At 42.7% G+C, this 60,948-nt stretch overlaps 3 protein-coding genes across 5 annotated transcripts; all 3 read left to right on the top strand.

Annotated features, from left to right (window-relative positions):
• Positions 1 to 443: 443 nt before the first annotated feature.
• dck (deoxycytidine kinase) lies at positions 444 to 7,180 on the top strand. Of its 2 annotated transcripts, none has more exons than XR_003929053.1 (7): positions 444 to 887; positions 1,216 to 1,331; positions 4,379 to 4,572; positions 4,696 to 4,843; positions 5,060 to 5,175; positions 5,654 to 5,748; positions 6,834 to 7,180. XR_003929053.1 is itself a non-coding variant. In XM_030064781.1 (7 exons), the coding sequence occupies exons 1-7, from the start codon at positions 797 to 799 to the stop codon at positions 6,858 to 6,860; spliced, it is 792 nt and encodes a 263-aa protein (XP_029920641.1). In that variant the 5' UTR covers positions 444 to 796; the 3' UTR covers positions 6,861 to 7,180. The 2 variants fall into 2 exon arrangements, 1 of the variants encoding a protein (XP_029920641.1); XM_030064781.1 differs by having other exon boundaries at positions 5,649 to 5,748.
• Positions 7,181 to 8,251: 1,071 nt separating this feature from the next.
• On the top strand, positions 8,252 to 48,190 carry LOC115368592 (electrogenic sodium bicarbonate cotransporter 1-like). 2 transcript variants are annotated; one of them, XM_030064776.1, is made up of 27 exons: positions 8,252 to 8,680; positions 14,859 to 14,932; positions 15,978 to 16,154; positions 23,091 to 23,223; positions 25,703 to 25,863; positions 25,965 to 26,144; positions 28,194 to 28,292; positions 29,222 to 29,298; positions 30,183 to 30,340; positions 30,476 to 30,563; positions 32,552 to 32,706; positions 33,866 to 33,982; positions 34,269 to 34,443; positions 36,869 to 37,002; positions 38,821 to 39,092; positions 39,574 to 39,629; positions 39,834 to 40,019; positions 40,982 to 41,095; positions 41,864 to 42,025; positions 42,251 to 42,429; positions 42,857 to 42,929; positions 43,599 to 43,667; positions 43,824 to 43,997; positions 44,416 to 44,580; positions 44,783 to 44,876; positions 45,339 to 45,414; positions 45,535 to 48,190. In XM_030064776.1, the coding sequence occupies exons 1-26, from the start codon at positions 8,661 to 8,663 to the stop codon at positions 45,380 to 45,382; spliced, it is 3,336 nt and encodes a 1,111-aa protein (XP_029920636.1). In that variant the 5' UTR covers positions 8,252 to 8,660; the 3' UTR covers positions 45,383 to 45,414; positions 45,535 to 48,190. The 2 variants fall into 2 exon arrangements, with proteins under 2 accessions (XP_029920636.1, XP_029920637.1); XM_030064777.1 differs by lacking the exon at positions 28,194 to 28,292 and having other exon boundaries at positions 8,253 to 8,680; positions 45,339 to 45,412; positions 45,533 to 48,190.
• Positions 48,191 to 55,923: 7,733 nt separating this feature from the next.
• LOC115368612 (neuropeptide FF receptor 2-like) lies at positions 55,924 to 58,142 on the top strand. The gene is made up of 3 exons (XM_030064809.1): positions 55,924 to 56,251; positions 56,990 to 57,089; positions 57,236 to 58,142. The coding sequence occupies exons 1-3, from the start codon at positions 55,924 to 55,926 to the stop codon at positions 58,140 to 58,142; spliced, it is 1,335 nt and encodes a 444-aa protein (XP_029920669.1).
• Positions 58,143 to 60,948: the final 2,806 nt, after the last annotated feature.

Here is a 60,948-nt window from a genome sequence, read left to right as displayed (position 1 = left end):
GTAATTGATGCTCAAGGGCACATGACAAGTTATTGACACTGACATTTTTTGTTGTGGTATATCCACCACTGTTGTTGGCTTTTGTTACAAGAAATTGTTTGAGATGAGGAAATCACCAGTGTATGCTTCTACTTAAATGCCCTACTTTCATGATATAATATCACTGTAGCGTGAACATTTTACATTTTTTACATACATTTCACCCAAAAGCATTATGAGCACAAACCACACTGTTCTGCATTAGTTTATTGACTGAATTCACCAGCTAAATTCAATGGAGTGAATACTTATCATACACTAATTTGTTTTTGTAAGCAACACACAGACTATAGACACAACTGGAGCTCAATGACACGTATAGATTATGTCGAGGCTACCGTCAGTGTTTTGCTGCAGGTGCTGTCTCTTTAAGTGTCGGTGCAGGCAGATCACATGCCGGCTCACACTGCCTTTGCCTCTCTGTGCACATACAGCTGCATCCCAGACTGCAGCCGTGCTGCCATCCAAGATCTCTACATCCGAGCTGAACAAAATCAGTCTGCTGCTTGAGTTGTAGCCGGATGAGTGTTGGACGGATGATATGAAGCGGCTCACATGAGAGTCAGCAGGCCTGAGACTGAGAGAGGAGCTGTGGCCGGGGGCAGCCTCTGCTTCCTGGGAGGAGCCTCGGCTCGCCTGTGTGACAATTGTTGCCGCCAAACTTTCAAATATCACAAAGCGCCTTTCCCTTGTCTGCAGCGGCACAGCTAGAACCAGTGTTTAATTTGGAAAAAGGGACTGAATTCATTTGCTGAAAATGTCTCCAGCACCAAAGAGACCCTGCCCCGATCTGCTGGACGACTCTATGGAGAAAAGACTGAAGAGGATTTCTATAGAGGGAAATATTGGTAAGAGCAGTGTTGATTGTAGTCCTCGGGGTCATGACAATTAAGTGTATATTTACAGCTTCACAATTTACTTCTAACAAGTAATCGATCAAACTTAATGACAGCTTCTGACAGCTTCAGGGTTTGTGCATAATTAGAGAAAACAAAGCAGCAATGCAGTGCAGTAAAATACAGAGGTTGAATTTTGCACGCTGCCAGGGATCATGATTCACGGGATAAATTGTGTCAAAGGTGGAAGTAAAGTTAGTGATTCATACTACATTGCACTCAATGCATGAACTTTGATTTGCAGCTTATTTCACGCAATGATTGAACTCTTTCCATTCAGCGGCGGGCAAATCGACGTTTGTGCGCCTTTTGGAGCAGCAGAGCGCCGACTGGGAGGTGGTACCTGAACCAGTCGCCAGGTGGTGCAACGTGCAAACAAATACCGACGATTTCGAGGTAGGCCACTGATGAGTAGTTGGTGCATTTCCAAATAAGCGCCTTAATCACAATACCACACAAGAAGAGGTGACGTTGCTTTCCATCAGCTTCATGTTGTGAGCTGTATCACAACACACACTGCAGTGCACTCTCTCCATGATGAGCCTGGCTCCTCCTGACGGAATCCGCCATAACACCCTGAAATGATTTGGCCCAGTTTCTGAAAGATATGCCTTTGATTCAAGAGAGCACATGCATTACACACATTAAGGATATGATAAATGGAGGAGTGTCCAACTTTATTTAGAGTGCAGCTGCCATCTGTCCATATCTATACCGACTGCCTTCTATTATATTACACCCCCCGAGGAACAGATGGTGTCTCTCTGGACAGATGAACATGCCACCAGTGGGACAAACCTCTTTCAGGCCAGTAGCCGTGCCTTCAGCCCTATTTCCACTGGTGAAACTCAGCCATAAATCACCGAGTAGGCCTAACAGGGTCTGTCACTCAACAGAGACACTCAGATGCATCCTCAACCTATTTGAGCCATTTAGTCGAAACACTTTTTAGCAGTTTTGGGCTCATACGGGCCATCCTGGCCGTCATATTTCAGAAACAGCAATACTAAGGTCAGCTGCAGTTGCTCAAATTCTTGAGGGGAAAAAATATTAAAAATATATAAGTGAAATTATGTAAAATAAAAAAGGGAAACCAGCTATTGCACCATTGAATTATTATAGAGTTTGGCACTTGCTTTGTGATATCTAAGACAAAACTCCACTTCAAAAGAAATGGAATAACTGCAGGTCAGAATTCCAGTGGTCTGTATGCCTGCAGCACCTGTACAAAACACACCTCCTCCCCTCACTTTTTCTAACCTTAACCTCAGTGGGGTGGGTGTGTTTTGCACTGAGGGGTGTACTATGAAGGCTGCAAATGGACCCAACTGCACTTTGTTGAAACTTTTCAAACTAAAAGTTTTATACACACAAAGGATATATGCAGGTAAAGCAGCTCTGTAAACATCAAGAGGGCACCATGAATTTAAAAAGTGCCAGTTGTGCAGGTTTACTTATACAAAGAGCTAAGTGACCATGCTTGTTTTTAACCACATAATCCAAATGTGCACACAGCACAACCAAATTAAATATTTGGTTTTGTCCTACATAGTAATGCAAGACAAGTATTCAAATTTCAACCATGACTTTGTCCAGTTCTGAGGTGTTGGTTGCTACTTTGAATGATTTCTGGGGCATCTGATCCATTTGGCTCTATGGCATGGCATGGTTCTATGGCATCTGTGGCCCACACCCATCCACCCCACCCATCCACCACCAGCTTTAAATGCCTGTGGGTTTTTCTTTTTTTCTTGATGGAAGCTTTGGCAGTGGCCATCCCATCAGCCTGACACTCCTCAAAAAAAGCTGTAACCATTCATTGATTACACGCACATGGCAGTGATAGCTGTATATTTTTCTGGTGCAAGGATAGTGCTTCCCTCCCTTTCGGTTACTGCTCTGTGGTGTAATGCAGTGACCTTTTCTCAGGCTCATAACAGGAAAAGCCTGCCATAAATCCATTTGGCTTTTCACGTTAGAGCTGCTCCTAAATTGCACTTGAATCATGTATCATTATCCTAGCCGTGTGTCCACTGATTGCCTTTGCTACAGCTCTACTTGAATTTGGAAGTCAAGTTACACTGTATTAGGTGACCTTAGCTTGTGCGGGAGGGGTATGGGGAGGGGCACTTTCTAAATTGGTTTGCACCATGCAGCGCTACATTACAGTAGTCATGACACTGAAGCTTGTGCATCCATCCTTGTCTGTGATGTAACACCATGCATTAGATATAGTTTGATGTTTCGATGTTGATAAAAGCGAGTATTGTAAGTTGTCATCTGAGTGTTGAAGCTGATGTGGTTATACTAATTGCATTAGGCTATGTATGATAACAGAATGAACAATGTAAAAAAAGAACACATGAGATGCACACAAAACAGAAGATGGGGGGAAATGGGGAAATGTTATAGAGCAGCTGACACACACACACACCCATGTTAAAACCACATGAAAGAGGTTAAGAGCTTCATCACTGTTACCCATTACCCAGCTCTCATAGTATAGGAGCCAGATATGTTGTTAGAACAGCCAGAATTTGGATGTAATTTACTGGCTGTGGCACGGAAAGTTTGCTTTGCCATGCTGAAAGATGTGTGTTTCATTTATCAATGCAACGGGAAATTGACTATTCATGTTTATGCATAGTGCAAAGAATAAATGTGATGATTATTCTGCAGCAGCCTGCAGACTGTGCACTGAACGCCACACAGAGCAGAGGGTATCATATGGTAACACTAAACCCAAGTCAGCCAGGTCACTCATGGGTTAGACGCCTCACCAGCTTAAAGTCATAGTCTTGGCTCATATACCTATTATTGACCTATTATTTTCTTAAAATGGAATGCTCAGCTTGTGCAAATACATGTGATTGGTCAGTGATTAGCAGAAATTTTTATCAAATTCCAGTAGCAAAACGGCACCCATAATTTAGACATTGAGCTTTTACTCTAACTCTTATTTATTTATTTATTTAAATGCATGAAAATGAAAACTTCAGACTCAGATCACAGAATCACCTGCAAAACACTGCCCTCTAGTGAACATTAAAAACATTAAAAATGACATCACCTTTATTTTTTTATTTATTTATTTTTTTTAACAGTACAGTTAAAATTAATTTTTAATCACAAAGGTATTTTTTCCTCCCCATTTTTTTTATTTCCTTGCCTACCCACTGACCATCTCAGCAGAGGTAGTTGGTGATGAGATTCCACCACCACCCACTAGCCACACACAGACACACACACACCCCATTCACATTTCACCCAAGCTGAAGGATGGGAGGGCAATGGAAACAAGAGTTGGAGGAAAGATTGAAAATAAAAAATCCCCAAACCTCCATCTTTAATGTCTATAATGCAATGTCCATATTTGTACTTTTGTGTCCTTTTTGTTCTTGTTATTCACACTTTAATTATATAATCCCTCTCTCGCACCCTAGGAGCTGACCACGTCTCAGAAGAGCGGAGGGAACGTGTTGCAGATGATGTACAATAAACCCGAGCGCTGGGCCTTTACTTTCCAGAGCTACGCCTGTATGAGCAGGGTGCGTGCCCAGGCCAAGGCCAACGAGGGGAAGCTGAGAGAGGCTGAGGACCCTGTGCTGTTCTTTGAGCGCTCCGTCTACAGTGACAGGTATCTGCACTCAGAAACCAAGGAGGCCTGCATCCTTTTAACAGAAAGCCATATTTTTAAATATATTCTGCATCCGAGTTCCATCTCCACTCACCCCCTCCCCTGTATTCCCTGTGTCATTAGGTACATCTTTGCAGCCAACCTCTATGAAAGTGAGTGCATGAATGAGACAGAATGGACTGTCTACCAGGACTGGCACGGCTGGCTCCACAGCCAGTTTAGCCGGCACTTCGAGCTGGACGGTATCATTTATCTGCGAGCCACACCTGAGGTACTGTCTAGCTGCCCCTTTCTCTTTTTTTGTGCATTGTTATTGAAAAAAAAAAGCTTTCTGATGCATGCTTTAGCTATGGTAATTGATCTGTTTTTCCTTTGACATTTGATGAAACTCATTAGAGCAGACCCCAGAAGGAATGTAAAGAACTGAAATTCACTTCAAAGTGACCACAGAAAGACGTCAGTTTTCTGCTCTTTGTTGTGCATACAGAGATGCTTAGAGAGATTGCACCGGAGAGGCAGACAAGAAGAGCAAGACATTCCTCTGGAGTACCTGGAGAAGCTCCACTTCAAGCATGAGAGCTGGCTGCAGCACAAGACCATGAGGTGCCACATGCATGCACTTGCAAACTAACTTTCCTGGCATACTTTACAATAAAAACACCGGATTAAAAAAAATGTGGGCATGTCTGTGAAGGTGCCACGTGTGTTTGTGAAATAGGAGAGCAACCGCAGACAATGTACCTCACATCCTCTTAATCTAAGCGATCTTTTGCATCAGTAAAAGGGGCTTCATATTCATGCAAAAACCCCTTGGGGCAGATTAAAATTCTTTTCCTGATACATGTCAAATGTATCTTTCCCATTAACCTGTTTGTGGAAATGGATGAGGCAGGAAATGGGCTGCTTCTTAGGTCCACTGTGTACAAAGAATTTCCTCACATAGATGAATGCCTTCCCTTCAGAGATCTCCATCTCCTTAAGGAAATGACTTAAGCATCATGTAAACGGATGTTGTTGGCTGCATGAGCGTTGTTAACACCGCTAACTGCGTGTTTCAATGTCGCCCCGGCCCACAGCACAGACTTTGAGTATCTCAGCGAGGTGCCCATCTTGACTCTCGACGTGAACGACGACTTCACAGCGAATGCAGCCAAGGGCGGCGACATGATTGAGAAGGTGAGACTGTCGAGTCTGCTTTTGGAAGTGACTTCAGAATATCCTAACACTGGGTTTCCAAGCTTTTTCACATTCTGGAATCTACTCTCCTACTCTATAAAATCATTCTCTCTTTGTGAGCCAGTTAGATATAACATGTATCACCACAGCTTTCGGGAAAATAGGCAAATTGATAGTGTTAATGATGAAAACAGCACAAAGTATTTCTTTGTCTGCCCAGTGATTGATTCCCAGCAGCGATCTCTCTCACTCGCTTACTCTCAGAATTCATAAAGTGGCATGAAAAATATGCACTAGTATGGCCAAAGCAGACATCACATAGGACAAGAAATCAGTTCATACTCATATACAGAACGACAGCATATACACATGTAATAATAATGAAAGAAAACAGCTAATGATTACAGTGTATGGGATGTTGCATGTGTTCACAAACATGCAGTTACACACAGGACAAGACATCAGTATATACCAAATATATAAATATTGATATGCAGTGGCAAATAGATCATATACATCTCATCATATACAGGTGGCTAAAAAAATCACAATAATAACAGTAAGCTCTCTCTCTCTCTCTATGCTATTCATACCTGAAATGCTGAAACATTCAAATCCTGTACTTTCTTGTAAGGAAGTGATTACCAGTAAAGCGGTGTGTGTGTGTGTGTGCTGGGGGAAGGGAGAAAAGGGTCTGCATTTTGAATGCGATCACTCTCTCTCTCTCTCTCTCACACACAGATACACACACAGACAGGTTTCACTTATGGAAATGAGCCCTGAAGAGCTGCTGATGTAGCAGTTTCATGTTGATGGTAAACACAGGTGCTTTTCACCAGTTTGTCCGTCCCTTTCAGAAAAGTCATTAGCAAAACATGGACCCAGTTACACACACACACACACACAGCCCACAGATAAGGCCGAGCATAACCGACACAACCTGCCTCGTCATCCTGTTGCTGTCACTGAGTGAAAATCAGAGGGAAACAAAAGAAATCAATGAGATGATGTTAACATGCCGTTACCAGTGTTTCAGTGTCTCTTTTGGAAATGCTAACTCCTCGGTGGTTGTGGTTATTTTCCAGGTGAAAGAGTTTCTAAGCACGTTGTAAAGCTCGCCTGATGACTATCACAATCTGGAGAGGGACCCAGAGGAAGTGAGACAGGACGGAGCATGGCTTTTAAAACGATGAGACGTCACTGTAAATGACGCTGCATATTTTTAAAGACTGCAAGACTTTTTCGTCTTTTTAAGATTTTAAAATGACTGGGCTGTGTCCTGACGATCAAAGTGTTTTTAAGTGCTGTCCCTTTTATATCTGTGTTTATTTATCACTACCTCTGTGTGTGTGTGTGTGTGCATGTGCAAGATTGTATGTCAAAGTGTTAAACAAAAGCAAATAAACGGTGGAGATACTTGCCAATTCTTTCAGATGTTTGTCTTCCAATATATAATACTTATAATGTTAATTTCAATATCAAAAAAAGAAAACAACACTTAAATGGAAGATCTTCAATCAATAAAACGATTGTGTACTTTGAATCCTGTACCATTTCCTCAAAGCCTCCAGAAGATGGCGCTAGTTCCTAAACAGCAGTCAGGTGTTTTTTTTTTAAACTTCACTGAAACTGCCGACACGTTGCCGGGTTTCGGTGAGGCTGATTGGAAGATGTGATCCTTAATCATTAATGAGGAATTCCTGCTTTTCCGACCTAAAAATGTGACCCAAGTGAGCCATGCAAATCTGTTACAAAAAAAAAAAAAAAAAAAGTGATGGTCAGGGAATTTACAAGGGAAACAATTTGAGGACATCTGATTTATGAAGCCATCTCACCCAGCCAAACTCGGCCTGGTCAGCCTCGGCCAGCTGACTAAAGCAGCACAGCTAAACACACACACACACACACACAGCCCCCAATTTTATTTACTTTCACTCTCGAATATGTTTGTGTTCTGGTACACGTGCCGTTCATACAGTTTATACTGCAGGATATCAAAAGATAAATCTAAATGTAATGGTGATTTCATGTGAAATCAGGAAAATCACACTCAGTGTGTACCGAGATGAACCTCAGGTTATCAAAATCAACATGCATATAAGTTATATTCTTACTTTGTGGTCATGGATAGGATCTAATACTGATTTATCATGAGTTTTTGAAATAATACATTATGTTACCTCAGACACTGGAGCTATTGGCATCAAACAATTATTATGCATTTTATTTAAGTTAGTAATTTACTTATTCAATCCAAACACATCAAGAAGTTGGAGCGTCTTTTTTTGTCATAATTTTCTTTAATATTCACCAAATAATCACAATTGATCGAGTGACTTGATCGACTGGGTGATTTTTTTTTTTTTTTTTTTTAATATAACCTGCTGGGCATGGAAAGTGAGTGAACTATTGTGAGAGCGCCATGCAGAGGAAGATTTAAAGCGCCACCCAAGTGTAACTTGTTGACCTCCACCCCCAGGCGTGGCGTCACGTTGGAGGAGGGATGCTACCTTAAATATGGAAAAGCCACGCCGCGCTGCGAGCTGCGCACACTTCAGCCAAACACAAAACCACCGCTTTCTCCAAGATGGACCGAGGCTTGCTGTGACCGACTCTAGCGCGATATGAGCTTCCAGTGCTACTTTCTACGTGTTATTTGCAGAATCGGAGAGGCTTCACTAAACTCCTGCGAGATAGTTCCAGTCAGGGCTTAGTTTTTTCTTTTTTTTTTTTTTTTGGATCACTTGCTTCGTTTTATCCACGTTGAAAAGCGCGACTGAGCAGGAGAATACTGTCAGAATCGGACGTGGTTGCTCCAAGAGTTTGCCGTCTTTCTCGCCAACTTCAGCCGAGCACGCCCGCCGGAGCTTGACGCTTCTTGGATCATCTTTTGGAAGACAACGCTTGGCAACATGACTTCAGACAAGAGCAAGTGAGTTGATCATGTGTTTCCACGTCAGAGTGCTCACTGGTGTTTGATGGCGACCACTTAACCATGCGGGGCAAGTTTGCCTCGTTCCTTGTCAGGTGAAACCGGGTAAACTTTGGTATCAAGTGAGTGTCGCTCGCCTCCAGCGTGAAACTTCACTGGACGCGTCCGGCGAGTTAACCGGCGTCATTCGAGCAACATGCTTGTGCGTAAATCTTTGGCTAATTTGGGGTTGCATGGCACCTGATGACACTGGGTGCGCATGCCTTCTGTGGAATTATGTGAACGTTTGGTTACATTAATAAAACCCCTCATTCATTGAAGTAACACAATAATTAACGCAAAGCGGCTCCATAAGCCACAGTCGCCATGCCGCTGTGTGGCTGTGACAGGCCGGTAATCTGTTTCCAAGAACCTGTCATTATCAATTAGACGGACGCGGGTAGCGCAAGTGAGGTGGCACATGTTATAGTTTGCTGTGCTGAAATTCAGAACTTGTGTTAGCCAATGTGACCCCCAACTTTCACCCAGCATGTGCTCGAATGGCTTGGCATCCCCAAAGTTATAGTTTTTAGCGTGGGCCGGCGTGAGCGGCCACGCATTGTGTTGCGCAACGACGGGGATGCCAGCGCCGCAAGAAATTAGACGTCACGGTGACAATCCGGTGCGTCAGTTTGTGCGCTCCTGTAAGCGCTTTCAGCCTGAACTGCACGCCTGGATTCCTCTGCGGATCCATACAGTCCTCTCTTTTAATTCTGCAGTGATTGTGGTTAAAATGCATGGCGTTTGTGGTCTTAGAATTACGTGGAAGTGTTTGCACTAAACTGTAGTATCAGTGTGTTTCTTAGCCCTCAGAAGATTTTCTAGGTGGGGCACAATCCCTGAAAGCCCTAAATCCCCCTCAAAATAGTGATTAGTGAAACCAAGAGTAGTTGACAATTGCTTTCAGTGATTTCACCATTACCTGGGTGGGGGCCTCCCTATACAATGGCTGCAGAAACTTAAAAACAGAAAAAACAAGATGGGTAAGGAAAGAAAACTTCCTTGTGTCTTTGTCTTTGGAGTGATTATGGAATCTTTGCAGAATGGGGAAATGGCATCCATTTACCTGCAACGTGCGATTCTTCCTCTTCTTACAATCTGGAATTCCTGTTGCACATGAATGCGCTTTTGTACCATGTAACATGTGCGACATCCACGCTGTCATTTCTTCACACCAGCTCGCACGTTGAGAGAGGAAATTCCACGAGTCAGGATGTCAAAGGCAGTCTTTCAGTTACATGACTAAGCACTGCATGAAGAAGTACCAACATGATACCCTTGGCATGTATTCATAGTCACTTCTCAATTAATCCATTTGTCATTGTGAGGTTTTTTTTTTGACAACAGCCAATTATGTGTGAGAATATTCCAGCTACTACGACTGCCATATTGCAGTATGTAAAATCACCAACTCATTGGCTCTTGAGACTTATACGAGATGAGTACATTGCCATCTAATGGTGCACCGTGCTGGGATCCTGAGGCTGAGTCCAGGCCCCTCTTGGTGGACCTGGCTGGTGGTGGGGGGTTGGATGCGTCACTCTATAAGGAGATGGGGATGATCCCTGATCCTGAGCTGCTGATCCTGGCTCCTCACGCACCGACAGGTTTATCTAACCCCATGAGGTCACCAAGAGCAGGAGAGAAGTGAGAAGTTCACCCCAGACTTGTTACCCGTGTGTTGCAGCTGGTCGCCGTGACCCACCCCCACTTCTTATTATTAATCGGGCAAAGCAAGTCATTCCAGGAAATGAAAACGGAGCTCAAGAAGCTTTCAAGCATTTACAGTCACATGAATGAGGAGTTATAGGTTCTCTGAGCCTGTCTGCCAAATCTGTGGATATACATAAACAGTGTAGATTGCACTGTTTGTTCCTAAAGCGATTATTTTGCCCAAGATAGTATATCAGCACATAAAACAAGTGAATGATGTTGCTGCTGCCTGATTTTCAACGATCAGATTAGAGGAAAAAAAAGTCAAACCCCAGATAAGCTCATCGGTGTTTTGAGTGAATCCTAGCAATTGTATTTCTCAGTCTTAACTCACTACTGGTGCCCTTTACTGTCATTAGATTTGTGTTATTGTGTCTTGCATTGGGCCAATACAGCAGCAACACTCTACTGCTCTGTGGAGAGTTTTCTTCTTTGACATCATCATATGTTGGACTTCTGGCCAAATTTGTAACTGACAGATTTAAACTCATTTCCTTGCTCAACTTTACACCAATAATACCATCACTCCCATCCCAAAGACATACCAATAATGCCTTTGAGGTGGAGGTTATGTGGATTCTCTCCTGAGTGCTTAATGCAGAAGCCTGATGTGTGCAGCAGTGTATGGATTCTGTTGTGTGAGTTTTGTGTTTTCCACCATTGTCCAAGTAAGATTGATACCAGATCTGCATCCCTTGAATCCCCTTCACTACAATTTCCCCAGATTTTACACTGCAGCACACCCTTTTGCAAATCATGCAGGGCTACTAAAGATTTCAGAATCTGTCTTTGCCTGAAACAGCCACCTTATACTGTTCTGCTTCTGTGGCTAACAAAGTTGTCACCATTCATGATCCACAGAACTGATAATTGGCTGTGGTAAGCAAACATTTCTCAACTCTTTTCCGGCAGAGAGACTGCGTCACTCCACCCAATTCAAGTCATCAAAACATGACAGTGCTGCTGCTTTTAGGAAAACTAATGTGCACAACTTTGAGGTCTCCCCAAGTTAATTCTAATATTGCAGTGAAATGAATAGAATCCAATGGCTTGATAAAAGGCAGGAAGAAAATATCAAGAGAACTGAAATATGACAAAATAGGAAAAAAAAACATGAACATTAAGTGTATGCATTTTGTATATATGAGGCCTAACATGCAAAACCATTGGTGTGGTCCTTTTTTAAATACTTTTGATGTATCTATTCAGGAATTTATTCTTAAGCACCCCATTTTAACTTCATTCATACCATATGATTTTTTTTTTTTTTTTTTTTTTTTTTGTAACATGAATCCAAATGCTTGATACTTTTGACACTACATCACCTCAGGACGTCCTGTGCATCACAACCTAGTTTCTGTACCGGTCTCAGTTGTGTTGATATGCACACTCACTCAGAACAGGAATGCCAAACCCTCCACATGTCTCCTGCACCCCTGGGTGTCTGTGTGCGGCCTGTGTTGTGCAGTATGCTCCTCATAAGGGACTCCCTGTCAGAGCACTCAGCGTGGAGTGATTAACGGGGTCCCACAGACTTGGTATAGCCAGCAGAAATCCTGCAATATGAGCCACCCTCACTCTCATGTATGGCTGACGGTATTCTAAAGGCCCTCTCACTATGTTATGTGACCTCACCCCACACACACACACACACAGTGGTGGAAAGAGTACTACAAATGGCTACTCAAGTAGAAGTAGTGTTACTCTGCTGATGTTTAACTTCAGTAGAAGTTCTGCTGTAAAAAGTGTCTCATTTAAAATGCACTTGGAGTAAAAGTGACTGAGCTCCTTTTTTCCAAAACAGTAACTGTGTTAGCTGTGGTCTTTTCCATTCAGTCAGAAAAGGAGCAGAGAACACAGTTCAAACTACATTCTTTTAAAGGTGCACTGTGCAAAATTGTCGAGGGTTGATTGAAGTGAGGACCCTGGCCAGCTCACTGATACTATTCCTCTTTTTTTCCCACTTATTTCACATTTCTGCCAGGTGAGTCTAAATGGTCCTCGCTTCCATCGACCATCCGCAGTTTTTCCATCACGCAGCTTTAATTGGAAATTTGGAAATGAGAAAAAGCAGAACCAACCAAGTAGAGGCATGTTCCTCTTCTCATCTTTGCTGACTGAGCTTTTATTGTGAAAGGTTCCACAATCGGTCATTGATCATTTGTTCTCTGTAATGGATCTGATTTATAATGTGATGGACAATACTCAAGCAAAAATGCACTGTAGTAAAAGTCAAATTGGTGACATAGGTGTACAAGTATTGTATTGTAGCGGTGTTGTATCCTTCAACAATATTGGCCTAAAATAAGCACACGCCACTGTTGTGCACTGAGTAGCACACATGCTCTGTCTTTCTGTCTGCTGTTGCAAAGAGACGTTTTCTCCTGTCTTTTCATCAACACCGAACTGAATAAGGCCTGACCCTGCTCCGGCTGACGCGTCCAAAACTGTTTTTGGTAAAGGTTAAATCCTTCACAACAGGCAACAGAGTGACAAAAGCAGCTCCCTGTAGCTGATTGTCCTCTGGGTACATGGTGTCCTGTACCGAACGGAGAAGATGCAGTACGCGGAGAACAGTGGGACACCATGACTCGTAGTACAGCTCCCTAATTTCCCTCATAAAGACACACAATGCAATCTCGAGCTGAATGACGGCTTTGATCCCCCTCCGCACTCCGCCGTGTGGGAACTCAACCTGTTTTCTCTGCCGACAATAGAAAATACAAGGGAGGGCACAGAGGCTAGGTGAGTGTCGGTGCATTATCATTGCTGGGGAGGGTGGCACCGAGCCAGCCCCGCTCCTTGTCACTTGTTTGATCTGGCTGCTTGATGGTTGGACATTATGCCTGCTATCAGCGTTATACCTCTATCTCTCCCCGGGCCAGATATGAATGGATAAGGCGGTTCACTTGGGAAATGCAGATGAGCTTGCAGGGCTATCAGAGGAACAAGTCACATCCTTCCTGACTTTGTTTATTTAGCAGTTTGTGTACACTGCTCCCAGCCCCTCATTTTTCTAGCTGTGTCATGTCAGTCAGGGATTGTTTAGTGGGAAATGGGAACTGTCCACACGCATATCGCCATTATTGATAGAGATTGCATCAAAAATATTTTTATTTTCCAGTAACTTTTTCCCACACTACTGTTGAAGTAACCAGGCGTATTGAACTCGTTCCTCCCTTTGCATGGCCTCTCATGCAGTATAGCGAAAAACCATTTATTGACTGTCAGACTTATCTGCAGAAAGGCTATCCAACCTGTCTGTGTTTGAGAAGTCGTCTGAGCCAATGAAACAATTACTTTTGTAAGCCTCAGGAGAAGAACTTTTTTTTTTTTTTTATTTCAGTGATGAACATGCATATATTCGCTTCCCTCCCGCTTTGTGTTCACAGAGCAGGGCTAGTTACAGGCCTCTCAGAGCCAGGATTAGCCTCCAGTTTGCTGGAATGGAAGAGCCACATTCTTCCTCGTAACCTTCCAGGAAGACATGTCAGTAGTTTGACGACTAAAGGAAACTGCAGGTCATGTTGCCTGGAGAAGACGGGGCTCTGACACTGGGGACGTGACGCTCAACTTCAGACCTTCATGCTCAAGGAAACCGAGCACGGCTGTCAGTTCACAAATGCAGGTCTTGCTTATCATGGTTTGGCTGTGCAATTTATAGGCCTGCTTGCACACACTGAGAACTTTTTTTTTTTTTCTTATGCAATGGATTTACACCCAGTGTCGATGTGGTCTGGAAGTCTGTGTGTGGGAGTGCATTATAGTAACAAATGGTAATGCACTTGGCCTTTTAACTGAAAGAGCAAAGTTTGCCAGGTGAGCTGATTCACTGCTTTAAACTCACTGTCCCTTTTTCATATGATGAATATTACAAGCAGCAGTGCGGACAATAGAATATGCATGATGATCATGAAGTTTGAAATAGTGTTGTTGCTTTAACTGCACCATGTGTGACTGTCTGTCCTCTTTAATTGTAATGCCACGTCAGAGTTTGATAAGTCCAAAATGAAAGAGCGAAATAATCTCTCAGGCTAATATTCAGCATTGTGGGTGGTTGAATAAGAAGGTGCTGAATAGCAGTAATTATGAGGATTGTGTTTCATGGTAACCAGAATTTGACCTTATGGAGCATAAAAGCTGCTTCCCAGAGGAGGACAATACGTCGATCACTGGACTGTGTCAGGTGAAAACCACACAGTTTGGCTGCATCATATTTGCATCATATTTATTCATTAATTGGTAGTTTTTTTTTGGCATTCAACATTTTAACAGCACAGTATGGACCGTGATGGGACAGATGTTGCGGAAAGACATGGACTGACAAGCAACAAGTCGTCATAAATTGGACTTAAACTTGTCATATTCTTTTCAAGTATGATCTCCCTGATTAATAACTTTTCTTTTTTTTTTTTTTAATTTGCAGGATGGAGGATGAAGCAGTCCTGGACAGGGGAGCGTCTTTCGTCAAGCATGTGTGTGACGAAGAGGAAGTGGAAGGTGAGTGCAGCCATTAATTCTGGCACACTACCTGCTAATAGACATGTTTGTCTCCTTGTCTCCTTAAACTAAAGCCTGCCTTTCCACATAAATGCATAGCTCTTCAACTAATGATTTGCATGAGTAATATCAAAGATGTACAGTTTAAAACACACACGACAAAACTCTTTACATGAGATTGCTGGGGGTTACAGGTAAAACTCTACATGAAGATGTTCAGTGCTGTGATGCTGTTTAGTTCTGGCTGTTGGCTGAAGTCGAAACATTCACTGGGAGCCACCCAAATGTAATTGCACAATGGCATTCCTATTTTTCCCGCACTCAGACGCCTACTTAAGAGTGCACACAAAGAGAATCACATCCGAGTTTGGTTTTCATGCATATTACAGCATTAGCCGCAAGATCCTCCACTTCCCCGCAAGAGGCCGTGGAGGAAATCCCTACCATTATTCAAATGCACGAGACACGTTTCAGGCTTGTGCGGTTCAACGGAACGATAAACACACAGCCGCTTTACAGAAAAACTTGAGTTAAGCCTATCATTATTTGTGAGTGGAAGCACCGGTTAGGCTCATGTCCGCGTTCACAGTTAACTGGGGGATTTGAGCCATCAGAGATAGCCGTTTTACAGTCTCTCTCTCTCCCTCTCTCTCTCTCTAATTACTTCCTGGACACATTGAGTCATCATTTCCTGTATGAGCTGCTGTGCAGGAAGTAGCTGGTATTTATTTCAATCCAAATTCCTCTGTCTGACTAAAGACACTCACCTTCCTGACTGTGCATTGAGCAACAAACTGCCAATAGTCCCTGAATAACTTTTGTTTGCTGCAGCTTCACACTTATAACACACAAAGTGGCAAGCGGCCTAATCACCGCCAGTCATACATTTTGCACACCTACTCAGTGTCCACCTCACATAACCAATCCCCACGTTGTTTTTGCTCCTCCACTGTTTATACGGATTACCAGCATGCAGGATTAATGTCATTTCTTTTGGATGCTGTGTGTGTGTGTAATCTGAGCCTCATTCCTTGTGTTGCGGCAGGTCACCACACTGTGTACATCGGCGTGAACGTCCCCAAGAGCTACCACCGGAGGAGACGCCACAGACGCAAGTCCAGCCACAAGGAAAAGAGAGAGCGGGCGGAGCAGAGCGTGGAGGGCTACAAGTCGGACGGGGAGAACGCGGACGAGAGCACGCCCAGCATCCTCAAGCCTCTCAGTGAGTTCTGATATCACTAATCACTAACTGACGAATCCCCGTAGAAGTCAGTCACTTGGTATTCACATGAGCAGTGGAAATTCCCGAGAAATCAGTGCAGTCAGTTGGGTTAGGTCCAGCGGCATTCTGCGAATCACAGTTCACAGGATATCGGCGCCCCTGTAGTTAAGGAGGTAGGCGTTCAAGTGCGGCGTCTGGAGAGCAGGGTGGGGTGGGAGCCAAGGAAGGAAAAGATCACCGGGCAGAAACCTAGTCCACTGCCTCAGGATTAATGAAAAGAGGGAATGGAAAAAAAAAAAAACGGCCAAGTGGGTACAATGGCAAATAAACGAAATAAAAGGGAGACAGTATCTGCGAGTGTGGTCACCATGCCGCTAAACAGTCTGGATTTGTGAAAAGAAAAGGCACTCTCAGAAGCTAAAAGTCCAACTGACAAATGTAATAACTTGTGCAAGAGACGGGGCGGCTCAGAGCGAACGTTGAAGGTATCAGTGATCAATTATAAAGCGATGACAGACGGCGTTGAGAAGAGCAATAACAGAACAAGCTCCTTACAAGAATGTCTTTCAACTCCAATGGCTTGTCCAGTCGTCTGAGGAAAACAGTCTGAAAACAAGCAAGCAAGGGCCAAAAATCGACTTAAAAAGACATTTATGGGAGAAATGCACTTACTGAGACAGGTGGATCCCGCCCAAATTTTCTGTCGACGGGAGAAGCAGAATATCAGATGAATGCCGGCCCACCGAAGGAACGGGAGATGCAAAATGCACCAACACATACAAGACACATTGTAAGCCCCAGGGCCTAATGGAGTTCCCTGGGGTCTGTGCATGAGTGCACCAGATGTCCTGAGAGTTTTATGGAAGCTTATAAAAGGAGCATGTTTGGAGCAAGTAATCCCCAGATCATTGTCCAGAGCAGGAGGAATTCTAATTTCAGTCGAGAAAGTCTTTACATATACTGGGTCAGTTTCAGCCCATATGCCTCCTGAGTGCAGAAGGATGGATTTCCTTTATTGTTGTAGCACATCAGCCAACAAACTAGAAAAGAACAAGCCGGTGCGAAACACTCCCAACATCAGGATTTAGCAAAGTCATGGGCTCAGAAGGCTCCACACAGCCCTCTGTGGATATCACTTAATTCTTATTATTTTTTTTAATGTTAGAGCACCAGTACTCACAATCTGGTTAAACCCATTTCCAAGACATAATTATGCATCACAGCATTGGAATTTACCTTAGCGCAGCGCTTGCCTGGAAACCGGCGTGATGGGATTGAGCCTCTCCTTTAGTGTTCATTATGATGATGGAGGCGATCATCGGAGCGTGAAAACCTCGTCGTTGGTGGGAAAAGGCTGCAGGTCGGGATTTGCCACCGATCAGGTGTGTACGGGCAACGTAGCGGCAGCACTCGTGTGAAAAGGCTGCTCGCCAAGTTGCAGAGTAACCTTAAACAAACTAGTTACGCGGTGAAGTCATGTAAATCAACAGTCATCTCTATAAATAGTTATGGCGATGATATCAGTCAAAGATTCTGCATCAGTGAACACTGGTTTTAGAGAAAGCCTGTCATATGAGAACATAAAAAAAATTTGGATTTCATGGTAAAAACAAAATGGTAAACAATATTATAGCAATGTTAATTAAACAATGTAGTATCATGCATTTCTGGGTCCATGTTGTTCCTAAGTCCTGTGGATAGGTGGCCATCATGTTAAGATACTTCCAGTGCACTTGAGTGGAAATTTGATGTTGGTCCCTAACAACCAGAGAGTCATTTATTTATTTAAATAACATTAACTTAGGCAGATGATAATTCAAAATCTCACTTTAAAGCAAAATCTGGACAAAGCACAAGTGCATACAGGACAGGACATAAAATGTACATCATGTGAAGTAAAAATCCTGAAAGGAAGTTATGAAGTCTCAGTTTAAAGTCCTTTTGTCAAGGCATTCTCATGCAATCGCCATTTAAACTCTGTTTGAGCTTTAGGTACAGCAAAGCAAACAAGAGCAGCGGGACCTCGGACGATACTCGGCCCCATAAATCTCCACAAAATAATAATGGCTTCTCTCTATGAGTCACTGTTGTGAAGCCACACTCACCAGCCACACAGGGAGAAGGCCATCACAGAAGAGGCAGAAATACCTCCACTGACACACCTTCCTCACCCACACTAACCTTTCGAGTAAAGGGGAGTGAGTGCAAAATCTTAAGCAACATCCTTTGAAAAGGCCCGATTGGTAGCGCAGATAATAAACCAGGAAATTGCAAGGTATAAAAAAAACAGCTTCCAGTGCTGAGTGAGAACAACATTTCAAGTGAAGTACAGCGAGCAAGACGCTTATCTGAAAACGATGGTGGAATATGGCATTTTGTTAGATTTGTTGTTGTTAACCGCGCCTGCCCTCTGTGTTCAGGATGCAAAATTAGCCCGTTCCTGGATTAATACCCTTGTCAATCAAGGGTTTAATTGCCCTGTTGGCAGTGCTGAGCATAGATCCAATGTTATCAGGGCAAGAAGAGGGAACCATATACTTTTATAACGGATTTGTAATGAGTGTAAAAATCAGATGAACATCATTTTAATAGTTTTTTTTTAGTGAAAATGAAAAAAACAATGATGTAAAAATGATGATTCCCACTAAAATAATTTATTATATCAAAATTGCAATATCTGTAAATGTAATGGCACTAGTGCTGTGTGAGGGTTGTGGCCCTGTAGTGAACAGATTTATTGTTAGTGTGAGTAACTCGATGAAAGCAGCTTTGATTGGTGTTTTCCAGTTTCCACACATAAATCAATCTCATACTCAGCAAAAAAAAAAATAAAAAATTAAGAAATTAAAAATCCAGAAGCATAGTATGATTAGCTGATAATATGTTGCCAAGATGTCCCTCAGCAACTTAACGAGCAAAGATCACATCTTTGTTCATGCTGATGTCGCATTAAGCTGCCGGTTCACAGACTCTGCGGCAGACAGCCACTCGGGTAATCCTCTCACACGGCTCGCTCCTCCACGTAATCCTCCTCTCCGAGTCATGCTCAAGTGTAAACCTGCCCGTGTGCTTAGTCATCTGAAGAGGCCATGATGTGATAAGAGTTTAGCTCACATTAATCTCTATCTGATTACTGCGTCAGTCGGGGCTCGATCTGATGGTGGCACCACCGCGATCAACGTTGGTCAAGCGGAGAAACGTCATATTACTGTGTTCTGGCTAGTTAGGGCTGCTGTGTGTGGCTTTTGGTTCTTGGTTTTGATCGTAATGTTCGACATGAGGCAACATCTACGGATTGCTAGTTTTCATTTTGGGCCACTGATAGGACTTTATTTTTGTTGGCCATCTCACAACACAGAGGAGGCATTGTTCCATCTAGATACAGGATATAGATACAGGATTCATTGATATGAGACGTTTGCTAGTCACCATGGCACAATTACAGAGGAGCAATGCAGAAAAACATGAAGAAATTGTATTCATGTCATAAATCCCAGATGAAGTTGATTTGTGTCGTCGCTTCAGACCTGGCCTGTTCCAGTCCTCGCAGACATTCGCAAATCATTTCGAAATCAGTGTCCTTGAGTTGCCCCGTAGCATTTTTGATGTGTATGATCCAAACACGCCAATACTTCTGCAAATACAAACAAACAGCACTGTTGCCTGTTCACCCGTTCCACAGAGTCCTTATCGGACCGTTCATCAGCAGGCGGAGGGACACAACTGGAACTAAACTAAACACTGGAGCAGGGCCGAGGCTCCTGGAGTGAACTGTGGCTCGCTCTTTACGTTTACCCACCGCCGCCGCCACCACCACCGCTCTTCCTCCATCCCCACTGTATCTCTGTGGACGATCTGAACTGTAAACAGCCTCGCATGGTTGAGTGAGAGGGCAGGCCTCGCTGTATCATGAAGCCCGAGCCACTGTTGGGATAAACAGTTCTCTCCTGTCAGGCAGCAAACCACTTCACTGACCCCCTGCAGAGACCTTCATGCTGACTCAGCTACTTCTTCTTTCCTGAGAGACGGGTCAGCCAGTTATGAATAATTTAAGTGCATCATAAGACGCGGATTGACCTCAACTCTGAAATGGTGTCGATGTATTTTGTGTTTCGCAATCGCAGGAAGAGACTAAATGCCCTTGCTGGTGCCTCCATATGCCCCCCTCACACACACACACACACACACACACACACACTTTGCCTCTCATTGCCCTAACCCTAACCCTAACCCCAACCCTAACCCTAGTAATTGTTGCCATCATTGGTTAAGGTTACCCTAACCCTAACCCCAACCCTAACCCTAGTATTTGTTGCCATCATTGGTTAAGGTTACCCTAACCCTAACCCTAACCCTAGTATTTGTTGCCTTCATTGGTTAAGGTTAGCCAATCAGAGGCAGAGCAGGGGTATGCTGGATGGTATAGAGGCCCCAGCAAGGGCATCGAGTCTCTCTTTCGCAACAGCGGCACACTGGATTGGTAGACAAAGGATGCTTACAATAGCAACATATGACATATAATAACAACTTAGATGACGGCCAGAGGGTTTTATGTATGTGTGTGTGTGTGGGGGGGGTGCAGGATAACATGCGCCAAGCAAAGCCCCAACTCAAAACACACACACAAACACACACTCCCGGACGGCGCGCACACAGAAACGTCCACTTGTTGGTTTTTCCGCTGTTTTGCCCTCCAGCTAAATCCCCTTAATCCTGTTGATTCTGGCAAAGCCCGTGAATCTGTCCACTTAAAGGTTGTGTGTAACCACAACAAAGCCCCGGTTTTCATTGATAACACTCGTTGTGCGACTTAAGAGGTGAATGATGTTGTGTACACCGTGCGGCGTCGATAAGTGCCACGTTAAAAGTCAGGTCCTTGCGGGTCAGACGGCTAGCTGAAGGGCAGGCGGAGGCCCCTCGGCCCATGTGGAAGCACTCATGGCCTCTTGTCTTTCCGTCTCGGTCCCAGTGGTGGATCTATTTGATGTCTGGCCCGCGTCGTCATGGCTACCCTGCGGGACGGACAGAAACCAAAACGCCTGTCATCCAGAGATGTTCCCGCTGTTTCCGAGACATGCTCCCACTGTTTACCTTGACTTCCATTTAGCTCAACCGTTGTTAGACAATCTCGGCAGAGCAGCTCTAACGGCACTATTTTAAAAACAACTATTCTAAATAAAGCTTTAGTGTGCTGCGCGGGGATTACAAGGCCCGCTCGCTGTTACCTTGTGGAGGTGTCCACCTGCGGAGTCCTGGCCCGCATATTAACACAAAGCTGCATAAATAGACTCACGGCTTAGTGTCCACTTTGTCCCGGCACCTCAGGGTTGCACAACACTTTTACTTTCCTGGAAGTGTTAACAGCCTATAATGGTTCTCCTTACGAGTCGTGCGCTTAGACGGCTTGGACTTGACCCAAGAAATCCCGCCAAGACCAGTTATCTTTTCTCTTTTTTTTTATTTCCATGTGGTTCAGGAGGGGTGAGGGACCGGGAGTTGGAGTTGTGATCGGGGTGTTTGGATGTGGAGTGATGGATGGATGGATATTCGCAGGTCAGGCTCTGTGACGCAGAGTCTGGTCACACCGCTCTGCAACGTGTTGGCAGCACGAGTGCCTTGTTAAGTGTGTTGTAGAAGGAAGTACGAGTTTCCTGAGCCTCGTTCTAAACGGTGTGGTCATGATGGAGGAGTTGTTCCTCGCGAGGAGGGCGTGTCATCAGTCTTTCCTGACAGCTAAAGTCCCAGCAGAAGCCTCATGGGTTAAAGTTTTCCATCTCAAAGGAATTACATCATATAAAATACAGAGGCGCTGTGTTTGAGGGCCTTGTAGATGGTAATAAAACTCTTTGGACGTGTGTGTGTGTGTGTTTGTCAAGCCGGCTGAAAACATACATGACACATCCACACATCACTGCTTATCATTTGAAACACCTACTGCTCTAACTTTGCAGAGCTTTCAGATGAAGCACCTGACTACCGGCAGTCATTTAGAGTCATGTTTGACTAAAAGTTAATTAAAAAATATTTGGCATGTTTTATTTTTTTCAGTGCATATTCTGTGGAAATCCATGTTCCTGAAAAGTTCATGACTATGAGGACTGTATGTTTTTTTTTCACTGCAAAAAGATGCAGAAAAACACAGCAAAAACAGATTAACAAACTAATGATTTTAGCTCAAGTAATCAAATTTAAATTGTTGTTTCAAGCGTTACAGTTAAAATATGTGCACATGTCAAGGAGGAAGCTTGTAAATCAGCCTTCTTCTTCTTCTTTTATTTATTTTGCATAGGATTTAGTGTGGCTTTTATGAACTAATTTGTAAAAATGCATGAAAATGCGGGTTAGCAAAAGTCTTTTGCATAAATCGTCTTGTTCTGTCTGTCGTTTTCGCGTCACTAACGGTCCAGAGAGCCGATGCAGCACTCATCCAATCCCTAAGTTGTGCAAGTCACAGATCAGATGACAGCTATTAACTTTTATAACAGGTATGATTGTCTTATGTTGACTTTCACAACAGTTATGTCATCCCACCCCTTTAAACTCCCTGTTACTTAATTCACACTGACCACAGGCCCAGGAATCTGATACAGCCACCACACACATTCCTGGTGTATCTGAAACGCCACAGCAGTGATTGAGCGTGCTTAAACAACAGCAGCATGAGCCAAAGCTGATGCTGGAATCTGATGGTCAGTTTGGGATCCTTAAGGTATCTGAAAAAGTTAAGATGGCTTCCTGGCAGGGATTATTCGGTTTTTATAACCAATGTGTTCCAGTAAAATTCAAAAAAATGACCTGCACTCAGAAAAATTTTCCATCATGATGTACAATACCGCTAGTACAATACAGCCAGGCGGTTCGGAGTGCGGATCACATTGAACTTGAATTTGCCAAGCTGGGATTGACATGTTGGTTGCTGCTTGTCTCTGTCCTCAGTTTCCCCCGCGGAACGGATCAGGTTTATCCTGGGAGAGGAAGATGACGGCCCCCCTCCTCCCCAGCTCTTCACCGAGTTGGACGAACTGCTGGCCGTGGACGGACAGGAAATGGAGTGGAAAGAGACAGCCAGGTGAGCAACCGAGCACGGGTGGAAGTCAGTCAGGTGTGCCGTCTCTCACACAGCACCGCTCACCCACCGGCACGCTGACCCCCCCCCCCCCCCCCCCCCCTCGCGCGCTTTCTGCAGAAAACACGATGATGCCCATGCCTCGCTAAGTTAACCTCACTTTCCCTCCTGGCGTGCAGTCTGTCTGTGCCCAGTCCTCTGCAGTCAGGTACCGCTCCCAGCAAGGATGCACTTGAAGAACTCCCCATGACATTTACATTGAGCACGGAGCCGCGCCGTGTTTCTGTACAGTTAAAGTGTTTCCTGCCTCGGTGCCCTTGTGCGTTTGACGGGAACACATCCTTTATAGATAGAATTGTGTTTTGCGTGTGCAGGAAAATAGGCCGTCCCCGTCGTGAACTCCCTGCCTGCTCTTATCTGATTGTGCTCGGTAGTACCTGCTCTGTGAGACCAGGAAGCAGCAGAGCCTCCCATAAAGTCCGAGCGAGACTCTGAACACTGAACAATCGAAAGTGCTGAATTTGGATGCCAGATTGTGGATATTATAAAGCTGCTCCATGTTTTTTTTTTCTGTCTTTATGTCTAAAAGAGTTGATTATCTGGCTCCATTAGGTTTACATATAATAGGATTTTTTTTTTTCTTTCTTTCTTGATTTTTTTTTTTTTTTTTTTTTTTTTTTTTTGCATGAGTCATTGCTCCTGGAAGTGGTTGAGCAACAGCCATAGCCAGTCCTGCAACCCGATCAACATGGTTTTAGTGTTGCAGGTGAAAGGAGGGACATCTTAGCCAGTGAGATGGGTTTTTATTTCTCAGGGAGTCAGTCCTGTGTGCAGTGGGCCTGCGCCAGACTGATGCGGCTTTTAGGAATAAATGGGCTGCCTGGTGTGCGTTGTTCGTAGGGAGATAGCCTTTCAGGTGGAGCACCCAGGTTTGTTGATAGAAATCTGTCCTGCTGACGTGACTCCCTGCCAGCAGCAGGAGTGCTGTTTCTTCTGTTTGGAAGTGAGGGCCATCAAGGGGAAATAACATTTCTTCTATAAAATCAACATATTCCATTAGTTTAATTGTAGCATGGTTTTAAGTATCACATTATTTGACCCTAACAGGCCCCTCCGCATATGGTCGTCTTATAAATGAATGCAGAAATTAAGTAATACAGTAAGAAATGATGTTAGTCTTAGTAAAATATCAGCCTGACAGTGAGCTAACACCAACACAAGAGCTTATAGTGTCAAGCCTGATGCATTTTCACACATGCACACAAGTTGCATGCAATTATTGTGCGATGTTATGTCGCTCACACTCTCTTTCTGTCCCCCTTGGACACAAAGTCACATTAACTGATTACTGACAAGCATTTAATTCTTCTCCCTATCCTCTTGTGGGAAGGAAAAGGTGGGGGTTACATGAAAAGGAAGGTAAACGAACCCCCTGAGGTCGATCTTCTCTCTTTGGCCGGTCTCCTCTCATTGCAGGAGGGCTGCTCACAGGCATGTGGCCCACGGCCAGAGGGTTACTCTATCCCCAGAGGAAACCCCATCCCCTAGGCTCCGGAGAATGGCTCTTTGTCGCAGTGACATGAGAGGCATTATTAAAAAGACAAACCTTGCCCTCAGTCTTACCCTCCGAGTTTGCCTATGTGTGGTCTGAGAGCAGCGCCTTTTTGACGCCGCTCAACATTTTCCCCAGTGGAGCGACTGATTGTATTTTTCGACCCGGTCCTGCATCCCCTATGTTTTTTCCCCATGAACTGTGACCATTTCATAATATGGCGCGGCTGTTTTGTAAAGAGAAGAGAACCCTCCTTGTCGCCTTTTGTTTGCAGCCCTTATTTGTTAGAAAAATGATGAAAAGCCGCTGTTTTTGTGCTTTTGTTTCTATTCTGCAGTGACCTTTACACTCGGTATTTACCTGAAAAAAATTGTTGCCTAACATTTCCAATGCTGATTTTTTCTTTTGCATTTATTTTGCCGCCTGTCACTGTCATACCTGTCACAAATAGGTGAAAAACTGTTTACATTAAATGGATAAAATGTTAAATCCATTCAATTAGGTGAGGGAGAACAAAGCAAAACATGTTTTTTACAAAAACTGAGCAATTTTTGACATTGTCTCTCAGTAGCACAAAAGTGATAGGACAACATTGCTTATTTTATTATTTTTTTCAGGGCACTTTGATGCCTCACCTTACTTGTTTTATCAATGAAAACTGTCCCAATACTTGACATAAACACAGTGCAACAGGCTGCATTAAATTGTTATTATTTTATTATTGCATGTTATTCTTTTTAAAGCCACTCAATGGTTTTATCATAAGACCAAGGTTGTCGGGCTTGTCCTTTTACGCCATTCTTATGTTTTTTTAAATGTTACTCGCAGGTCCCGACACTTGCAGTGCTGTTTCCTGGCAAAACCTGTTAGTAGCAGCGCGAATCGTGCAATTCGCTCAGTGTCTTTCTCTGTCCGCTGTCATTCCCTAAGGTGGATCAAGTTTGAGGAGAAGGTGGAGAAGGGCGGAGAGCGCTGGAGTAAGCCTCACGTGGCCACGCTGTCCTTACACAGCTTGATGGAGCTCAAAACCTGCATTGAGAAGGGCACCATCATGTTGGACCTCGAGGCGACCACGCTGCCGCAGGTGGTCGGTGAGTTGAATCGGCAGCTGGCCCCGAAGTCCGCCACATTATATTCTCATTTTTCTTCAAACCCTAATGAGTAAATCTGCATTGTGTTTTGCCTACAACAGAGATGATCACCGACAGCCAGATTGAGAGTGGCCAGCTGAAGGCCGAGCTGAAGGAGAAGGTCATGTACACGCTGCTGCGCAAGCATCGCCACCAGACCAAGAAGTCCAACCTGCGCTCCCTCGCGGACATTGGGAAGACTGTTTCCAGTGCAAGTAGGCTGTTTTCCAACCAGGAGAACGGTAATGCAGATGCCAGTTTGGTGCAGCCATTTTCTTCCTTTTTTCCAGCTCTCTTATCTCAATCAGTTCTTTTCATATCCACCATGACTGATATTTAACCCCCAGCTCCAGTGATCTCTTATCTTGAGTCATTCTCCAAACTCTTGCGGAAACAGTTCAGTGATGTATGATCAGTCTCAGTCAGAATGATTCTCACCTGTGCAGCAGGAGTAACCACATCCCTTTCAGAGATTTCAAGTAAACATTGGTTTACCTGGTGAAATGGGACTATACAGCTAATAACAGACATCCTGCACAACCAAACCAGGCCCTGATCAGCCTGTTGCACATGTGAGACTCATTTGTTATGGTGGAAAGAGTTACATACATCGCTTTCTTTTTCAGGAGGAGTTTTGGAAATGACTTTTGTCATAAGGTCAATAGAGGGGGTCTTTAACCTGTGAGAGGGTCTTAAATATCAAGGGCACAATACAAGTGCCACTAAGCTGTACCCATGTCAACAGGGTGTAGCTACTGGTCCATTTACCTTGCTTGTAATACTGCAGGAATTGCCTGCTTGTGTGCCCTGCATGGTGGAAAATGTTTTATCACTTATTTTAATATGGTAGAATGCCATAAAGGTACAGGGAGACGCTGTTGGTGTCAAAAACTGAATTTAAATTTTGCTAGTAAGCTCATTATGGTGCATGAAAAGTAAGTGCACACCACCAAGGCTCATCCTAACATGCAGCTATAAAAGCAGCTGCAGGTTTCTCTCAGCAAAATTAAATTGCATTTTTGATGCCAACAATGGCTTCCAGTTTCTTTCTAGCATGACTGTGAGGACCTGTTTGGAAGCCGCTGTTTTTTTCAGTGGATGCCTACTGTTATTGAATGGTTACTTATTGGTCTGAAATAGTATTAATGGTTTCTTTACAAAACCATTAGGACCCCCAAACTCTAACCCACATTACGGCTGGCAACGCATTAGAGGATCAGCAGGGCAGTTAACAGTTTATAGAGTTAGGAGTTTACAGATTCAGTCGACTTGCTCACTGATCTGAACTGCCCTGATTATACAGGGTGACCCAAAAAAATGGGAATTTTTGAAGTGCGTATTGGCAGACATGAGCAAGTGGCAGCACAATTTTTAAAAAATGAAAATTCCATCATTGTTTCTTAAATGGCATGTTTTCAGGTTTCAATTACTATGAATAAAATATTTTTCTTCCATCACTCTTGGTTTTATTGGATTGTTAAAAAGTTCCCGTTTTTTTGGGTCACCCTGTATTAAACATGTCTGATTTTTCTGATTTTAGCATCTGAAAGGGTCCTGAAGTGTCTGTAAACCACAGAGAGCACAGTTTATCATGAGCTCAGGTGGAAAGGCCATTTTAAAAAGTATACATTAATGATCAGAAATTTAAAGTTAATAGTATAACTACAATTACCTTTTATCCTGATTTTTTTGTTTTTCCCCCAGTGCTTATTAATGCGTGATGCATGAATGTGCATGTTAAAACAACATGATTCACGTTACATCACACAGAGTAATGATCAAATGTGTCATGCCCCATACTTCGATTTATGGCTGTAAGACCAAATTATTGTAGAGCTTCTGATGCAGTGTTTTCAAAACTCACTTAAGAGTTAGAAGTCTTCTAGTGTGTTCCCAGCCTTAGTTGATCAAAATTGTGTGCAGTTGATGGACCCTGTCACTGTTTAGTTACTGTACTTTTTACTTTTGAATATACAGTTATTTCTGGGTTAATTCTGTGAGTTTAACTACAATGCAAAATGTGTTATTAATATGCAGCATCTCATACGCTCACCTGAGAGTGTTTGATTAGCCATTTTACTGCTGATGACTCTCACTCTGTTTATCTGCTGCTATCGAATTCTCTCCTAATGTGCATCCTAACACTAACAAGCTGACTTGGAGTTTTCTTCAATAAAAAGACTAATCTTTTTTTTCCTACCTGTGCTTTCTCTCCTTTTCCTGTCCCTCTTTATTTCCCCTTACTTTGGGTTCGCGCTCTGTCTCTGTCTCTGACACGCGGGGTGTCATAGTGCGCAGCCCCCAAGAGCACCCTGTGCCTTCTTTTACTCCCCAAGACTCAGAGGAACCATGTGAGGAGGTTGTTCGGAGCTCCAGCATGGGATACCTCTGTAAGTGAGGTCGTAGCCCTCCCACAGAAAGTAGCGTAGCTGCAACACTAGTGAAATCTAGCGTTTATCTAGGGACAGCACCGGTGACATCGATAATTCCTATGTGACAAAATATATTATAGCGTGCTGTAGGATTATAACCAAAAAGAGCCTGGAAAAAAAAAAAAGAATAGTGCTGTCTAGCTCCCTTTCAGTCCATCCCGGTGATAAGACCTGCGCTAATCTATGCTTTCACGGAGGCAAAGGGGCACAAATTCCATTTTTAATCTTTTTTTCTTTTAATTTGACGACAGAAAAGGATTTCTTTTTTGTGTGTGTTTGCTTCACTAATTATGCAATAACGTCTAATGTACTAACTGAGTCTTTAAGCGGCCAGACAAAGCTTATGTGTCATAGATAGTATTCTTTAGCATTGTTATTGAAAAATTGAAGTGTGAATGGACCTTAATTTAAATGGCTGCATCAAATTGGATTAAGTCCTTGAGGCCCATTGAAGCAGAGTTGTTGCATGCTGTAGCCCAGATGCCCACATAGCATCAGCTTAGCCTGCCAGTATGACCTGCTGGAGTGAAACCAGTCTGCCAGGTTAGCCCAGGCCTGAGGAAGCCGCTCTGATTTGCTGTATGTGCCGATAGCTGTTGCTGCTTACATAGAGGCAGAGGAACTAAGACAGCTATTTCTCCCCGCGCTCCTCCCTCGGCAGTGCTTGAATGAGTGACCATCTGGCATTAGTCCTAAAGCTTAAGCCATGCCACATTTAGCGAGGTCCTGATGTTTCTGATTCTCTTCATCTCCTTTCCTGAAATCTTGCCGGGCGCCTTTCTTTTCTGGGCCTCGCCTTTCATCTCTGCCAAAATGTGACTCCCTCTTGAGGCTCTCCAGTCTTATCTCCTTTTGGATCCTAACCCTCTCTTACCCCCCCCCTGCAGGTAGCCCAACCACTGCCCATCGCAACCTCACCTCCAATAGCCTGAGCGACTTCTCTGACAAACCAGAGAAGGATCAGGTAAATCTTGTCCGTCTCCGTGTGTGTGTCTGTGAGTCTGTGTGCGGAGCCAGGGTTTTCTTTGTGCGAGTCGTTCCATGACCTAATGGACGGCACGTCGGGTCTCCGTTCACCATGTGGCGCTATGCAGGGTCATGCGTTTGGCCGTTTGTATGCATGAGCTGCCACACAGTGACAGACAAGACCCCCGGCTCTCTCCCCACAGGGTTACAAAACCGTGGCCTCAGCAAAACCTCACAATCATTCATCCGTATTATGTGGGGCTGACACTTAGTTTATTTTGGTAGCTGCTGTTATCATGATGGATGTATTATATTTAAATAGGGCACATGGTTCAAAGATATACCATGATACAAATATAACAAAACAGAGATTTTAATTTCCAGTCCATTTTTTGTCAATGTTTCAAGTTTAATCCATAGCAGTTAAAATGTAAATATTGGAATTGCATTGCTAACAAAAGCTAGTGAAAGTGGAAATTTGTCAAAAAAAAAAGTTTGGCCTTTGACATAACACACCAGGCCTTAGTTAATCATCTCCCCACTGCAGGTTGCTTGGTGCTTTTGCATCTCACAGCCTCTGTGTATCTTGCTGAGTCAGCAGTCTAAACCACACACAGTACAGACTTTGAACAGCATTTGTAAAGTAGTAAAATTTTCAAATGCAATTTCACATGCTGCAGTAAAACATTTATATTACTCTAGGTGGTATTGTTGTGATTATATAGCTGGTGGAATCATAATTCCTTTCATTATAACCGTAATTCATGATATTCCTTACATGTATCTGAAGCATCACTGCCATAATACCTTTCATCGTCCTCATGACTCCATGACTTATCTTCATCTCTTCTGCTCTCTGCCCCGCTCTTTGCATCATAACAGCTGAAGAACAAGTTCATGAAAAAGCTGCCCCGTGATGCAGAGGCGTCCAACGTGCTGGTCGGAGAGGTCGATTTCCTGGAGACTCCCTTTGTGGCGTTCGTCCGCCTGCAGCAGGCGGTCATGCTGGGGGCGCTCACCGAGGTCCCTGTGCCCACGAGGTAGACGCCGCTGCACCCCTCAATGCAAAATCACTCCTCTCACTATCAAGATTGAGGTCACAGATTTTATGGATGACGTGTGCAACCACTCATCATTTTCTGCGTTTGTGACCATTTCTTATTCTTACTATTTAGATTTCTGTTTGTGCTGCTGGGCCCCAAAGGCAAAGCAAAGTCCTATCGTGAGATTGGAAGAGCCATTGCCACCCTGATGTCTGATGAGGTATGTTATTACCGTGTTGGATCTGAAACGGGACTCTTTGTTCATGCTGTTTAAAACAAACTGTTGAGGCTGCTCAGAGTATTAATGGATTGTCTTGAGCGTTTAAGAGGCTGCAGGTGCCATATGGGACACAAACCGATACTGATTGCTGTTACAATTTCACACAGCCACTCTTTCTGGGTTTCTCAAACTATAAAGTGATAGAACTGGCGTGCCGGCGAGCTACCTCCATCCTTAATCCTTTAATGTAATAGATCTCATCCTGATTAAACCCGTTGGATTTGCTGTTTGCGAAACTGAGATAATGGGCATGCTGAGATATCTGTTGTAATGAGGTGGCCAATCCTCTAAAGTGGTGCACCCCGCTGTAAGGCTCTGAAGGGTTTTAATTTGTTTTAATTGTAATGCTAAGAGAAATTAAGGACGATGGCCCATATGCTTCCCCACAGTGTACAGGCTTCGATAGCCGCATTACGTTATGTCTGCTTCTCTTCTTCTGGTTGTTATGGGCTCGTTATCATTACTGGCCATCATACAAGTGGATTCATGAATGTATGTCTTTAATAAATACAAAAAGAAAAGCATACAATTCTAGAGAAATTGGCCAGTAAGTTCTCTTATATTCTTGCTGGCAGAGCTGTTGGCGTCAGTGCTGCGAGTTAATAATTAAGGCTCAGTTGCATTCATCAAAACGGATGCAAGGCCCTTCCAGCCGCATCTTCTTTCAAATTCAGATGAAGCACACGGCCGGTGACAGCTAGCCGACCGAACTCATTGATTATCGCCTCTTACGAGCAAAGGCAGGTCGTTAGGACGAGCATTGTTGTCCTCTGCCGTGGGAGCGGAGTGTCTAAATTCTCCGGACGGTGCAACATTAATCTTCACCACAGTTGGCTGGGTCGGTAATCTTGGCAGTGGCAGCTTGTAGCCTGATTATGAAGTTGTGTCTTGAAGTTAAATTTTGTTGTTTTTAGTTAGCCAAGCAAGGCTCGTCCAATAAAACAGTGCGCCGTGACAGTGAGCAGTGTGCTGAACCCCAACACAGCCTGCTTGTCTCTGTAGAAGGAAATAACAGAAATAAATAAATGTAGGAATAAATACATAGACTAGAATATAGATTTGATATGAAGACTATGACTATTTTCTTGCTGATGTGTTGTCTTATTCAATTATGTATGTAGTATTCTCATGGTTATTTATTGATTTCCACGTCTTATTTTTACCGATTAATTTTTATTACTGCCTTTATTTATTGATTTGTTTATTTCGAATTCTGTCATGAAAATATATTTAGCAGTGTGTTCAGTTTCCTGTCGAGTTGCGTTTCCGGGATGTACCTTCACTTCTCCGGACCTCGCAGTGTTTCCAGGAAATGCTCACACAACACAGGCCGTTCTGCAGCACTTAACCCCGAGAGCACCTGGGCTGCAAATTCCCACCGGCCTTAGCTCCGTCCACCCCTATCTCCTGTATGTCATCCCTGCAGGACAGGAAGCATTTTTTCCCAGGATTTCCTCAAGTTAAAGTTTAATCAAACTCTCAGCTCTCCTGTGAAAGTTTGCTCACAGGGACGTTTTTTTTTTTTTTTTTTTTTTTTTTTTATTAGATGAATGTCGGAGCTCGGCCTTCAGTAGGTCAATACTCCTCGTGCTTGTCCCAGCAGCCCCCTGGGGTTCACAGAAATAACAACTCATGACGTGCGCGAGTTTACTTGAGGGCATTGAAGTCTCAGTCATTATTATGGTGGTGAGCGTGGTTGCTATGATTTGTTTTGATGACACATTGCTTGGCTTGGCTCGGTCCAGTAATCAAAATTGAATGGCCTTTGTTCTGCGGCGAATTCCACAATGAGCCACTGTGCTAGCACATTTTCTAGTTTTAAATTACACCCATGTGAGAAAACGACGTGCATAATTTAAAGGCATGTCATGTGAACGATGAATAATGGGCTGATTAATAATGAACTGGTTATGTCTGTGTGTTGGCAGGTATTCCACGATATCGCCTACAAGGCTAAGGACAGGCAGGATCTTCTGGCCGGGATTGAGGAGTTTCTGGATGAGGTCATCGTCCTGCCCCCCGGAGAGTGGGACCCTGACATCAGGATAGAGCCACCCAAGACTCTTCCCTCACCCGACAAGAGGTACACTCAAAAGCCAACTGTGCCCATAGTTTTCTATGACATATTTCACTTATTTCAAGGAAAAATCTATCAAAAGCATCTTGTAACACACATCAATCATTAGAATTTGCTGCAAAATTCGATTAGATACTACATGAAATTTATAGTTGTAAGGTATGATAGTGAATCTCTTATCACAAAGATAACCAAATAGTCCAGTCATTTTATGAAAAAACCTAGGACAAATTGCAAGAGAAGCAAACTCAACTGATTTTGTATCCTCAGTTTGTCCTGGGTGAGGGAAAAAAAGTCCCAAGAAATCCCATTGGTGGGAAGTTTTGAAAATCACCTATTTATGACCACACATTACCAAAAAACACTGTTTTTAACACACAGATAAAAGGGGTTCAAAATTTTACTTTCAGATATCACTATAAAAAATCACAAGTTGATTACACACACAAAGACAAGAAAAAAAGTCAATTACAAGTTCTTTGAATTATTCTGTTTACACATGCATATCACACATTATCTGATTTGATATGAGCTAATAAGGAATATAAGGAATAAATGCCAGAACAGATATTTAAACAGTGAATTAAAAGGTTACTACATATATAATAACCTTTTAATTCACTGTTATATAGTAACCTTTTAATTCAAGGTTACTGTATATATAGTAACCTTTTAATTCACTGTTTAAATGTCTCTTCTGGCATTTATTCCTTATATTCCTTATTAGCGCATATCAAATCAGATAATGTGTGATATGCATGTGTAAACAGAATAACTCAAAGAACTTGTAATTGACTTTTTTTCTTGTTTTTGTGTGTGTAATCAACTTGTGAATTTTTATAGTGATATCTGAAAGTAAAATTTGGAACCCCTTTCCCCTGTGTATTAAAACAGTGTTTTTTGGTAATATGTGGTCATAAATAGGTGATTTTCAAAACTTTCCACCAATGGGATTTCTTGGGACTTTTTTTCCCCCTCACTCAGGACAGACTGAGGATACAAAATCAGTTGAGTTTGCTTCTCTTGCAATTTGTCCTAGGTTGACCCCAATTTTGGCCTAAAATTACTGGACTAAAATTAATATTAGCCCTGGATTTCCATACACGCCTGAATGTCACTGATTTGGCTGTGGAGTGTGTGACCGTGCTGGCTTTCTGTTCAAAAGGAAGAACATGTACGCTGGCTTAGAGACACCCCAGATGAACGGCGACACTCCCCATGACGGGGGTCAAGGAGGAGGAGGAGGCCACCATGTTGGAGAAGAACTTCAGTGCACGAGAAGGTCAGAACGACTTGACATATTTGCAGATTTAATTGTGTAAAATGGCAATTTGCACTTTTGCTGCCATGACTTTGAGCCACTCATCACTCGCCCCCACAGGCAATGAGATTGATACTAATTCCTGACATAATGCCTCATTGCTGTTCGGGCATGCTGTTGAATGTCCTCTAAGTAGCAATTTCTTCAAAGTTGTAATGATATATTATTTATACACTATAAATAATGGTTGCAGTGCTCTTTGATGTCTCCTGATGCATATGCCAACGCCTCTGCCTGTGTGTTGAAGGTTTTGCGGAGGCCTGATTCTGGACATCAAGCGGAAGCTGCCGTTCTTCGCCAGCGACTTCTACGATGCGCTGCACATCCAGTCTCTATCGGCCATCCTGTTCATCTACTTGGGAACCGTAACCAACGCTATCACGTTCGGCGGGCTGCTCGGAGACGCCACAGAAAACATGCAGGTGAGAATCTCCGCTGCTATTTAGCTCAGCATTTAGAAAAGAGATAAAAGTTTCAAGGCTGACAGATTAGCTCCTGTGGGAATGCGCCGTGACACACATTCTGTTGCGAAGGGAAAGCTCCACGGTGTTTGCTATTTGTGGCTGAGCAGAGACAGAAGCGTCGCGGTAACTTGTTGTACCAGCTTGGGCCGAGCTGGGTTATGGTTGTTGACAGAGCTTAACTTGGGCCTAGAGGATTAGGCCTGACCCAACCCTAACCTGCACAAGTTATACCTGAACCATAACTGACCTTAAGAGGCTATTCCTGCACGCACACTGATGTATATCCCAGTATAGCTGTGACTTTAATGGTGTTTTTCACACGCTTTTTAATAATTATGCAGGCGATGTCTTCCTTTGTGATTTAAGTCTTATTGTCAGAACTGCTGTCAAAAGCCTGTGGCAAACAGAAACAACAGAGCCGTTGTATGCAACCTGTGAGCTCCACTGTACCTCATCATTGACAGATGTACTGTAATAACAAGGCAACCTGCATTTTGCACACTCAGTGTCTGCTGGCCATGTGCATTATTTTGTAAAATCTGCAGTATCTGTAGGCTGGATTCGAGACTTTGTGGTCATCCTGGCCACAGAAAATGTGGACTGAAAGGATGGAAGGTTGCTCTCCTTTCATGCATCACAGTTAAAAACAATAGTAGCAGAGACTGTAAAATGTGGGCTACAATAGACTAGCTCACCTGCAGGTAGTTTCTTCACACCTCTGACTTTAACAGGCGGTGTTTAAGCCGCCACAAAGCCAGCGTCTTATTCACACGTTCCATTTAGCTTTTTCAGATGTGCCGAAAATACAGTATGATGCCTAAAGAGATTAGAGCTTAGGCTATTCAGTCAGTCAAGTTAATCAGATGTGTGTGCTGAGGGAGCACAGAGGGGGAGGGGCGCCGTGGTGCAGGTGTGACAGATCTTATGACTCTGCAAATATAGAATGATGGGTCGCTTTGATTGGGTTTTTGCTGTGAAACCGGGCAATCATGTCATGAAGAGAGTGCTATCAGTTTTGCGCGTCTGTCTAGACACACTCAATGAGAAGGCTGTGCACTGATCCAAAATCAAGCAATCAAAATGAGAAATCTAGCTCAAACGCCCCAAATCCATCAGATCACAATGCCACCAGGGCACCAATATGAAATCTTATATGCTGTTCTTCTGGGAAGTTTAGCCCTGTTTTGGAATACACTCTCTCAGACTTTGTCTTGTGGGGTCATGGGACATAGTTTCCTTGGGACGAGATCACAAAAGGCCTCTTGTCGGGCTTCAGAGCCAACACACAGGTGGATAAACATGCATTTATGTAGAGTTCGTTATTCTCAATCTGAACCCCATCAGGCTCAGATTATGTGGGTTAATTATTCCATCAGGTATGAGGGGTCGGGCTCTGTGCTGCAGGTGACGGCAGGCAGGCTGGGTCACCACGACATGCGCTGCCAGAGTATTAAATTACGCTGTGCATGCCCATCGCCGATGATGCAATGGTTCCACTTGAGAAACTGGTCGAAATGCGGGCCCAGTTCCTCACTGTGCACCTCGGTCTCAAGGATCTTGAACCAAACCAGTTTGAGAACCAGGACTTTTTTGGTGGGAAAGGCATAAGAGTGTACTATAAAAAACAAATCCAGCTCAGAGTACCCCTGGCTTGCACAGATCTGTGTACTCCACAAATGTACAACTATATAGTGCTACTGGATATATGGGTTGTAAGGAAGGGAGTGATGAAGGTGCACCCTTTGGCGTCTCCACTGGCAAAGGGCTGCATCCTGCACGAGGACCAGCGTCAGGGATTTACCCGGGCCGTAAATAACCACAGATCCAGATTACTCCGCCTCTGGAGCTTTGTTATGGCTGCCTCTCCGTGACCCTCCCCCCACCCGTGCTCGCCAATCCTCCGTCACTCCCATCTCCAGGCTGTTCACGTAAGAGGGAATCCCTGCACTCCTCTGACCTTCCCGAGCAGCCCCAAGTGAACGCAGGCCTCAGAGTCTGCAGCCTGGACTCCCAGCTGCCTCTCTCTCTGTATTCCTGGTCGCATGACGCTTATAAAAAAAGACACTGAACAGGCCGATCCTGACGGGCTAGACTGGCAGCTCTGTAATGTGTATGGGGGAAACAAAACTTCTCGCTGAATAAGCACAGTTAGATTTGGTGTGAGAGGCTCGGAAAGTGTTGTGGAAAAAATACACTCTTCTGCTCAGGGGAAAAATGCTCAACTGAACTTTTTTTTTCCCCCGCTCATAGTTTGTTGATTATTAGGCCAAGCTTGCCAAAGTGATGCACTTTCTCATGCCCTTTGTATTGTTTAGGTGTATCTCCCTGAGTTCTCTGGGCTGTATAAAGACTTCATGTCCCTGTGTTGTGTGCTGCGTTTCAGGGAGTGCTGGAGAGCTTCCTGGGTACGGCGCTGACAGGAGCGATATTTTGTCTGTTTGCCGGGCAGCCCTTGACGATCCTCAGCAGCACGGGCCCGGTGCTCGTCTTCGAAAGACTCCTCTTCAACTTCAGCAGGTGCATTGTCACTGTTTTTTTTTTATTTTCTCTGCGTGCATGTGTATTTTCTCTCTCTTAAATAAATGAACATTAGTGAGTACGAAACAAAGATCAAAAACACACACACAGTGATGTCCTGGGAGATCAGTGTTATGTAATGGCTCAAGGGTTACTGTCCTGCCTCTCTAGGAAGCTATCCCACATCATGTTTGGTGTTTTCCCTAAGGACAGTTTTATAACTTTTTTTCCCCGCCCCATTCACAGTCACTGAATCTGTGTGCCTTTTTTAATAAATGAAATACAAATAAAAGCGGAAAGAAATACACACAGGGACTGATAAACAGCGCAGATTCTATTTCCAGAAGGCTGGCAACATTGTTTTTTTGAGGTCTGTGTATTTGCGTAGTATCTCTTTCACTGGAACGTACTGTGATTAAATCTCTTTGCCGTAACAGACTGCCCAGGGTACGCATGCCAGCTGATTGTCTGTTAATTCCCCGTGTGTTTTGCCATCAGCTTCCTGTCCTGGCTGACAAGGAAACATGACTTTGGTCCGTCCAGTTCCCCGCACATACTTAGGTTGAACCAGAATGAGGAAACAGTTGAACAAAAGGCCAAATCTCCTATTGTGGCACGATGTGATGTAACAGTAAAACTGAACCAGATGGCTCATGGACAAAACAAATATGCACTAAATTTATCCATTTTGTATATGATCAACTTTCTGTATACCTAGGAAGCCGTTATGATGCACATTTGATTGGGATTAAAGCCTGAAAAGACCCACAGTCCAGACGAGCCGTTGCCACTTTTGAAATTTTGCCTTTTTGTTTCCTGCTCTGGCCGCCCTTTTCTTCCTCTTGTGTTATGCTAGAAAGAGTCTTCTAGCATTACCAAACACCGAGCTGGTTATGTTCCATTATCAATAATTCACCCTCATTTAATTTCACACCGTGAATGAAGCCTGCCGAGGCTCTCAGTCTTTCCACGGGCCAATGTGAATGGCTGCTGAGTCTGTGGCGACGGCTTGTTGCATATGCTGAGACACACAGTTTCTAATTCCATACACTGCAAAAACGCAAAATCTTACCAAGGTTATTTGTCCTATTTCAAGTCAAAAATGTCTTATTTCAAGTCAAAATATCTCATTACACTTAAAATAAGACATGATCACCTCAGAAGTAAATTGTTTTTAGACAATTTTCACTTGTTTTAAGTGAAAATTCACTTGAAGCAAGTGAAAATTTGCTTGTTTCATTGGCAAAATTTGCCAGTGGAAAAAGTGAAAATTTACTTAAAATAAGTGAAAATTAGCGAGAAACAAGAAACAAATTTTGCCAATGAAACAAGCAAATTTTCACTTGTTTCAAGCAAATTTTGAAACAAGAGACAGTTGTCTAAAATCAAGTTACTTCTGAGGTGATCATGTCTTATTTTAAGTGTAATGAGATATTTTGACTAGTAATAAGACATTTTTGACTTGAAATAAGACAAATAATCTTGGTAAGATTTTGAGTTTTTGCAGTGTATGGTCTGCTCATGAATACTGTGGGCTGCTGACGGTCGTGGTTGTGAGCATTTTACGTTTCACTCCTGGATGTGTCTGTGTTCGTTGGAGAGAGAGAGCCTCCGAATAAAGACGACCACACAGTTTCTGTTTGCTAAGCCAGAACTCCCTCAGGACATCCTGACAGAGAAGACAGGAGCACCAGACGATACAAGTCGTATAATGAATCTCTGACAGCCTTTTTAGTCCGATGAAAAAGACATGCATGTATGGAGGGATAGGAAATCAGTCGCACACTGTTAACGCTGTGAATCATTGTCCTTCCCCAGAGACAACAACTTCGACTACCTGGAGTTCCGGTTGTGGATCGGCCTGTGGTCGGGCCTGTTCTGTCTGGTGCTGGTCGCCACGGACGCCAGCTTCCTGATCCAGTACTTCACCCGTTTCACCGAGGAGGGCTTCTCCGCGCTTATCAGCTTCATCTTCATCTACGATGCCTTCAAGAAGATGATAAAGCTGGCCCACCACAACCCAATCAATTCCGCCTACGATCCCAACTTTGTCACACAGTATGACTGCCGCTGCCTGCCCCCCTTAGCCGGTGGGTAGCCCTCACTGTTTGTGTTCTCTCTTACCCAACAGAGTGAGATAACAGGAGATAGTAGGAGAAATGGCTACAAGGGCTTTCACTATATTGAAGCCATTGTCAGATACCACTTACTCCGTGATCCTTTGCCTGAAAATGTGTTTGAGTTGTGGCACCATAAGTATCTCATCATATGATAGCAGACAATGGAGGTTCAGCGGTACGCCAGTGCCGTAACCACTGCATGTTAGACAAAGCTTATTTTTGTCATGTTGACACTGGAGATACCGAATGATACTCATATGTGTTGGTTTATAGATACCACTGTTTACTTTCTCAACAGCCCTGTCACTCTCTGACAACACACCTTCTCTCAAACACACTCCTGCGCACTTAGTCACTAAACAAAGATCCTTAATGGAAAGCGGGATACTGCGACCAAGAAAAAAAAGTCTGCATTTTCCTAATTAGATGCTGTTTTTTTTCTGTTTTTCAGGTAATTCAACTGAACCCTACATTGATGCCTCTTCCTGGATGAACAGTAGTGATCTGGTGGGTACACTGTGATATCTTACAAAAAGTCATGAAGTAACTTTCAGTGGACAGTGACTACATTTACCAGATGTATCTTTGGACCAAGCTGTTTTTTTTCCCAGAGAGAGTTGTGAAATCTGTTTTGTTCATTTTGGTACTGAGTCACTATGTTGCCTCTTTCACTGTGTCACAGTCCAAGAAATGTCTGTCCTTGTCTTGCAGCCAATGAACGCCACCTGGATGTCCTTGAGCAAGGACCAGTGTGTGAAGTACGGAGGGAGGTTGGTCGGCGAGACGTGTGGCTTTGTGCCTGACATCACCCTGATGTCCTTCATGTTGTTCTTCGGGACCTACACCTGCTCCATGTGTCTGAAGAAGTTCAAGACCAGCCGCTTCTTCCCCACCAGAGTGAGAGACGGCGCCTGCACCCAGTCACTTGTCGTGTAGCGCAGACACTTTTCACACAGTTTTCAAATTCTGGCCCCGGCATACACAGTAAACTGTGACATTCTCCGTTTAGTTGAATAGCTCAGGTGTCAATGAGAGATGGCGTGGGAAGGTCAGGTCTCACTGTCTGAGCCGTGGTTGAGGAGTGTGACGAGTGGGCTATCTAGTGGATGAGCAGGGTTGTAGCTCTGGATCAGAGCCATACAGAGCTGTGATGCTGCTTCTCTTCATATTCTCAGCTTTGTCAGGGTTATAAAACATTTAACACATGTAGTTGTGTCATTCTCACAGAACTCGTCCAATCCTTCCAGTGTATGTAGCTGCTTGGCGTCTTGGCAAAATATTTTATTAACACACTATAATTTCAATTCTGTAACACCACAGGATAAAGGTATTTTAGTATTCTAGCCAGATAAGAGTCATTAATTCATAAATTTTTCTAAGTTGGAATAATCGAATAGTAAATCACTTCAGTAAATGTTCATCATGGAAGTGTTTAGGTGTGCAGTTACTTTGAACCGAACTTTTTTTTTTTTTTTTTAAATATAAATTTGTGGATGTTTCAAAGTTAGCTGATTATCTATTTGGCTGTCATTCATGTAAATAACTCCCTTGGCTGCTATCAGATCAAGGTTTTGTAATTGTTCCTTTTTAATAATAATAATAATAAAAATAATAATAATAATAATAATAATAAAAATAAAAAACAGTTGCAGGTGAACTCTTGGAGAACTGTGATAGTTGAGTGTAGTATGGTAGATTTGTTGTTCACTGTTAGTTATAAAAGCACACACTTAATGGTACCCAACAAGGTTGCGATACTGCAAAAATCAAGTTGTAATTCATTAGTTAATCAGCAAATTGACTTGCATTGCCTAAGATGAAAGCTTTGTCAAACCTAACGCAATGTTTACCCCTGCCAGGTGAGGAAGCTCATCAGTGATTTTGCAATCGTCTTGACCATTCTTCTGTTCTGCGGCGTGGACGCCTTTGTCGGTGTGGACACTCCTAAGCTCATTGTGCCAAGTGAATTCAAGGTAAACAGCGCATGTGGCGTTACTTGGGATAGAAGATTGACGTGTGCCTGCATATTCGCCACACTTGCCGCAAATTTCACCATCATGTTTGCTTTGTAAATACTGTGATGCTGAAATCCTTGGACTGATAAGAGCCAGTTTTCAGCAGAAAGACAATAGCAAGCCCAGGTGCAGTTTCTTTTGATTACCCGGACAATGATCCATTTTCTTTCTGGAGAATAAAGCCCTCTGTAATTCTTGTTGAAAGCCTTGTGTAATGCCCTCTTTGTAGTTTGGCTAGTGAGTGATAGGTATCACCCGAAACTAAGACGCAGTCATTCTTTGAGATTATTTTACCTAAATGTTCCTTAGCTGGCTTTGAGGCCTGCTCTTGACGTAGAAGAAGGGAATGATGGGGTAGTGGAGAGGGTACGTGCATCAAGTAACAGCATGATTATAGGTGATGTGAGAACACAGAAAGTCTTATAGTTGCAAGTACAGACTCAGCTTTGTTTGACCACAGAGACTAATTCACAGAATTTTGTCATGTAATGATGCACCGGCACGTCAGTCTCAGTTCGGTGCGAGGACTTATTGAAAGTGTAATGCAGTAACCTCTCTAAATGAGGTATTTTTTTCTGTCCTTTTTGAGACTTTATGCACAACTCAGAGACTTGAACCATGCACATGCTAGAGGCGTAATGATACACCCGTCAGGTGTCTTTGTGTGTGTCTGTGGGCCTACACCTGTAGTCTCTCGTTGTAACAGTCTCGCTCTACTTTTTGCAGCCCACAAGTCCACTGAGGGGCTGGTTTGTGCCCCCCTTTGGAGGGAACCCTTGGTGGGTGTACCTGGCAGCTGCTCTCCCCGCTCTGCTTGTCACTATTCTGATATTTATGGACCAACAGATCACCGCGGTCATTGTCAACAGGAAGGAGCACAAACTCAAGGTCGGTGCTCAAACATGGCAGAGAATAATTAAAAAGAATAACTGCATGCATATTTCATTACTCTTGGCTTTGCAAAAGGTAATGAGCCACAAAGGTTTAGAATCACCAAACGTCTCGATGTCTCGATTTGATGCATGTGTATTTTTGTGCACTCTGCTGGGCCTTGTGCTTGATGACTACCAAGAAACTTATCACTCTCTACCTTCTGTCTCTCTGTCCCAATAGAAAGGGGCAGGGTATCATCTGGATCTGTTCTTGGTGGCCATTCTGATGATTGTCTGCTCGTTCATGGGTCTGCCTTGGTACGTGGCTGCCACTGTCATCTCCATTGCCCACATTGATTCCCTGAAAATGGAGACCGAGACTTCAGCCCCCGGGGAGCAGCCCAAATTCCTGGGTGTTCGGTGAGTTGAGGCCCTGTTGCTTGACAAAGATATCTACCGCGACTGAATGCGCGAATTGTTCCTGCACGATGGCACAGATCAGTGGTTTTCACTCCTTGGAACTCCGAGTACCGATGGTTTTCTTCCGTACCGGGTAGTGAATTACATCACTCAGCATGACTAGGCGTAAATCAGTCCCCGATTTAATGACTCAAGTGGATCAGTGCGGCTTTGGGCCCTTTTCCAGGGATTCACTGCACCAACACAGATTTATATTGTCAGTGCCCCATGTTGTTGTGCATTTTAGAGTCTAAGATGTCTTTTTAAAAAAAATTATTTTAAGTATAAGGTGGTTGTCAGTGCTAAGTCAAATGCAATCAACTGTATGCTGACTTGTGTATCATTTTGATTTGTTTTGTTTTTTTTCCTTTTCTTCCCCCCAATTCAGGGAGCAAAGGGTCACCGGTATCTTCGTGTTCATCCTAACAGGACTCTCTGTGTTCATGGCTCCCATCCTCAAGGTAGTGTTCAAGCATTTCTTAATTCTTCCTTGGAAACTCGGATTAATGTCCTCCTCTTTTAGGACAAACTCCTCTCACGTTCCCTTAAATTTAAAATAATTTCAAATCTTTTATTCATCCGATTAGGGACTTCCACAGCTGAAGTAATGTGATGTGAAATAAGCATGTTCCTCAGGGCTTAAGCTCGGTGTGCAGCTGAGTGCCTTCTCAAGTTTCCATTCCCTCATTAAGCTCCCTATCAAAAATGTTAAGTCACTGACATGAGATGGCTGGAACTGGTGCTCCCCCTTGTGGACAACTGAAACACTGTCACACCTGGTTTTGTGAATGCATTTTCCACCCTGGACCGTCTGTCACATAACATTACTAAAGTGATACTATACTGTAATGACTATAAGAAGGGGAAATGACTGGCTGAAACTAAGAATGACATTACTTCTGATGTTTAGCCCATGCAGGGTCTTATATTTTACACTGTGGTAGATTTCAGGGTACACTAATAAATGTAAAGGACCTCATGTTTGTGATACCTAATCTATTCATTCCTCAGTCTACGTAGATGGAAGCTAAGTGACCATTTCAGCCAAAGAGCGGTCTCACAGTTTTAGATATGCTGCATGAGAAGCCTAGGCATCAATCTCATTGTTTAATTTGCTTTGTTTCCCTTAGTTCATTCCCATGCCTGTGCTCTATGGCGTGTTCCTCTACATGGGCGTGGCGTCTCTCAATGGTGTACAGGTGAGTTAGCCTGATCTACACAATGCCTAATACAACTTAGAGTTATTTTCTACAAGCCAGACTTAATTATCTTTTATCTGGCTGCAGCATTACCTGCAGCATTTTGCCCTAGTCTTTTGCCTTTACCTGACCCCAGTTTGTCTGCATGTCTATCAGTTCATGGATCGCCTCCAGCTGTTCCTGATGCCAGCCAAACACCAGCCAGACCTGATCTACCTGCGCCACGTCCCGCAGAGACGCATCCACCTCTTCACCTTCATCCAGGTTGTCTGTCTGGCCATGCTCTGGATCCTCAAGTCCACTGTGGCTGCCATTATCTTCCCTGTCATGGTGAGAGACTGCTACGTTCACAGCTTAAAGGAACACTCCAACATTTTGGCCAAAATTCCCCTTTCTCGACTCACCCAGACTGAGACAAGATGTTTGATAGGATTTTCACCTCTGTACATCCACTTGTTGGGTTCCAGTGGGTAACTTATTATGTTAGCTTAGCATAAAGACCTGAAGTCTATGGGAGTCATTAGCCTGGCTCTGTCAAAATGAAAAAATAAACCTTACAGGAACTCCAAAGCTGTCTTATTTACACAATGTATCATGTGTATGTGCATGAAAATGGTATCAAACATCTTGTCTCAGTCTGGCCAAGTCAGTAACAGGGTATTTTGCCCAAAACATCGGGAGTAGTCCTCTTGTAGACACAAAGACAGCTTATTAGTTGGGCATGACAACAAACTGTACTTTCCTGCAGATCCTGGCGCTGGTGGCAGTCCGCAAGGCAATGGACTATCTGTTCTCCCAACATGACCTCAGCTACCTGGACGATGTCATCCCAGAGAAAGACAAAAAGAAGAAGGAGGATGAGAAGAAGAAGAAGGGCAAGAAAAAGGGAAGCATTGACAGCGAAATGGAATTTGTAAGTAAAACTTTTTTTTTTTTTTTTTTACCATTTCAGTGTTAAGATTCTGCCTCACAGGGTCTTTCACACTGTTTTCAGGAAAAAAATGACTTCAGTTCTAATATGCATGGCTTGTTTTTTATGTGTTATCATGAAAACAAGCCATCGTGTGTTTTTCAAGTGTTGATGTTGTGTTAATGATATGTCCCTCCTCCTACAGTCTGAATATCCCTACCATGAAAATATCCCCAGTATAAAAATCTCTATGGATATGATGGAGCAGGAACCCATGTTGGGGGATAAATCTTTGAATAGTGAGTACTAGCCAGGGTTTTCTTTGCCGTCGCTTCAGCTGCGGGGTCTTGGGTGCTTCATATCATTTCTCAAGGCTTACCTCCTGCCCTTGTTCTTGACACATTCATCTACACCTGCTGCATATGCATCTTTTCTTGTTTTTTTTTTTTTTTTTTTTTCCAGCATGTTAAAGACCTGAAAACTGTCTTCTCAGTCACGCTTGCCCTTGCTTTTGCATGAATGAAAGTTACCAAGATTTAACACTTGCTTTTCTCACTCATCTTCAAGCATGATTTGCTCTTAGTTTTGAATGCAGTATTTCCCTTAACGGCATGCACAAATCCCACATAAGTCACTTTGTTGTGGGAGGCACAGCTTTACCCTGTTGGCTCTAACTTCTCTTCTGCTGGCTCCTTCGCTTGAGATCTCAGCTTGCCTATGGAATATACCCATGAACCCTAACCTCTGTTCTTCTCCCCCAGGAGATGAATCCCAGACTTTCCTTAACCCGCATTCAGCGTGCTGATCACTACTATGGGCCTCGTACAGTTGCAGAGTGAGTGAGTATCACTTTTGACTGTTTACATCCCTAACAAAGGCCTAATATATATTGCTCATGATGATTTTAGGACCCCGAGATTTGGTACTCATGCTACACCCTACCTTTTTCTTTCAGTTTAGAGAGAAATCCATACAAAAAAGCGATGCCTCAGATTCGAATAGATCTGGATTCAGACGATAACGGTTTCCTCTGGAAGATTCCACGACCGGGCTGTGAAAGTTCTCTGTAAATAAGTTCTCCAAAGACCCGACAGAACCGGCAATACCTGCACAACAGAACAAAACACGACAAACACGATCCGCCTCTTTTCTACGATAGTACCGCTTTGCAGCGATACTGGTGACATTCCTCACAAGTGAGGGCTTTAAATTTGAACTGCTGGAACTGTTATTTGTTTTAAAATTGAAACATCGGTGGTACTGCATTTGAAGGACAGGTTTGTGGGAGTGGGGGACGCAGCATATGTTTGATAACTCTTCTAATGTAGCAAACTAAAGGGCTTCTGGATATTATCAGTACACAGCTTTTATTGGATTTTTTTTTATTCACGGACATATTCCTAATTTATTAAGCATCCAGCTCAAGCAATATATAAACTATGTCCACAGGATAATTTAATAATACATCCTAAATGGCATATCAGGCTGTGTTATTACAGATGGGCTAATACTATCCACAGCAACGACAAGTTTTTATTTTGTATACATATCAAGAGTCGCCCCCCCCTATTTTCCAGTTTTATAAAAATATATATATTTTGCAAAATACACCAAAACGTTACCAGCCTCTTTTATGATAGTACTGTTTTATAGTAGGGTTTTTAATGTTCCTTACCTTTTTTTTTTTTTTTTTAAGGATTGAAATCTTAACCACTGGAATCATTTGTTTTAAACTGAACCATATTGGAGGTACTGAATTCGGATGAGAGGGAATTCCTCGCGTGCTTGTCGTGAACAAAACGGGCTACTCAAGGTCACCTGTATGCAGTTGTTACTGAAAATCAATTTGTCATGCACGCGTAGCAATACTCCATCAAGCATTAAGCTAAATCTGTATATTCCTAAAACATGTCCAGGTTAGGAATATGTTTTTAATAATGTTTCAGGCTGTGATGTTACTGATGGTCAACGCCGTCCAGACTAGAACAAACTTTCATGTATGTTGTCCTTTATCAAACACATCACGTGGTGTTCTCCCTGTTCTCCATCACCTGTATTATATTCAGAGTCTCGGCGAACCATTTTGCCATTTGAATCTTAATTATGGCTTTTGACCATTTAACGTCTCAATGTGTGCAAATTTATCTCCATCCAGCTATTTTTCCCTGTTTTCGGGAAATCTAGACGTATTGTACCTGTATGTAGCTCTACCTCTTATTTTATGTAGGTGCCAGGCATTATACTTTGAAAGCATTTATTGTGCAATTATTTGTGATCAAACACTGATTTTATTTTCTGAAGGGGCAGCGTAGGTTCTCTAAATGTTCACTTTTTGAGTTCCTTTTGCTCAGACACTTAAGATTTTTTGTTTTGTCTTGTTTTGTTTTTTTTTTTTGTCATTATGCAATGATATGATGTACGTTTTTGTGCAGAATTTTAAAGGGTAATTCCACCAAAATTACGTTTAGGTTGGTTTTCCTTCAAATGTCGAGGTTAACTGCCCCCTCTTATTTTAGTTACTGACATCAGATTGCATTGTGAAAAGTTTAAAGCCAGTTACCATACAATAAAACATCTTTTATTTAGGCCTATTTTTTTTTTAATAACTGTAAGAACTATTCATAAAACAATTCTAGCTATGCAGTTTGACATTATTGTGTGCTTCACCATGAACTCAACCTAAAAGTCTTATTTCAGTTGAATTTTCCTTTAAAATGTGATTATAATTATAAGATGTAAATGTGAGAATTTTGCAGTCTTGGATGGGCAATTTTTTTTAAACTGTGTAATCTATTATTATTATTATTATTATTTTTATGCAAATCAACAAATAATCATGCTGAACTGTGACTTCCGTTCCTGGAAGAATTACTGCATCAAAATGCACATCCCGAGTGTAAGGAGGGATTACTCAACCCGTTTCACTTTCAAAATGCCATTTTACAGGATCTAATGACTCCCTCCTGGTGGCAGTTTAATGAGGCGGTGAACTGCACCCGGCTTTCATTTTTCCCAGATTGTTCCACTGGCTTGATTGATCCTGCTTTTTCAGGTGATTGCAGTATATAAGTAGCTTAAATTGATTCGGGGTCAATTTAAGATCTTGTAAATTCATATCTGAATTGTAACCTGTGAATGTAATTCATCTCAATCATTTGAAATGTAAGATGTTACTCCATATTATAACTGAAGAAAATGACATGCACCTGCACAATCAATGCTGTTTTTATTTATGATTGTATTGCGAATAAACAGGGGGTTTCACCCGCTTTCACTATTATAATTATGCAGCAGTCAACGTGTGAAGTACAAGACTGTTGAGGTAGCTTCAAACCAAAAATCTACAATATCTTAGTCTTCCATTTTTGTTCTTTTTTTTTTTTTGTTATCTGTCTTTTATCTGTATATCATGACTTTTTCTTTTGTGTTTTTTTTTTTTTTTGATGATGATGATCTAACTTTGAAAACCATTTTCTACAAACATCTTATATGCTCAATAACCACACAATACTCAGAAAAGAAGCAGATCTCAGTACTTCAGAAATGGTATACTTTTATGGACTAGACCTTTTTTTTGAATGAGAACAATAAAATTATTGAAACCATTGTTAAATGAGAGTGTTTTTTTTTTTAAAGTCTCTTCAAGTAATCACTGAACCAAACATCTACTTACATACCTGCTGCTCAGAGAAGATTTGTCTTTTTCAGTAACCAACTTGAGATTAATTTCAGAGATACTTTGCAATGACTAATTTAACTGTAAATATGGGTCAAATCATAAAGGTTATCTGAGCTTTTTATAATGCCCAAGATGAGCAAGGCAATCAGTATACCAAAACTAATCTGAATTTTACAACTGCTGTCTGGATGTTGTTGTGCATATGTTAATGGCTGGTGGTGTGCACATTTGTTTTGCTGAGATGAGCCAAGTCAAGGACTATCGGCATTATGGCCACAAGCTGCTGTATTTTCAGGATTAGACAGCAAAGATAAGGAACGAGGACCGCATAGTTTCCGTGATCACAGGACTTCAGTCAGCGGTAATGAGACTAAATGGCTCAGTTCTGTGAATCACCGTGTTCTTGTCATCACTGCCAAGGGAAAAAAATCAGTGTTAATTAACCTTTCCTTTAGTCTGGAGGAGGACATCAGTGTTTTTCACTGACGGCTGCTCAAACACATTAAGTGTTACTGGATATTTCAATCGTTGCTCGAGTGGCTGAATGTGAGCAACTGTGCCATGACAAAGAAACTAGACTCAATTTAATATGTTCGTAACATAGAAATTGTTAGATGATAGAAACATCATCTTTCTATGGCCCATAACTACATCCTGAACCTGTTTCATCTACTCTACATGTAACCTCTGGTACTTCTCTGAACATTACACTGAATGCTGCTGCTGAATGCTGTCATCATTACATTGCATTAGTTAGTTAGATAGTCAAGGACAATGGTAATGTCTCTGTGTACAGTGTAACAGGTAATCTTTGATCATTTTCAGATGAAGAGACTTCTGCATATTTCTATTTACTTGTGTACCATGTGCACAAGTAAATACAACATCATCGTCATCTATTTGGCTCAATTTAAACAACATATGGACAGCTATACACTAACTGCTCTATGTGGCAGCCTGGCTGTGTGTAAACGAGTGTTTTGTGCATAGAAAACTCCCAAAGTATGTTAGAAACTAGATTTGGCACAAGGGGGCAGTGACTCATTGTGGAATGGCAGCTTTAGTGCAGAGGTTTCCTCCAGCTCTTTCTGTCAGATATTTCGGTCAGAAAAAGAGGTTAAGCTGAGTTAGGATTAAGGATGGCTCTCTGTGAGAAACTTCTGCCCTGGGCAGAATGACAGAGGGTAAAACATTGGACATTTGTTAGGATTATGGAGTCTGTATAACTGTATGTTTCAGTCAAAGACCAAAACAGAGCATTGATGCATCTACATGTTTCCAAATCTCACAGAAAGCTGGTGCATTGTCATTTAACAGTATGATACAACATGTGCAGGCCATGATCAGGCTATCAGTGTGAGTACCCAGAATAACAAAGCATAAGGAATTTACTTTTCCCCAGCTATTTCACACCAAATCCCATGTGTACACTGTAAATGTGTTTAAGCACACAAAAGTGAATGAAGCCCTATTCTTGCCTGGTAGCACCAGTATAGTGTGACATCCTCATAATAAATATAAATGTGCTGAGGAATTTATACATTTCAAACATACCTGCTCAAACTATGAGGGAGACCAGGCCACCTGCGTAGGTGCTTGCTGATGGTCCTCCCCCAGGGCCTCCACAGCTGTCAGTGGTACCTCACACGCAAGCAGAGGCAAGAGGACATGGGGGGAGAATCTCGTATCGGTAAAGCCATGCTTTCAGTTTTGAACCTCCTTGGCAAGCCTGACTTGTCAATGCAGATGAGCGAGACATCAAGATCCTGGATGGTCATCTGAGTGGCACCTACATCCCCGAGACCACAGCTGAAGACTTTACTCAGACTCTTGACCAGGTTTCAGAGAGGAATGGACTGGGAATGCCAGTCAAGGAGGGGCGGAATCTGCACAGCAGTTTTTTCCTTGGGGGATCTACTGCACCCCCCTACTACACACAGAGAACTCAGGGGGCCTAATGTGATCCCGGAGAGGAGCCTGCTCCGGCTGCTCTCACCACTTCTGTAACCTCCCTCCTGGTGGGCTCCCTTACTTTCACTCCATTATGGTTGGTGGTGGGTATATGGGTGCCCTGTTATGTCCCAGTGCCCGCTCTCTTGTCTGTCCACTCACTGAGTTGTGAAGGTAGAGGTTGATCTCTTTTGAGCAGGCCACATGGACACTCGGCAACACAGACTCATCGAAAGACAAAAAGATGGGTGTATTGATTTCTCGGGAGGTTCTGTTGTGCAGTCTGCAGGATTACTTTGCAGGAGACTTTGAGACTAATTGGCAGGTTTTATAAGAGGAGGATATTTAACAGAAACACAAACACTCCTGCAGGTGCAGCTTTATTAGGAGAGGCATATGTGATTGGACATATTGAACATTCATGGATAATTTCTCTCTCTCTCTCTCTCTCTCTCTCTCTCTCTCTCTCTCTCTCTCTCTCTCTCTCTCTCTCTTTCTCTCTGTCTCTTCCCTGCTGCCCTCTGTGCCATCTTGCCCTGGGCTTGCCCGTGAGCTTCTTCCTGAGCACGTCTTGGAGCTCAGCTAGTGGTGGCTTCTTGTCCTGGTTCTGTCCCTTATACTGGCATTTTAGGGTTCAAAGCTCTTGATGGATTGATGGATCTTGCGGGCCCTGTGGTTCATGGTGAAGGAGGCCAAAATACTCAACACCAAAGGTTACAATTCTTGCTGTCACTGTCTTGAGCTATCTCTCAGCATCTACTTTAGATATTGGCTCAATGATCTCAGCTTCATCCTCACTATCCAGTCATTTAAAAAAAGAAGGAAAAAAGAATACCTTATGCCAAAGTGTGCAGTTGTGTATGCTTGTGTTGCAGTGATGCTACAGTATGAACCACCTCTGGGTGGGTTAACCACATCCTTTTGGAAAATTATAACGGTATCTATCTAGTTCATCCAGCTAACTGCTTCAACACTCAGCAGCTGAGAGAACAGCTGCAGACTCTCAGCACATCCATCCCTGTCTTCAAAATGGTCTTCCAGGTTCATAACAAGGGACTGTGATTATGAGTCCAGGCTCAGCTGAATGTGTCAGGGGAGAGATGAGCAATTAGTGTGTTTTCCCTGTGGGTGTCATAGGCAATTCAATAAGAGCATGCTGTCAGTTTTTTTTTTTTTTTTTCCTCAAAACAACATGTTTACCACTCAGCCAAATTCACTGTCTATAACTGAGACAATCATAGATTTGTTACTGGCACTGGCACAGTTAAAAAGTCAGATATAAATAATATTTATTTGGTAATTATCTATCAAGCAGTCTGCGCTTTATGATGCTGTCCGTATTAAAACCCCTATCTTGATGGCAAAAGTCAGAAGAATAGGTGGCCAGCTTGAGCATGTGGCATTAGTGAGACATGAATAAGATAGATTTAAGATCAGTAAGCAGCTTTTCTCATCTAAGTACCTCCTCACCCTGGGCTTGCTGCCAAGAGAGTCTCCAACTCTGTACAAATGTCAACACAATGTCAACAAAAACTAAGTCATGGTATATGGATCTTCTCTTTTCCAAAAGAAGAATAAAGGTAGGATATATGATAGGTTTGGTGAACATGAATACAGAATATAGAATAAGATGCCTCTTGTGCCTCCGCTCTGCAGGCTTGTTAGTCAGTACCTGAGGTCCTGTCTTGTCAGGCTCACCCCTCATTTCAGCCTTATTTAAACAGATTGCTGAAGATTAAAACTAATTTCACCCCATATGGAATTTCTAAAATATTTCCAGCATGATAAATAGTTTTTATGAACATCCGGAAATGTTTTTAAAATGAGATTTAGAGCTTGTGCTTTAATGCGTAGAATTGTTGAATGTGAATTGCAGGATCATTAGCACAGGACAGGCATTCTGTCTGACTCTTTGAATCCCCAGAGAGCTACAGCAGCAGCCACACTGTATAACTGCTGGAAGTGTGAAGATGGTGAAATACTGCTCAGTATCAAAATAGGTGGAAGTAATTTGGACTTAGAGGATGATTCTCTTAGACCTGTAGATGAACCTGTAACTGAGTAAAGAACACTCCATTACAGTATGCACTAGTATGCATCTTTCCTCTAGCCATTGTCCTGAAATACTGTCGTTGGCCCCAACGCTTTCTCCACTGTCTGCCAGTCTTGGCACTCATTTTTTAAAGTGATAATTCCATGGTCATAAAAATGTTGTAAGAGCCCATTGGCTCTGATACACTCACATTTTACTGTTGTTTGCCTTAAATTTTGTTGACCTTAGTTTTGTTGCACCATTGCACTCATTGCAACCTGTTCCAGATCCAGAGTGTCAGCTAAAAATGTTAAATGTTAATGTAGTTGAGAAATAAATTATCCATGTCTCCAGGAAAGGGGATTTTTTTTTTTTTTTTTTTTTTTTTTTAAGCTACTACTTTAATTTTAACTACCTGGAGCTTCATTTGAATGCAGGCCTGAGCAGAGGCAGCATGGACAAAACAAGCAATGCAAAGTTACTGCCAGGACTCACCTTTTCACAATAAAGGCAAAGCTCAGTGACAGTGATTATAGAAAGGTTCTGGCATTCACAATGGCACAAGCCACTGTGACTGTGCAAATTCATCATGGTGCCGGAGTCTGTCAAAGCAGCTGAATACAGGAGCTCTGAAAGCCTCAGGCTGGCCTCCTGTTGGAGCTGTGGTGAGCCAGGCCAAATTCATCCTGATACAAAGGGTCATACATCACTGAACACCCCGCTCCACCCCCACCCCCATGTGTCAGACACACTGACACACAGACACATTTATATCAGCAGAACTACTTATGTTTGGCACAGTTTGACATGTGCTGTGAGGTATCCCACTTCAATCAGAGAGACTGTTGTAGCCACTTGTAGTTTTCAATTTTTATAACTTTTTATAATTTCTCCCATTCATTGTTTTGCACATGCCAAATTCTGGCCTCTCCAAGTTTCATGATGCTTGATAATATGGTACATATATGTGTGAACCTGTCCTACTATTAACAGGACTAAAGGATCAATTATCTAATATAGAACTCTCTCTCTTTTGCTTGATATCATCTTTCAGTGTTAATAAAATAAAATAACACAAAATACAATAAAATAAAACAAACTAAACCCATTCTGGTTGATTTCCCACAACATATGAAGCACGTTCCACAGCTATATGGCTATGCTGAGACAGGAAATCTTGATCTCTTGAGGGATTTGTAGTTGCATTTCAGATTAAACTTCATATAATTTACATGGATCTCCAGAAGAGAACTTCATGAAGGTAGTCTGGGGGTGCAAGAAGTCATCATTCTCTCTGAGGTGAGAGGCTCTCCAGATTTGGGAGCTTGTGGGAACTGGGGTCATTTTAAGTGCTTTGCTGACTCATTTAAACATTATACATATACTCTTCCAAAAAAAAAAAAAAAAAAAATAATAATAATAATAATAATAAATAAATAAATAAATTAATTAAAAGAAAAAAGAAAAGAAACTTGACATAGGGGAAAATAAGCCAAGTTGATTTTTTTCTACTATTCTTATTTTCACCTGTGTCAACTCTCTCTCTCTCTCTCTTTTTTTTTTTTATTTTTATTTATTTATTTTTTTTTGGATTAGTAGCCTTTACTTTATGCTCAAGCCCACGGAGACAGGTGTTTCCCAGTTAGACGTCCAACAGCCCGTGTATTCAGTCCAGATGTGAGCGCCGCCCAGCGCACCGTCACTGCAGTCAGCCTCCGCTCCGCCGGACGCACTGAGCATTGAGAGAGAGAGAGAGAGGGACAGAGGTGCATTGCTCTGAAGAGGATTTTCTGTCAACCGGACACAGGCTGCCATCCAAAAAGGAGAGACTTTCGGCCAGAGATTGTTTTCAGAAGGTAAGGACTAACTCTATGAACTTATGACTGTGTGACCGACAGGCCAATAATAATTGTCCCTCTTATCCGTGCTTTGGAGATCCATAGTGTCCTGAAGTTGGTAGTCTACTCTATTTAAATCAATGCATCACTGCTTCAATAAGCGGCAGAGCTCGGGTGACACATTTAAGTAGGCTGTCTGCTATGTGACAGCGCAAAAATTTTGATCTGAAAAATCCGAAATTTGTCGTAATGTATTACTCATAGCATGTTTTTTTTCTTTCCCTTTTTTCCCCTTTATTTTTTCCTCATGTAATTTCAAATTTAGAAAGTTTTTTTTTTTTTCCCACTTTGTACAATGTCATACATATTCTGTATCTGCTACATTAAATCAACATCAGGCTTATATTGAGTGAAAAATTGAAACCCAAGATGATATTGTTTTGTGGCTGCACAATTACAAAAAAATGTCTTCACTAAAATTGGAAATGAAGTTTTGTGGGTTTGAGCAAAGTTCAGGTGTACACACTCAGCAATGGGACCAGCGGGGTGGAAGATGAACTCTTAACATGACTTTGATCCTGACACTCAGGTGAAGGCTTATGGAGTTCACCCTGATACATTTCTTCACATTAATATCACAAACATAGCGGGTGCTATTAAGAGGCTAGGGAAAGCAATGCCTTCTCCCCAATTATCATTAAAAATGAACCTTGTCCAAATTTTGTCATTAATTTTTGGCGAGCATCAAAACTCACAAAGCTTTAGGCAGCTTGACACCAATTCCCAATAGAATCCCCAAAGAAATTCCCAGTGTGATTTGATTGTAGCTCTTGGTAGCTAAGGTATGGGCAGCAAGATGAACTTTGGGCTGATGGGCTGAGGAATGACAGAAAGATGAAGGTTACAGTGCACAGACAAATGCATTTGTAGCCTACTTTATCACAGCGGTACAGTTGGAATTTCATTTTGTACAGTTATTCATAAAGACACTGGGAGGAAAACACAACAACCGCTGTTGCTCAGTTATTTAACCTGTTTCAGGTTTGCAGACTCTAGTTAAGTATGATTGTTAAAGTACATTACATGATGCATTCTAATGGTTCATTCAGCACTGATGATAAGTAAAACCTTTAATGTGGTTTGGTCTCACCATAAAACAAAAATCAATTCTCATACCTACTTGACTGATACTTTGCACTGACCATCTCTCAGGAGCAGCTGCACAGTAAAAAAGAGCTGAAATGTATAAGTGGACATTTGAAATACAAGAAAAAAGACTGAATACAAGTTCTCTTTGTGCACAAGATATTAAAACAGCCTCATACAAAGTTTAAGAAATGCAAATTCACACAGTTCTTTCGGAAATGTGTCCAGTTTGTCAATCACAAGAATCAGCCTCAGGGTTAAGAGGCAGTGCAAGCCCACTTTCACAATGCTGTTATAAAGATTGGAGTTTTCGGTCAGCTTGTTGCTCGGATATTAGAGTGTGTGTGAGTGCATGTGCTCGACAGAATCAAGCAATACAAACTCATCAAAAGACAAAAAGATGGGTGTATTGATTTCTCGGGAGGTTCTGTTGTGCATTCTGCAGGATTACTTTGCAGGAGACTTTGAGACTAATTGGCAGGTTTTATAAGAGGAGGATATCTAACAGAAACACAAACACTCCTGCAGGTGCAGCTTTATTAGGAGAGGCATATGTGATTGGACATATTTAACATACATGGATAATTTCTCTCTCGCTCTCTCTCTCTCTCTCTCTCTCTCTCTCTCTCTCTCTCTCTCTCTCTCTCTCTCTCTCTCTCTCTCTCTCTCCCTTTCTTTTCAGTTTCTTTTCAGTTCTCACTATGACCCATAATCAGGGTCTCAACACTACATGGGAGGATGCAAATCTTTTCGGCTCCTCAAGGTTGCAGGAAAGCCCTTTGACCCACCAGAACATAACCTATGTGGATTTCTACCTCCACAAGCCCTCTGTGGCTGCAGTCTTCACTGTCTCCTATTTGCTCATCTTCCTGGTGTGTATGGTGGGCAACGGAGTGGTGTGTTTCATTGTGCTGCGCAGCAAGAACATGTGCACGGTCACCAACATTTTCCTTCTCAACCTTGCCATCAGTGACCTTCTGGTTGGCATCTTCTGCATGCCAACCACCCTGGTGGACAACATTATAACAGGTCAGTGCCACTGCACACACACATCTGTAGATGGGAGGACTGTGGCTTTGACTTTTCTGCAAATAAAATCTGGAAATTCTTTGCCATAAAACTTTGACTTTAAAGGGTAAAGTATCCCATGGCCATAGACATGGATGTTGTAACATCCTGACAAAGAGCCAGCCAGCAAATCCCCCAGGACTATTATTTTTTTACTGGGATGTTTTTTTACTGGGACGTTACTAGGAACTTTTTGATCCCAGCGGGATTCTCTGTAATAGAAAAGTAGTAGCAACAATCAGGCCAATTGTATACTTCTATATACAGTATACTTCGTTTTGTGGCTCTTCTGGACAGAACATTTGTAGCTTATCTGATTGTGTATTTGTTTTACTATCTGTATTCTTTCCATTGTCTGGTCAGTCTAATGTCTTGTCAGTCTGTTCACTGACCAAACACAATCCTAGTAGAGGACATAGGTTACAAAAATCCTGGCTTCTGCTTTGGCTGTGGTAATTAAACAGCATTCAGCTTGTGAGAAATTAGATACCCTAATTATTACTATAAAAAGACATAGCTCCAAAAGGAAAAAATCCAACCTTAAATACATTAACATTATTTAATTGAGGAACTGGTGATTTTCAATGCACTTCTGATGCTGTTTTGTTGTTTTAGAGTGTATTATTCGAACTAGTTTGACCTGGTTTTCATTGTCTCATACCATTTTCACATATATATATATTTCTCTCTTTTTTGCAGGGTGGCCATTTGGAAGTGTAGTGTGTAAGTTAAGTGGTATGGTTCAAGGGATATCTGTGTCGGCATCAGTGTTCACTCTTGTGGCAATAGCTGTTGACAGGTGAGAGGGGTAATAACATAACTGATTATCATGTTGCGTGTGCATGCATGTGTGTTTGGCACTCATAAATTATCAACAAGTAACCACTATGGCAGATTTCTCTTGCTTTATGTTCATCAACTAATCCCATCTTCTGTTATTGTCAGGTTCCGCTGCATTGTCTACCCCTTCAAGCAGAGGATGACCATTGCCACCTCAAAACTGATCATTGCCATTATATGGATCCTGGCCGTCTCAATCATGTGTCCCTCTGGGGTCATGCTGCAGGTTACCAAGGAGCAGAGGGTCCGAATAGTCCTGCGTTCCGACAATCTCACCCGGCCCTTCTACTGGTGCAGAGAAAATTGGCCTAATCAGAAGATGCGGAAAATATACACAACTGTCCTTTTTGCAAACATCTATCTAGCGCCTCTCAGCCTTATCGCCATCATGTATGTCCGCATCGGCTTCACTCTCTTCAAGACCACAATGCCGCCATTGACAGGCAGTAGGAGTGGGACAGGAGACGGCAGCAGTCACAAGGGTGGGACCCGAAGCATGGAGAATCGTCACTCCATTTCTAGGAAGAAGAAGAGGGTAATAATGATGCTGCTGGTCGTGGCTCTGCTCTTCATCCTGTCCTGGCTTCCTCTGTGGTCCCTGATGATGCTGTGCGACTATGCTAGCCTGACAGAGCACCAGTACCGCGTCATTAACATTTATGTGTATCCGTTAGCTCACTGGCTGGCCTTCTTCAACAGCAGCGTCAATCCCATCATCTACGGGTTCTTCAACGAGAACTTCCGAAGAGGCTTTCAGGCGGCATTCAAGTTCCAGCTATGCTCTACAGTAATTGAGCGCCAGAGGACCTATTCCCATCGGATCCAGGGGAACGCTGTGCTCCCAGCCAACATCCAGCTTCCTGCCCTCAATGGATCAGGCTTGGGACGTAGATCAGAAGTAGTGGTGAATGGGAAATGCTCATGCCAGGATGGCGCGTGCTTGACTGGTAGAAACGATATCAAGGACATGGACCTGATTGTGGAGGGCCTGGAAAAGGTGTCCCAGATTTAGAAATACTTATGCAGTCCCTGTTGTGTGAAATGTGTAAACATGTATACATGTGTTTTGCGTGCAAAAGGTCACATGAAAATGTTATGGGCTCACTGAAGTCAACATTTAATGTGTATGGATAAGGCCCAGATTTGGCATACCTCAATAGGCCAACCTGAGGTGATACTGTTCCCCACAGCAGCCAGTAACAACAACATGTCTTAGGTGGAGCTTACTCTTGGTCATGGTGAAATGTTTTTGTGGTCATTATCTTCACTAATTATTGTACATTTGTTATAGTGACATTGATTAATTACCTTTCTGTGAGTAATTTTTTGTCATTGTTTTAATTTACAATAAGTCAGCGTCAACATTTTACTCAGCTGTTAATATTCTTTGTTTTACTCATTGTGACACACCTTGTGATGCCGGTTTAGATATGAGTGCTACAAACTGATCATTGATACATTTCTGAGATATCACTTTACAGGTTGATGTGATTAATTAATTATAATATGGATGGTATGAAGAGCCGCACAGCCATGTGTAATGGTCATGCATAGTGCCAGCTGTTGTGGCTCTTGGGGAACACAACACAATCAGTGAAACGGCACTTTTTATTTCCCCTTTGTTTGCTTGACAGGTGTAAAGACCGGTGGAGCAGGCAGCAAATGGATCTAAAAATGCCTGGTTGTGTCTTCATACATTTATGGTTAATTGTGGGAGTGGAAAAGAGACTAGTGCACTATATGCTAGTCCATCAATGACTGAGTTTTATAAAACAGAATGACACAATCTATGAAAAATTATCTGACAAAAAGAATACTTATGCATAGTTTCATGCATCTGGCCCCTGGATTCAGCTTCGTGCTGGGAATGTTCAGGACTGGGAAAAAAGTATCCAGGGTTGTAGCCCTGAATGCCCAGGCCTGGCAGCAGCCATGCCACAGGACAACACAGCACGTCATGTTAGGAAATCCCCACTATCTCTCTATCATAGCAGCATCACTCATAAACATGCAGTGTATGTTGATTCACATGGTGGCCATTTGCCTCTGATGTCACACTCAGGGTGGGAAGCTCAGATGCTGTTATCATGGTGTGCTGCTGTGTTCCAGATTGTACATCGTATAGACATAGGGAAACTGACAAATTGTTGTCATTTCACTGCTTCCCAGTTGATGAACAACTGAAAAGACACTGGATAGTGAAAATCTGGAGGGACATCGGTCCATGTTTCAAGGTAAACAACATAAGTGAATGTGCACATTGTGCAAATTACATCCAACACAAAAATGTGTTCAGGGTAATCAGTCGTGGAGGTAATTGACAGACATACAGGCAGATTTCTCCATTTATGAAGTAGAGACTGACACTGATCAGTGCACTCTGTACCACAGTCACATGAAAAGGCACTGAGCATTCATGCGATGAGTTCATTGCAGTTCTGAGAAGATAAAAAATAGGTTTCAGGTTTCACTATGAATGCACGTCTTCATAGTGAACACACACAAAATCCACAATATTTAGTGTGTGGAAAAACTTTACCTTGTGAATGTTCTTTAGGGTGTGTGTTTAACAAAGGGTAGAGGATGCATACACTTGCAAATGTGCGATTAAGTAAAATGATAAAGCCATGAGTTATTCTCATGCCTTGCTTTCATCCAGTAGTAATGCCTCTCCACTGGAATACATCGCTCCTGTGGAAGTTAGTAATGGAAAAATATGAATTCACAGTGACTCTTCACATACATCAGAAACTATAGGAAAGGTCATTTGAATATCCAATATTAACCAACATGTAAAGCAAATATTTGCAATTTAATGATAGATGTTAAACTGTGTATGATCATTATTTTGATTGTGGTCTTGACTGAATAAGTTAGTTAGTGTACATAAAATTATCCAGGCAGATTACTGCTCTTCTCAGTTCTTTGTTGCAGAGTACCTGTGAGATTCAGTGAATGGCACCGTGATAGTGGTCATTAAAAAAAAAAAAAAAAAAAATCCTAAGTGCAGTGGATATGATATGTATAACTTATGAAAGTTGGAAACTTTTTCAGAAAGGAAAGGCAGAGGGCCTATCTCATCTTTGGCATTTGAAGATTTCAGAACTAGCATGGCATGCCCTCAAATGTAATGAACAGTGTGAAGAGGATTATGCCAGTTTCCTCCAGTCAAAGTGAATGTACTAGTGCCTCGAGGCGGCCAGAGCTGGGCCTGCGGCTATGACATGCAGTGGCAGTGGAAGAGGATCAGAGCCCCACTTCAAAAGCATCCATGTGCCTTAGCCTCGTCTCCCAATTCACCATGAAATTTCGACACTGAAAGTACAGCACCATGAGAGAGAGAGGAAGGAGATTTCCCATCAGTTAACAGTGGCAGCCGTAGCAGATTCAGAAAATAAATGTGTGTGCAGCGGTGTGTGTAGCACAACTTAAGATGAAAGCAAAGCCGGGAAACTTTCTCAGAAAAGGGCGAAAGGTTTGCAGAACAGTGGCGTTGAGGAGAAGATACGCATCAAGAGGGGAAATGAGTTGTCATCAGGTGAAATGAAATTCATTATGCATCTGCTGGACTGTCACCGACTTTGCATAGAATAACAGATACTCATTATAGCCTACGGTCTGCGGAGAATCATTTTTAAGAGAGAGGCTGAAAGGGAGAAGTAATGAGCATTGTGCAACATGAGAGCGGGTGACAGGCTTTCCAAAAGGCTGCGGACTGACTCAAACATGAAATCTGGCTGTCCTGTGTGATGAATAAGCTTGGAACAACAGCAACAACAACAACAACTGCAACATTTATGGTCTGCACAATACATGGC

This window comes from Myripristis murdjan, chromosome 12, assembly GCF_902150065.1.
Source record: "Myripristis murdjan chromosome 12, fMyrMur1.1, whole genome shotgun sequence".
Lineage (NCBI taxonomy): Eukaryota > Metazoa > Chordata > Actinopteri > Holocentriformes > Holocentridae > Myripristis > Myripristis murdjan.
Note: the sequence above shows the minus strand (reverse complement) of the source record. Positions and strands in the feature narration are given on the sequence as shown.

What these genes read in the sequence shown, in the direction of transcription:
- dck (XM_030064781.1), top strand. Translation starts at nt 797, where the DNA reads ATGTCTCCAGCACCAAAGAGACCCTGCCCCGATCTGCTGGACGACTCT. An exon ending in ATCTGCGAGCCACACCTGAG is followed by an intron (nt 4,844 to 5,059) that starts GTACTGTCTAGC and finishes TTGTGCATACAG; the next exon opens with AGATGCTTAGAGAGATTGCA. An exon ending in GCGGCGACATGATTGAGAAG is followed by an intron (nt 5,749 to 6,833) that starts GTGAGACTGTCG and finishes GTTATTTTCCAG; the next exon opens with GTGAAAGAGTTTCTAAGCAC.
- LOC115368592 (XM_030064776.1), top strand. Translation starts at nt 8,661, where the DNA reads ATGACTTCAGACAAGAGCAA. An exon ending in ACGCCACAGAAAACATGCAG is followed by an intron (nt 34,444 to 36,868) that starts GTGAGAATCTCC and finishes GCTGCGTTTCAG; the next exon opens with GGAGTGCTGGAGAGCTTCCT. An exon ending in CCATTATCTTCCCTGTCATG is followed by an intron (nt 43,998 to 44,415) that starts GTGAGAGACTGC and finishes ACTTTCCTGCAG; the next exon opens with ATCCTGGCGCTGGTGGCAGT.
- LOC115368612 (XM_030064809.1), top strand. Translation starts at nt 55,924, where the DNA reads ATGACCCATAATCAGGGTCTCAACACTACATGGGAGGATGCAAATCTT. An exon ending in GGTGGACAACATTATAACAG is followed by an intron (nt 56,252 to 56,989) that starts GTCAGTGCCACT and finishes TCTTTTTTGCAG; the next exon opens with GGTGGCCATTTGGAAGTGTA. An exon ending in GTGGCAATAGCTGTTGACAG is followed by an intron (nt 57,090 to 57,235) that starts GTGAGAGGGGTA and finishes TGTTATTGTCAG; the next exon opens with GTTCCGCTGCATTGTCTACC.